Source organism: Lepisosteus platostomus, chromosome 16 (assembly GCF_059453375.1).
Source record: "Lepisosteus platostomus isolate fLepPlt1 chromosome 16, fLepPlt1.hap1, whole genome shotgun sequence".
NCBI classification, from domain to species: Eukaryota; Metazoa; Chordata; class Actinopteri; order Semionotiformes; family Lepisosteidae; genus Lepisosteus; species Lepisosteus platostomus.
The window spans coordinates 16,739,006-16,811,094 of NC_142626.1; the positions used below are offsets into that span (position 1 = coordinate 16,739,006).

Sequence of the window (72,089 nt, forward strand, 5' to 3'; positions counted from 1 at the left end):
TTAACAACAGACTACGTTTCTTCTTAATTCTCTATTCTAGTCTATCTCTATTCATTGTAGGTTTCATTTCACACCTCTCTATACCTATCCTGACTTCACACCTCATCATTGGCCTCTCTTTCTGTCCCCTGCTCCCGCCGCTCGCTCCTCCACTCTCCCAGCTTTTGTTCTCCCGCTATATTACCATTGCTAATTCCCCTTTCTTTCTCAAACCTGAAGAAAGCTCCACGGCCAAAACGTTGTGTTTTCTTTCTTCTTTTTTTCAGCATGGAGTAAACCTATTACTAGTTCTGAATAGGATTCAATTGGTGACTTCTGAACATATGTCGCTCGTTGATCAGGCAGGCGTTCACGGCAGGTTACCGGCAATTCAAGAGGCCGGCTGCGGGAATAACCTTGAGCAGATCCATTTCTTACGCACGGGCGTCCTCCTGGTTTGGCTCTTAGAATGAAAGTTACGTCCTGGCACTCACATGATTGTCCAAGTTGAGCATGAGAACACACAGAGGTGGAGCAAAGTTCTGAGGCCTTGCAGCTGGTTTTATCTAGAGCAACTATGGACATTCATTGGTCGACAGTTTGGCGGGCATTGGAGACCTACAGTATGTGGGAATACCAAGACTTGCAGGTTCCTGATTGATTGATCAAATGTAGAAGTGATTAACTGTTACGATCCCCACTTCCCGGCAACAGAGTTCGGTCAGCAGAAGAAGGCGTAGACCATGTTAAATTAGACAACCTATCAGATCACGTATTCACCACCACACCTCCATCTCATTTTATACTTAAGCACAGTTTTCCCTAACCTCCTCGCTCAGTATTGGTTTTCCGTGTGAGCTACTTTGTTACGTTACACCTCATTCCCGTTTACTACCTTTTCGGTTTGGAACTGCATTTCTCTGTTTAGACTACAGCTTTCAGATTACAGCTTGGCTTTGGAAAATACTCTCCCTGGTTATGGACTCCTGGTTTACACCTTTGAACTACGGCTTTTGGATTACTGCTTGGCTTTGGAAAATACTCTTCCTGGTTACGGACTCCTGGCATTCTTCTTTGAACTACAGCTTTTGGATTTCAGCTTGGCTTTGGAAAACACTCTCCCTGGTTTTGGTTTCCTGGCTTTTTCCCTTCAACTATGGCTATCTGTCATGCGAGGTTAGGTGTATCTACTGGTAGGAGTTGGTGAGGACTTGGTGAAGTACAGAAATGTCTTAATAAGTAAAGCCATAAAATCTTAAGGGGATTTTCACATCACTATAGTTGATCCTTATCTAAATAAAAACAGAAAATAAAGAAAGAGTTTCAGTAAACAAAGAGGTTGAATGCAATACTAATACAAGATGCATAATTGGAAACAATTATGAGTTTGTCTTTGTGGTATTCAGTTTTTCATGATCATTTGCATGTACAGGGTTAGTCAAAATGCTGTAGAGAACTGACAGTTTATTTCAAATTAATTACATGGGTTACTGTGACAAATTCTTGAGACATAGGAGCTCTGTGGAGGCAAGAAAAGAGTTAAGTTCACTTTATTGGCCATATACAATTTTCTTCTATTAGGGCTTTGTCTTTTCACAAACCCCAACTTAGTCTCCATGAGACACACAGACATATAAAGGGAGAGAATCTTGGAGCCTGATTACAGGGTCAGCCATTTATATGGCGCCCCTGGAGCAGTTGGGGTTAAGGGCCTTGCTCAGAGGCCCAATGGAATAGGATTCCTCTGCCAGCCGTGGGATTCAGACCTGCAACCTTCCTGCCACAGGTGCAGATCCTTAGCCCCAGAGCCACGTCACTGCCCCACGTACACGTACATCAATAAAAATAAACACATACATACACACAAGGAGAAAACAAAACTTTAGTAAAATAATTGGCATTTATAGTTTTCTACAACATTTTGACTAACTTTGTATTTCTCATAAATATCTGTTGAACAGTAATTCTCAGATGTCATATGACACTACAGTGCCATTGTGCAGCCCTCTGGGTTTTTGTTGTTTTGTGTAGCTGTAACACAGTTGACTGTTGGTCTTCATAGGACAGCAGTGTCATTCTACTTGGTCTGTTCCACAGACAGTGTACTGCACCCCCTGGAGATCTATGTTGTAATGAAGACTTAGTGTCTGAAGCACATTTATTGTTCTCCTGAAGGAGAGACATTAAATATAGAATTTGATACTCCAAAAGCCAGAAAGCAGCTCAATCAGTTTCATTTTCATCGTTTTCATTACGGCTATTTTGTGGGGACATTCCAAAATGTAAGATTTACAGGAACAAGTCAAGATGAATTCCACACTGGAAATTAGAAATAAGAAACATGACGCTATGTCTGTTGTCTCTTCTTCATGTGACCAGCAGTTTCTTCTTTTTGCTTTACAGTGTGGAATTAACATTGACACAGGTTCCCACTCAAGCACCTTCATAGATATTTTAAGTTTAGCTTTTCCTTGAGCTGTTTGCTTTTGTGAAACTTTAGTGTTACTTGCTAATATTTACTTACTTTATAAAAACACAAACTCTTGGAAATAACCCACATATACAGTGCTTTGCAAAAGTATTCATACCCTTCCTACAGCTTCCAATTCCATGAAATAATAAAATGATGCTTACACATTTTTAAAATGTAATGTTTTATGCAAACCCCGAATACACAAACTGTAGACGATTAAAGGTAAAATTAGTTTTTAATGATACCATAACTTAGATGAATATTGAAATCTGTTGATTATATATGTATTCATACCTGTGGATTCAATATTTGGCAGCAGTAAAATCAAGTCTTTGTGTCTCAGCTAGCTTTGCACTAGGAATTCTTGCTGTTTTTCCCAATTCTTTTAGGCAGATTTGTTGAAAATCTAAAAAGTTGCTTGGGGATCACATTGATACAGTTTTGAAGTCTTTCCAGAGATTTCAACAGAATTCAAGTCAGGACATCGACTGGGTCACTCAAGGATAATCACTCTTTTAAGATGCTCCAGTATAGCTTTTGCCTGGTGGACTGGGTTATTGTCCTGCTGGAAGATGAATTCTTGTCACAGTTTTAGGCCTGAAGCAGGTTTTCCTCAATCAATCAATCAAAGTTTATTTATCAAATGCACAACAATACAGCTTGCAGCAGTAGTTGCTGGCAATGAAATACAGAATCTTTAAGATTTGTCTGTACGTTGTTTTAAAAAATGCTGTTTTTCTGTATTTCTCAGTAATGGCTTTACTCCAATCATAGGTACTGTCTTGCTCTGTGCTATAACATTACTGTACCTTTCTAACCCCCTCTTGTTGGGAGTCACTGATACAGAGCTACAGGGCTGTTCTGTATCTGAGAAACAACTATGTTATGATCAGAATATGTGTCCCTGCCTGTAGAATATTGGTCCCTGCCTGTAGTGAGGTAGCAGTGGAGGCAGAGAACAGAATGTGAAGTGTGAACTTCACACAGTGACAGAAGTTTTAGGGATAGTAGCTGAGTAAGAGAGGATGAGAGGTCACAACAGGAAGTGGTACAGACACCAGTGAAAGCTAAAACAGGTAGATGCCTCTCAGAGTGACAGGATATCAAACAGTTGGAAGACACCTGGGGGACAGAGAGTGCTCTTGTAGAAGGGTGAGAAGGGTGACATTGGAAGACTTGATTGACTTCTTCATGTCCTTCAGGAAAGAGAAGAGTTTTAGTATTGCTGTCAGTCCTGTTAATTACACCGTAAAAGACAAAGGTCTACAATTCTTTCATGTTGAACCTGATAACAGCGATATTTATATCTAAAGGCATAATTCTAATAAAAACAATGATGAGAAGTAATGCAAAATCACATGTATCTGTACTGTATATAAGAGCTGAGAGACCCCAGCAGTGTGTCTGTCCTGCAGGACAGTCCAAGCACTATGTTACTGCATGAATTCTGGCACAGACACCAGTGAGAGCTCAAAGCTGGCACAGGCCTCTCAAAGTGACAGGGTATCAAACACTTGGGGGACACAGAGTGCTCATCTAGATGGGTGAGTGACCTTGAAACACTTGATTGACTTCTTCATGTCCTTCAGTATAGAGCAGAGTTTTAGTATTGCTGTCAATCCTGTTAATTACACCGTAAAAGACAAAGATCCACAATGCTTTCTTGTTGAACCTGATAACAGCAATATTTATATCTAAAGGCATAATTCTAATAAAAACAATGATGAGAAGAAATGCAATCTGTGACCCCAAACCAGCCCTGCTGACAACGAGAACTGGTAGAGACAGGACAGTAAGACTATTACATTTATTACATTTATTATTTATTAAAAATTAACAAGTCGTCGACAGACAGCAAATTAAATGCAAAAAGATTTAGATTAATTCAAAACTGAGAGGGCACCTGGAGGATTACATTTAAAACTAGACAAGTGCAGGGTTTTCAATACAATTGTAAACTTCAAAGTACTAAATGTGAGACAGTAGGCTAGTAACTGTCACACGCCACTCCTGTTTCGCTTTCATTCTCAGAGCAAGGGAAGCACATCGTGCAGCTCTTCTCTCTGTGGTTTCTGTGGAATATTTCTTCTGTACTTTGGCCTGCAGACCTGTGTTCCTGCACGTCTACACACCTCTCACAGTGTGAGGAGTGTTGTCATTTCTCAGAATCATTGGTGTGATTACTCTTCAAAAGAATCTCTGTAGCTGCCATCTTGTCTGGTGATGTCTCACTTCTCCACTAACACTAATGCCTCTTGCCTGCCTCTCTGTGGTTTCTTTGGGCTATTATCTCTGTAGTTAGGGCTGTAGACTGCACACCCTGCATGCACGCACACATGTCAAATGGTGGGAAAGGATTACATTCTCAGAAACATTAGGAAGTTTTAGCTCAGCTGGTAAGAGATTGCAAGATATGACCCAAAGACATGTTCTCAAATCTCATATACTTACATTGAACCTTTCTGGACACTCCACTCAATGCGCTCTACAGTTAATGAGGACTCCCTTCTACCACCAATGTGTAGCCCCACGTGGATCATGAGACAGCATGTTTTTACAGTATTCTGTCCCTGTCACTACACTGGGGCATTAGGACTCACACAAACTAGATGGTAAGCACCCCCGAATGGTCCCACTAACACCCCTTCCAGTCATTCCAGATAATCTGGAGAAGGAGCTCTCACCTTCAGTCTTCTTCTCCTGTCTTGCTCTGTGTCTTTTTTCTCTCTCCCTTTCTCTACACCTGTTTGTTTTATAAGCAGTGTTACTGGATTGTTGGTGACACTATGAGTGATTTACCAAAAACTCAATTCAGGTATCCTACAGTAAACTACACAATTGCTTTGATGACTGAGTCTTGCATTCCCATATCTCTGAAAATATCTCCTTGCTTTGAAGCTCCGAGACCTGGTAATGTTGACACAAGCCAAGCTTTTCCCATTGTATCCAGATTCTTAAAGATACTTCAATAGTCACTTATATTAGCCTTTAAGTACATGCACATATATATATATTAATGTTGCCCCACGTTAGCTTACTAGTACAAGTGATTTAAGCATTCAGAATCTGAGCCCTTTACAGCTTGTGCTTGGCAAAACAATGGCTTAATCCTCAGTACTGTACTAAGAATGCGATCTCATTTATTCCAGGGGTTCTACATCACAACTGAGCAGGCTGCAGGAGATAATCCCGAGACAGTACTGTACTAGCGAGTACTCCACTCATACAGTATGCATCACCATGCTAACTCAGGATGTTCATTGCAATTGACCCAGATCATTCAGTCTCCAAAGCAATAATGGTTACCCAGGTATTCCTCTGTGTGCACATGGTTCAAGTGCTGTCCTGATCTTCACATTAAGCAATACAGAGATATGCTGAGCTATTCAAGTTGATGAGTTGCAGAAATCTTTAAACAATCTTTAGAGAATTCTCTCACAATCAGTTAGAAGGCCTCAGTGTCAGCCAGTGTCTCCCAGGCCTTAGATGTGTCATATCTCAGCACAAGTGAGCCCTGTATTTTTAACTTTTGCAGCACAGCTAACACACCAGAGTGGCCTGTGATTGTCTTCTTTGTTTTATTATTTCCTGTTAGCAGATTTCTAAACTGGCCTTCTCAAGATGGTTACAGAGAGCATCCTTGCCACTGACGAGGACCACTGCGAGATCACCCTTGACCTAACCAGCATATTCAACTACAGTAGCAAGACCTGGAGGGAGCCTGGTGTACTCCCCTGTTACGTCCCAGTTGTGTTCTGTGTGTGTTTTTTCTGTTATGTCCACGCTGCTGACCCTTGATTGTTCTCCCTTCCCCATTGGCCAACCATCACACCACTGTTTCAACATGATGTCATCATCAATCAGCCCTCAACCAATCAGAACTCATTTTATTCACTATATAACATGGAGGTTTTCAGGAAGAAGAGGCCTTTCATTTGACTTCGGTCCTGTTTGGTTTTGGTTATTGCTTTGCTTCTGGTTATTGCTTCGGCTTCATTTGTTGGTTTGTTTTGCTTTGTGTGTGTATTTTCGCATAGCTTCGGCTTTGTTGTTTTGCTGGTTTTACGTTAGTTTCTTTGTACTTTCGTTTGTTTGTGTGTTCATCCTTGTTTTGTCATTACCTTGCCCCAGTGTTACATGTTCAACTTTTGTGTTCTTTTGTACCCTGCTCCTGTTGATTACTCTTGTATTCCTGGTTCATTTGTGTTTTTGTGTGAAGTTTTGTATATAAGGTTAGTTTAGGTTGTTGGGTACACTTTACACACTTAGTTGATTTTGTATGAGTACACTAGTTTAGTACGGGTGAGTGCCATTTGTCTTGTTTGGTTTTGGGTAGTCAGTGCAGGTTATCTAGGGTGTTGAAGACGCCGAAGACCGTGTGTTTCGGGTTTTCTTTTGTAGTCAGATTAGCTTTCCCTCACTGTCCTTGCCAGCTCCATTTTGTTTATTTTCTTTTCTTTGGCACCACTCTAGTTCCTTACCCTTGTTATCACGCTTCCTAGTCCCTCACCAAAACCCACCTGCTTCCAAAAGAATTATCCTAAATGTTACACCCCTTTACCCCTAGACATTTGAGGTCGTAACAAGCTCCACATGATAGAAGTTATATTTAGGCATGATAGTGCTTTGGATTAGGGTAAGTACAAAAAGAAGAGAGTTAAACATTCACTCGATCCACCATGACACCGATGTTTACGTTTCTTACCACCAATGTCAGGAGGCTAGCAGACCGAGTAAAAAGACAGGCAGTCTTTCACCACTTGGCCTCCTTGCCATTCTCGGTATGTTTCTTACAGGAAGCCCACCTGAGGGATGAAAGTTACAAGCTGACGGTGCTTGGCGGAGACTTTAAAGTCAACTGGGAGAAGGGCAGCGAAGCCAGTCTGGCATAGCTGGAGTCTCTACTCAAGCAATTCTCCCTTTGGGATGGCTTCAGATGGTGTTGCCCCAGTGACATGGGAGTGCCTTGGAGAAACTCCTGGTGAGTGTGCAGTTGCCTGGATTACATGTTTGTGCACAAGACCTGCACCCTGGAATCCATGGCGGTGTCCCTGGTGTGGTATTCTGACGACAACTGCGTGATAGTGGTGGCTAAAACCAACCTGCCGGCATTCAGTTGTGAGTACTGGAAGCTGAACTGGAAGATACTTGAGGAAGACTGCTTCAAGGCACTATTCAAGTAACACTATAAGTGCGGCTATAGGTCAGTAGTGGAACGTTGGGAAGCAGTGAAGGAGAGAACCCAAACCCTGGCAAAGACCTACTGCAGACCGAAGGTGACAAGGGAGAGGAAGGAAGCAGCGCAGCTGCTGGAGGAGAAGCACAGCTCAGCAAACAGGGGTGGAGCCTTCAATTCAGACAGAGCTACCTGCAACCTGTACACTGAGAAACCCAAAGCTTTTCTGTTCAAGGCAGAAAAGGAACATCATTCATGACAATCATGAAACCTGTTCCTCTTATTTCTTTAATCAGGACTGGGAAACCCAGAAGAAGAGGGTCATCCACAGCCTGAGACGGGGAAATGGAGAAGAAGTGCTGGATGAGGGCTACAAAGCAGAAGTGGTGACTGCATTCTACAGAGAGCTTTTTCAGAAAAGCAGATAGAGGTGGAAGCAGGTGTTGCTTTTTTGAAGGGGCAGAAGGCAACAGTACTGAGGAGGTGAGGTAGGACGGGAGATGTTCTGTCAGGAGAAACTGGAAGATACCATGAGGGAAGGCGTCAGCTCCCTGCTCTTCAAAGGTGGGGGACGGGGTGCCGCCTCAGGAACTGGAGGACATCAAGATCCTGTCCAAGCTTCTGTCCAGCAGACTGAGGACCACCCTGCCCCACATCATCAACAGTGACCAGATATGTGGGGTGGAGGGACAATCCGTCAGCTACTGTATAACCTCCAGCTCTCCAGAGGCACCATTGCCTGGGCTGTGGACCGGAACATCCCCTTGATGGTGGCGAGCCTGGTCCAGGAAAAAGCCATTGACAGAGTAAACCACAGCTTTCTTTTCAGAGTGCTGGAATGCTTCGGTTTCTGAGTTTCAGGCACTAGGTAAAGATACTGAGCAGCAGAATCAACACAAACGAACAACTGGGGCATTTCATTCCCCAGGTGTCCAGTTCTGACAAGGGTGGCCTCTTTAACCTCTTCTCTACGTTCTTTTCACAGAGCCATTAGCAGACGCAGTGAGACAGGACCCTGTCTTCAGTGACCTGGCAATACCGGGACGTATGGAGGAAACCCTGAAGATATCCTAGTACACAGAAAACACAATGCTGTTCCTGGGCTTAGGGGGTTGAGGAGGGCCCTGCAGGTCATAGAGCAATGCTCCAGAGCCTCAGGGTCGAAGCTCAACCGCCAGAAGAGCAAACAGAAATTCTTCATACCCTGGAAGGACAACGGCATTGGAAGGTCAGAAGCTCTGCACGGAGCCCCTCAAGATATTGGGGGGATTCGTTCAAGAGTCAGGACAACGAGACCATGGACTGGACTAATAGGGGATCGTCAAGGTGAAAGCGTAGCTAGGTCTGTGGAAAATGCGTTTGCTGACCCTTTACAGGGAAAGTGATAGTATTTAAAGCAGACATCCTGCCGGCTTTGGTTTACCTGGCGATGGTGTACCCACTGCCTGTCGGACAAACACTGTAAAGAATGATCTTCAAGTGTGTCTTAGGTGGCAGGTATAAGTACATCACAAGAAACCGGATGTGCCAGCCAGTCAAGGAAGAGGGAAGAGACACTTTACCCTAAAACATGACTGACCCTGGTTCTAAGACTGCAATCTAGATGTTCCCAAGAATCTCACAGACAGATAGGTGCCAGGAATGATCATTGATCATGATAGTTGGGCTGCATCCCCACTCTAGGAGCTGTTCCTTATCAGAAAGCCAAACGTACCTAAATCAGGGCACAAATTAAAGGCTGGCTTCTCTGTGACTGGACCAAACAGATGAGAGAGATGGGGGCCTCATTTCGGACAGCACAGCAACACCTAATTCTGTCTTACTAATAAGCCTTGCCGCTACACCATTAAGGTGTAAGAGGGTCAAGGACAAACAGGAAGTTTCTTTAAAAAAGAACATTCACACTAGGTGACATGGGGCTTGAACCCTGAGATTAAGAGTTTCATGCTCTATTTTGTCTTTATTTACAGGGGCAGTCATTCAAAATGCGCTGTACAAAGCTGTACCGCATGTAATAACCCACAAGTCACTGTTGTAGTGGCAAGGCTTGCTAAAATACAGGAATTAAGTTTGCTGCTCCCTTGCCAGTACCTCTCTCCTTCATTTCAGTGGTGCTTGATACAGAGAGGCCATTCCATTTGGTTCACATTTACGTTTTTCTAGCTGATAGAGTGTCCTGATAAGGAACAACTCCCAAAGCTGAGACACATCAACCACCCTAACAAATGGTCATCTCTGGCGCCTTAAAGTCTGGGAGATTCTGGGAGAGTCTCATCCCAAGTTTGTTTATAACCCTAAGGTCAGAGTGCATTGTTACTCATCATCAGCCAATCAGGAACTGGTAGGGCAGGTTAAACCCACGTGGGTCTCAGATGCCCATGAAACTTTCAACAAATGAACGACCGTAGTTCATCCAGGTAAAACAGGCAGCGAAGAGCCCGTCAGTGCACCTCCTGGACATCCTCAGGACTTTCCTTTGTTCTAAGAGTCGAGAACGGAGGTCGCCAGCACGTAACCAAAGGATCCACCCGAGGTTAGCCCTCGTGAACCCACCGCGAAAGCTCACCTGATCAACATGTGAACTACGGTCCGAACTGTGGACAGCTGAATATCAGTATTCAGAACTAGCGCTTCATCAGGAACGAACCGGTCTTCTTCCTGTCTAAAAGAGTGTGACCTGCTCACTTTTCTCCTGTGCACAAATTTTTCCAGTTTCAGCCAACACTAACTAGCTGGTCTTCAGAGAGCATCAGCAGCACATTGCAGCAGGAATCTCTCCCACCATGTCGCAAGCCACAACAGCACTGCTTGGCACCGGGCCAGAGAATGCCGATTGGACACAGCAACAGCCTGCCACTGCTTCTTTGCGTCCGCGGGATATCTGAATCCCCACAGATTGGATGAGTATTCAACATTCTGCATTTCAGCTCGAGAACTCAATTGTTACCTCAACCCCAGTTGATATCAATTTAATTCCTACGAGTGATGTACTTGCTTTGAGTATCTAGTGTAGAAGTTGTAATCAAAGTTCATTAACGAAACTGTATAAATGAACGGTATACTGAATGTATGTCCCTCTTGGTTTATAACTCTTCGTGATTGAATATATACCTTTTGTATTCTGCTAACCCTTACTCTTAAGATCTGTTATGTTTATATGCACATTTTATGTATTAGTGCATATGCATTAGTGCATATGCATTAGTATCCGTGTGTGTGCATTGCTGAGTTATCCTTCAAGGTCGGTTTTCTAATAGCCATCAAAGAATCATTTTGTGAATTACTGCTACAATAAATAATTGTCCCAGTAAATGCACAAAACCCCTACACGGCCATGACCACTCCAATCTCTCCGTCTGTGTTCTCAAAGACAGTTTTCCAAACTCATACATCAGAAAGACTACAGAAACCAAAATTATCCTGCAGTTAGGATCACATCTTCCCCCTTCTCTTAACAACAGACTACGTTTCTTCTTAATTCTCTATTCTAGTCTATCTCTATTCATTGTAGGTTTCAATTCACACCTCTCTATACCTATCCTGACTTCACACCTCATCATTGGCCTCTCTTTCTGTCCCCTGCTCCCGCCGCTCGCTCCTCCACTCTCCCAGCTTTTGTTCTCCCGCTATATTACCATTGCTAATTCCCCTTTCTTTCTCAAACCTGAAGAAAGCTCCACGGCCAAAACATTGTGTTTTCTTTCTTCTTTTTTTCAGCATGGAGTAAGCCTATTACTAGTTCTGAATAGGATTCAATTGGTGACTTCTGAACATATGTCGCTCGTTGATCAGGCAGGCGTTCACGGCAGGTTACTGGCAATTCAAGAGGCCGGCTGCGGGAATAACCTTGAGCAGATCCATTTCTTACGCACGGGCGTCCTCCTGGTTTGGCTCTTAGAATGAAAGTTACGTCCTGGCACTCACATGATTGTCCAAGTTGAGCATGAGAACACACAGAGGTGGAGCAAAGTTCTGAGGCCTTGCAGCTGGTTTTATCTAGAGCAACTATGGACATTCATTGGTCGACAGTTTGGCGGGCATTGGAGACCTACAGTATGTGGGAATACCAAGACTTGCAGGTTCCTGATTGATTGATCAAATGTAGAAGTGAATAACTGTTACGATCCCCACTTCCCGGCAACAGAGTTCGGTCAGCAGAAGAAGGCGTAGACCATGTTAAATTAGATAACCTATCAGATCACGTATTCACCACCACACCTCCATCTCATTTTATACTTAAGCACAGTTTTCCCTAACCTCCTCGCTCAGTATTGGTTTTCCGTGTGAGCTACTTTGTTACGTTACACCTCATTCCCGTTTACTACCTTTTCGGTTTGGAACTGCATTTCTCTGTTTAGACTACAGCTTTCAGATTACAGCTTGGCTTTGGAAAATACTCTCCCTGGTTATGGACTCCTGGTTTACACCTTTGAACTATGGGTTTTAGATTACTGCTTGGCTTTGGAAAACACTCTCCCTGGTTTTGGATTCCTGGCTTTTTCCCTTCAACTATGGCTATCTGTCATGCGAGGTTAGGTGTATCTACTGGTAGGAGTTGGTGAGGACTTGGTGAAGTACAGATATGTCTTAATAAGTAAAGCCATAAAATCTTAAGGGGATTTTCACATCACTATAGTTGATCCTTATCTAAATAAAAACAGAAAATAAAGAAAGAGTTTCAGTAAACAAAGAGGTTGAATGCAATACTAATACAAGATGCATAATTGGAAACAATTATGAGTTTGTCTTTGTGGTATTCAGTTTTTCATGATCATTTGCATGTACAGGGTTAGTCAAAATGCTGTAGAGAACTGACAGTTTATTTCAAATTAATTACATGGGTTACTGTGACAAATTCTTGAGACATAGGAGCTCTGTGGAGGCAAGAAAAGAGTTAAGTTCACTTGATTGGCCATATACAATTTTCTTCTATTAGGGCTTTGTCTTTTCACAAACCCCAACTTAGTCTCCATGAGACACACAGACACATACAGGGAGAGAATCTTGGAGCCTGATTACAGGGTCAGCCATTTATATGGCGCCCCTGGAGCAGTTGGGGTTAAGGGCCTTGCTCAGAGGCCCAATGGAGTAGGATTCCTCTGCCAGCCGTGGGATTCAGACCTGCAACCTTCCTGCCACAGGTGCAGATCCTTAGCCCCAGAGCCATGTCACTGCCCCACGTACACGTACATCAATAAACATAAACACATACATACACACAAGGAGAAAACAAAACTTTAGTAAAATAATTGGCATTTATAGTTTTCTACAACATTTTGACTAACTTTGTATTTCTCATAAATATCTGTTGAACAGTAATTCTCAGATGTCATATGACACTACAGTGCCATTGTGCAGCCCTCTGGGTTTTTGTTGTTTTGTGTAGCTGTAACACAGTTTGACTGTTGGTCCTCATAGGACAGCGTCATTCTACTTGGTCTGTTCCACAGACAGTGTACTGCACCCCCTGGAGATCTATGTTGTAATGAAGACTTAGTGTCTGAAGCACATTTATTGTTCTCCTGAAGGAGAGACATTAAATATAGAATTTGATACTCCAAAAGCCAGAAAGCAGCTCAATCAGTTTCATTTTCATCATTTTCATTACGGCTATTTTGTGGGGACATTCCAAAATGTAAGATTTACAGGAACAAGTCAAGATGAATTCCACACTGGAAATTAGAAATAAGAAACATAACGATATGTCTGTTGGCTCTTCTTCATGTGACCAGCAGTTTCTTCTTTTTGCTTTACAGTGTGGAATTAACATTGACACAGGTTCCCACTCAAGCACCTTCATAGATATTTTAAGTTTAGCTTTTCCTTGAGCTGTTTGCTTTTGTGAAACTTTAGTGTTACTTGCTAATATTTACTTACTTTATAAAAACACAAACTCTTGGAAATAACCCACATATACAGTGCTTTGCAAAAGTATTCATACCCTTCCTACAGCTTCCAATTCCATGAAATAATAAAATGATGCTTACACATTTTTAAAATGTAATGTTTTATCCAAACCCCGAATACACAAACTGTAGACGATTAAAGGTAAAATTACTTTTTAATGATACCATAACTTAAATGAATATTGAAATCTGTTGATTAAATATGTATTCATACCTGTGGATTCAATATTTGGCAGCAGTAAAATCAAGTCTTTGTGTCTCAGCTAGCTTTGCACTAGGAATTCTTGCTGTTTTTCCCAATTCTTTTAGGCAGATTTGTTGAAAATCTAAAAAGTTGCTTGGGGATCACATTGATATAGTTTTGAAGTCTTTCCAGAGATTTCAACAGAATTCAAGTCAGGACATCGACTGGGTCACTCAAGGATAATCACTCTTTTAAGATGCTCCAGTATAGCTTTTGCCTGATGGACTGGGTCATTGTCCTGCTGGAAGATGAATTCTTGTCACAGTTTTAGGCCTGAAACAGGTTTTCCTCAATCAATCAATCAATCAATCAATCAATCAATCAATCAATCAATCAAAGTTTATTTATCAAATGCACAACAATACAGCTTGCAGCAGTAGTTGCTGGCAATGAAATACAGAATCTTTAAGATTTGTCTGTACGTTGTTTAAAAAAATGCTGTTTTTCTGTATTTCTCAGTAATGGCTTTATTTCAAATCATAGGTACTGTCTTGCTCTGTGCTATAACATTACTGTACCTTTCTAACCCCCTCTTGTTGGGAGGCACTGATACAGACCTACAGGGCTGTTCTCTATCTGAGAAACAACTATGTTATGATCAGAATATGTGTCCCTACCTGTAGAATATTGGTCCCTGCCTGTAGTGAGGTAGCAGTGGAGGCAGAGAACAGAATGTGAAGTGTGAACTTCACACAGTGACAGAAGTTTTAGGGATAGTAGCTGAGTAAGAGAGGATGAGAGGTCACAACAGGAAGTGGTACAGACACCAGTGAAAGCTAAAACAGGTAGATGCCTCTCAGAGTGACAGGATATCAAACAGTTGGAAGACACTTGGGGGACAGAGAGTGCTCATGTAGAAGGGAGAGAAGGGTGACATTGGAAGACTTGATTGACTTCTTCATGTCCTTCAGGAAAGAGAAGAGTTTTAGTATTGCTGTCAGTCCTGTTAATTACACCGTAAACGACAAAGGTCTACAATCCCTTCATGTTGAACCTGATAACAGTGATATTTATGTCTAAAGGCATAATTCTAATAAAAACAATGATGAGAAGTAATGCAAAATCACATGTATCTGTACTGTATATAAGAGCTGAGAGACCCCAGCAGTGTGTCTGTCCTGCAGGACAGTCCAAGCACTATGTTACTGCATGAATTCTGGCACAGACACCAGTGAGAGCTCAAAGCTGGCACAGGCCTCTCAAAGTGACAGGGTATCAAACACTTGGGGGACACAGAGTGCTCATCTAGATGGGTGAGTGACCTTGAAACACTTGATTGACTTCTTCATGTCCTTCAGTATAGAGCAGAGTTTTAGTATTGCTGTCAATCCTGTTAATTACACCGTAAAAGACAAAGATCCACAATGCTTTCTTGTTGAACCTGATAACAGCAATATTTATATCTAAAGGCATAATTCTAATAAAAACAATGATGAGAAGAAATGCAATCTGTGACCCCAAACCAGCCCTGCTGACAACGAGAACTGGTAGAGACAGGACAGTAAGACTATTACATTTATTACATTTATTATTTATTAAAAATTAACAAGTCGTCGACAGACAGCAAATTAAATGCAAAAAGATTTAGATTAATTCAAAACTGAGAGGGCACCTGGAGGATTACATTTAAAACTAGACAAGTGCAGGGTTTTCAATACAATTGTAAACTTCAAAGTACTAAATGTGAGACAGTAGGCTAGTAACTGTCACACGCCACTCCTGTTTCGCTTTCATTCTCAGAGCAAGGGAAGCACATCGTGCAGCTCTTCTCTCTGTGGTTTCTGTGGAATATTTCTTCTGTACTTTGGCCTGCAGACCTGTGTTCCTGCATGTCTACACACCTCTCACAGTGTGAGGAGTGTTGTCATTTCTCAGAATCATTGGTGTGATTACTCTTCAAAAGAATCTCTGTAGCTGCCATCTTGTCTGGTGATGTCCCACTTCTCCACTAACACTAATGCCTCTTGCCTGCCTCTCTGTGGTTTCTTTGGGCTATTATCTCTGTAGTTAGGGCTGTAGACTGCACACCCTGCATGCACGCACACATGTCAAATGGTGGGAAAGGATTACATTCTCAGAAACATTAGGAAGTTTTAGCTCAGCTGGTAAGAGATTGCAAGATATGACCCAAAGACATGTTCTCAAATCTCATATACTTACATTGAACCTTTCTGGACACTCCACTCAATGCGCTCTACAGTTAATGAGGACTCCCTTCTACCACCAATGTGTAGCCCCACGTGGATCATGAGACAGCATGTTTTTACAGTATTCTGTCCCTGTCACTACACTGGGGCATTAGGACTCACACAAACTAGATGGTAAGCACCCCCGAATGGTCCCACTAACACCCCTTCCAGTCATTCCAGATAATCTGGAGAAGGAGCTCTCACCTTCAGTCTTCTTCTCCTGTCTTGCTCTGTGTCTTTTTTCTCTCTCCCTTTCTCTGCACCTGTTTGTTTTATAAGCAGTGTTACTGGATTGTTGGTGACACTATGAGTGATTTACCAAGAACTCAATTCAGGTATCCTACAGTAAACTACACAATTGCTTTGATGACTGAGTCTTGCATTCCCATATCTCTGAAAATATCTCCTTGCTTTGAAGCTCCGAGACCTGGTAATGTTGACACAAGCCAAGCTTTTCCCATTGTATCCAGATTCTTAAAGATACTTCAATAGTCACTTATATTAGCCTTTAAGTACATGCACATATATATATATTAATGTTGCCCCACGTTAGCTTACTAGTACAAGTGATTTAAGCATTCAGAATCTGAGCCCTTTACAGCTTGTGCTTGGCAAAACAATGGCTTAATCCTCAGTACTGTACTAAGAATGCGATCTCATTTATTCCAGGGGTTCTACATCACAACTGAGCAGGCTGCAGGAGATAATCCCGAGACAGTACTGTACTAGCGAGTACTCCACTCATACAGTATGCATCACCATGCTAACTCAGGATGTTCATTGCAATTGACCCAGATCATTCAGTCTCCAAAGCAATAATGGTTACCCAGGTATTCCTCTGTGTGCACATGGTTCAAGTGCTGTCCTGATCTTCACATTAAGCAATACAGAGATATGCTGAGCTATTCAAGTTGATGAGTTGCAGAAATCTTTAAACAATCTTTAGAGAATTCTCTCACAATCAGTTAGAAGGCCTCAGTGTCAGCCAGTGTCTCCCAGGCCTTAGATGTGTCATATCTCAGCACAAGTGAGCCCTGTATTTTTAACTTTTGCAGCACAGCTAACACACCAGAGTGGCCTGTGATTGTCTTCTTTGTTTTATTATTTCCTGTTAGCAGATTTCTAAACTGGCCTTCTCAAGATGGTTACAGAGAGCATCCTTGCCACTGACGAGGACCACTGCGAGATCACCCTTGACCTAACCAGCATATTCAACTACAGTAGCAAGACCTGGAGGGAGCCTGGTGTACTCCCCTGTTACGTCCCAGTTGTGTTCTGTGTGTGTTTTTTCTGTTATGTCCACGCTGCTGACCCTTGATTGTTCTCCCTTCCCCATTGGCCAACCATCACACCACTGTTTCAACATGATGTCATCATCAATCAGCCCTCAACCAATCAGAACTCATTTTATTCACTATATAACATGGAGGTTTTCAGGAAGAAGAGGCCTTTCATTTGACTTCGGTCCTGTTTGGTTTTGGTTATTGCTTTGCTTCTGGTTATTGCTTCGGCTTCATTTGTTGGTTTGTTTTGCTTTGTGTGTGTATTTTCGCATAGCTTCGGCTTTGTTGTTTTGCTGGTTTTACGTTAGTTTCTTTGTACTTTCGTTTGTTTGTGTGTTCATCCTTGTTTTGTCATTACCTTGCCCCAGTGTTACATGTTCAACTTTTGTGTTCTTTTGTACCCTGCTCCTGTTGATTACTCTTGTATTCCTGGTTCATTTGTGTTTTTGTGTGAAGTTTTGTATATAAGGTTAGTTTAGGTTGTTGGGTACACTTTACACACTTAGTTGATTTTGTATGAGTACACTAGTTTAGTACGGGTGAGTGCCATTTGTCTTGTTTGGTTTTGGGTAGTCAGTGCAGGTTATCTAGGGTGTTGAAGACGCCGAAGACCGTGTGTTTCGGGTTTTCTTTTGTAGTCAGATTAGCTTTCCCTCACTGTCCTAGCCAGCTCCATTTTGTTTATTTTCTTTTCTTTGGCACCACTCTAGTTCCTTACCCTTGTTATCACGCTTCCTAGTCCCTCACCAAAACCCACCTGCTTCCAAAAGAATTATCCTAAATGTTACACCCCTTTACCCCTAGACATTTGAGGTCGTAACAGGCTCCACATGATAGAAGTTATATTTAGGCATGATAGTGCTTTGGATTAGGGTAAGTACAAAAAGAAGAGAGTTAAACATTCACTCGATCCACCATGACACCGATGTTTACGTTTCTTACCACCAATGTCAGGAGGCTAGCAGACCGAGTAAAAAGACAGGCAGTCTTTCACCACTTGGCCTCCTTGCCATTCTCGGTATGTTTCTTACAGGAAGCCCACCTGAGGGATGAAAGTTACAAGCTGACGGTGCTTGGCGGAGACTTTAAAGTCAACTGGGAGAAGGGCAGCGAAGCCAGTCTGGCATAGCTGGAGTCTCTACTCAAGCAATTCTCCCTTTGGGATGGCTTCAGATGGTGTTGCCCCAGTGACATGGGAGTGCCTTGGAGAAACTCCTGGTGAGTGTGCAGTTGCCTGGATTACATGTTTGTGCACAAGACCTGCACCCTGGAATCCATGGCGGTGTCCCTGGTGTGGTATTCTGACGACAACTGCGTGATAGTGGTGGCTAAAACCAACCTGCCGGCATTCAGTTGTGAGTACTGGAAGCTGAACTGGAAGATACTTGAGGAAGACTGCTTCAAGGCACTATTCAAGTAACACTATAAGTGCGGCTATAGGTCAGTAGTGGAACGTTGGGAAGCAGTGAAGGAGAGAACCCAAACCCTGGCAAAGACCTACTGCAGACCGAAGGTGACAAGGGAGAGGAAGGAAGCAGCGCAGCTGCTGGAGGAGAAGCACAGCTCAGCAAACAGGGGTGGAGCCTTCAATTCAGACAGAGCTACCTGCAACCTGTACACTGAGAAACCCAAAGCTTTTCTGTTCAAGGCAGAAAAGGAACATCATTCATGACAATCATGAAACCTGTTCCTCTTATTTCTTTAATCAGGACTGGGAAACCCAGAAGAAGAGGGTCATCCACAGCCTGAGACGGGGAAATGGAGAAGAAGTGCTGGATGAGGGCTACAAAGCAGAAGTGGTGACTGCATTCTACAGAGAGCTTTTTCAGAAAAGCAGATAGAGGTGGAAGCAGGTGTTGCTTTTTTGAAGGGGCAGAAGGCAACAGTACTGAGGAGGTGAGGTAGGACGGGAGATGTTCTGTCAGGAGAAACTGGAAGATACCATGAGGGAAGGCGTCAGCTCCCTGCTCTTCAAAGGTGGGGGACGGGGTGCCGCCTCAGGAACTGGAGGACATCAAGATCCTGTCCAAGCTTCTGTCCAGCAGACTGAGGACCACCCTGCCCCACATCATCAACAGTGACCAGATATGTGGGGTGGAGGGACAATCCGTCAGCTACTGTATAACCTCCAGCTCTCCAGAGGCACCATTGCCTGGGCTGTGGACCGGAACATCCCCTTGATGGTGGCGAGCCTGGTCCAGGAAAAAGCCATTGACAGAGTAAACCACAGCTTTCTTTTCAGAGTGCTGGAATGCTTCGGTTTCTGAGTTTCAGGCACTAGGTAAAGATACTGAGCAGCAGAATCAACACAAACGAACAACTGGGGCATTTCATTCCCCAGGTGTCCAGTTCTGACAAGGGTGGCCTCTTTAACCTCTTCTCTACGTTCTTTTCACAGAGCCATTAGCAGACGCAGTGAGACAGGACCCTGTCTTCAGTGACCTGGCAATACCGGGACGTATGGAGGAAACCCTGAAGATATCCTAGTACACAGAAAACACAATGCTGTTCCTGGGCTTAGGGGGTTGAGGAGGGCCCTGCAGGTCATAGAGCAATGCTCCAGAGCCTCAGGGTCGAAGCTCAACCGCCAGAAGAGCAAACAGAAATTCTTCATACCCTGGAAGGACAACGGCATTGGAAGGTCAGAAGCTCTGCACGGAGCCCCTCAAGATATTGGGGGGATTCGTTCAAGAGTCAGGACAACGAGACCATGGACTGGACTAATAGGGGATCGTCAAGGTGAAAGCGTAGCTAGGTCTGTGGAAAATGCGTTTGCTGACCCTTTACAGGGAAAGTGATAGTATTTAAAGCAGACATCCTGCCGGCTTTGGTTTACCTGGCGATGGTGTACCCACTGCCTGTCGGACAAACACTGTAAAGAATGATCTTCAAGTGTGTCTTAGGTGGCAGGTATAAGTACATCACAAGAAACCGGATGTGCCAGCCAGTCAAGGAAGAGGGAAGAGACACTTTACCCTAAAACATGACTGACCCTGGTTCTAAGACTGCAATCTAGATGTTCCCAAGAATCTCACAGACAGATAGGTGCCAGGAATGATCATTGATCATGATAGTTGGGCTGCATCCCCACTCTAGGAGCTGTTCCTTATCAGAAAGCCAAACGTACCTAAATCAGGGCACAAATTAAAGGCTGGCTTCTCTGTGACTGGACCAAACAGATGAGAGAGATGGGGGCCTCATTTCGGACAGCACAGCAACACCTAATTCTGTCTTACTAATAAGCCTTGCCGCTACACCATTAAGGTGTAAGAGGGTCAAGGACAAACAGGAAGTTTCTTTAAAAAAGAACATTCACACTAGGTGACATGGGGCTTGAACCCTGAGATTAAGAGTTTCATGCTCTATTTTGTCTTTATTTACAGGGGCAGTCATTCAAAATGCGCTGTACAAAGCTGTACCGCATGTAATAACCCACAAGTCACTGTTGTAGTGGCAAGGCTTGCTTAAATACAGGAATTAAGTTTGCTGCTCCCTTGCCAGTACCTCTCTCCTTCATTTCAGTGGTGCTTGATACAGAGAGGCCATTCCATTTGGTTCACATTTACGTTTTTCTAGCTGATAGAGTGTCCTGATAAGGAACAACTCCCAAAGCTGAGACACATCAACCACCCTAACAAATGGTCATCTCTGGCGCCTTAAAGTCTGGGAGATTCTGGGAGAGTCTCATCCCAAGTTTGTTTATAACCCTAAGGTCAGAGTGCATTGTTACTCATCATCAGCCAATCAGGAACTGGTAGGGCAGGTTAAACCCACGTGGGTCTCAGATGCCCATGAAACTTTCAACAAATGAACGACCGTAGTTCATCCAGGTAAAACAGGCAGCGAAGAGCCCGTCAGTGCACCTCCTGGACATCCTCAGGACTTTCCTTTGTTCTAAGAGTCGAGAACGGAGGTCGCCAGCACGTAACCAAAGGATCCACCCGAGGTTAGCCCTCGTGAACCCACCGCGAAAGCTCACCTGATCAACAAGTGAACTACGGTCCGAACTGTGGACAGCTGAATATCAGTATTCAGAACTAGCGCTTCATCAGGAACGAACCGGTCTTCTTCCTATCTAAAAGAGTGTGACCTGCTCACTTTTCTCCTGTGCACAAATTTTTCCAGTTTCAGCCAACACTAACTAGCTGGTCTTCAGAGAGCATCAGCAGCACATTGCTGCAGGAATCTCTCCCACCATGTCGCAAGCCACAACAGCACTGCTTGGCACCGGGCCAGAGAACGCTGATTGGACACAGCAACAGCCTGCCACTGCTTCTTTGCGTCCGCGGGATATCTGAATCCCCACAGATTGGATGAGTATTCAACATTCTGCATTTCAGCTCGAGAACTCAATTGTTACCTCAACCCCAGTTGATATCAATTTAATTCCTATGAGTGATGTACTTGATTTTGAGTATCTAGTATAGAAGTTGTAATCCAATTTAATTTATGAAACGGTCTAAATGAATGATATACTGAATGTATGTCCCTCTTGATATTTGTAACTTCGTGATTGAATATATACATTTTGTATTCTGCTAACCCTCACAATAAGATCTGTTATGTTTTTATGCACATTTTATGTATTAATAAATTTATTCTCGTGTATTAGTATCCATGTGTGTGCGTTGTTTGAGTTATCCCGCAAGGTTGATTCTAATAGCCATCAAAGAATCATTTTGTGACTTAATGCTACAATTAATAATTGTCCCAGTTAAGCACAAGACCCCTACATTTACTGGTGTCTCGTGAGAGTATGCCTACGCTGCATTGTACCATGGTACGTGATTGGCTGGCCAAAATGATCAACTGGGGCACTCGTGGTGCACTGGTCGTTAGTGAAAAGATTTAATCATTTAATCTCTTTACTGTGGAATTTTACCACTAAAGGGAAATTTTAGTAGCTGAGCATAAAAAGCAGAGGAGCATAATGCATCTGGAGGTAATAAACGATATTAATTTAGGAACATAAACATATTATGTAAACTGTATATGGCTGGTATTGGTAGTTTAAAGAAAAAATACACATGAGTATTTCACTTTCTTCCTAAACAAGCATCAAAGTCTTCCATGTGGTTATTTTGGATACGTTTTTATGTGCTCCTTCTGACTATATTAAGTTTATATACTTTGTGAAAAGTTATAATGTTTTAACCTTTTCTGCAAATACACTCATTATTGGAGTAAACAAAAGCATACTTTTAGAATTTGATTAATAGGGAATATAATATGGAATCGCGTATCTAAAGAAATTAATAATTATTCATTCTTATTAATAATATCTTCCATGTCTCATTAACATTGGAATGTTCTTTTTAAAAGAAGAATCGCCTGGTTAAAAAGAGGCGATACACAACGTGTCTCCTCTATAACTGTTCAGTTTACAGAGAAATTCCGCCAGACCTCACAACATTGTCCAATAATATTCTTCTTCTGTCTAATTTTTAGTTTAGCAGAATTTGAGCTACAGTATATGAATGTAATTATATCGGTATTGATTTCTTTAAGTATGGGATTCTTTAAACTACCAATACCAGCCAAATACAGTTTACGTGATATGTTTGTTCCTAAATTAATATCATTAATGAGCAATCTCTGGGAAACCAAAGCGGATCCCAGGTGCAAGTGACTTCATAACGCGAGAACGCATTTTTCTATATTTTTTATGCATCAGTTGAAGCCTTGTGACTAAAAACAAAACAGGATTCACTTTTTTCTGTCTCTTCCTACTCTTTCACACCCACTGCGATTTGGGTACAGAATGGTTAAAAAGTGAGAAGAGGTCAGACAGGCAGAGGGAAGGGGGAGGGGTGAAACTGTTACCTGTCCTGGATAAAGCATTTAGAAAATAGGTGGATTTACACCTGTAAAAAGTGTTCCAATTTTAATGCAATATGGAACATATTATTCATAATAAATTACCCTGGACGGTCTGTAAACTGACACATTGTGTATCGCCTCTTTTTGCACTTGGAAGAATATTCCAATGTTAATGCAACACTGAAGATATTATCAATAACCTTTTAAATCTGGAGCTGTTAACTCTACTTCACACCTGCATGTTCATGGTTTCAAAATAAAAAAAAAACATCAAACCTTAGATTGGATGAGAACGTTATGATTGTGTCACAAGGATGTGAGATGTGACAATCTGTTACAGTTACCTTCAGCAGTAAAACACGAATGTAAATGTCATATTTACAATTTGTTGAAAATAAAAATGTAAAGTTCTTTAAAGCTTTCTCAGTCAAGAGGTGACTGAGTTTCAGGTGTGAAGAATACAGGATCAGGTGTTTCACAGACGTAGGGATAGTACGAAATTCTGGCTTCATGATCTCACTCTTAATGGGGTAATCCATCTGTCATTCTCTCTGATACAGTTAGCATCAGCTGGTCAGGTGACTGTGGGTGGTACATTATTTCCCACTGCATTCTGGGGTATGTTGTTTTGACAAGAAACCTGCATCTTGTCTCCATCTATCACTGTCTCACAATTCATCATGCATGAATGAGTCAAATTAAAATAAAACGTGTTTACAAAGAAAGTGGATTACAGTAATACTACCAGCTATATAAATACATATATTTAGATCCTTAAATTAATATTATTAATTTCTTTAGATACGCGATTCCATATTATTTTCCCAAATAAATTCTAAAAAGTATGTGTTTCTTTTACTGAGATAACAAGCGCAAGTATTCATGGAAAATGGTAATCACTTAACTCACTTAACTTTGAACGTTTTGTGATATTTAGAAATACCAACAAATTCAAGTGTTGATAATATTTATTATCAGTAATAATAGTAGTAGCAGCTTAAAATTATTCTTCGTTATTAATAAATCAATTAGCTTAGAACATGTTGTGATATTTAGAAATATAAAAAATGTCAATATAGTGTCCATAACATTTGCTATTTTCATTTTTCAAAGAAATTTTAGTTTGTTAAAAGAAAACTCATGGTGACAGCTGGGTTTAAACCCCTGACTTAGACACGCCTAACCCATTAGACCACAGACATAATCACATGGAAAGGAATGAAACTGAAGCTGACATTTCTAAAGAAAGTGTACTACTGGGATAATTTGAGCTACAGTATCTGAATATAATTATATCGTTATTAATTTATTTAAATTCGCGATTCCATATTATATTCCCTATTAATCAAATTCTAAAAAGTATGCGTTATGTTTTTTTACTACGATAATGAGCGTAAGTTATCGCAGAAAAGGTTAAAACATTTAACTTTTTATGACGTATATAAACTTAATATACTCAGAAGGAGCACGTTAAAACTTTTCCAAAATAACCACAGTATGTAACCAAATGAAAGAATTTGATGCTTAAAATGTTAAGGAAGAAAGTGGAATACTGGTGTGTATTTTTTTACCAATACCAACCATATGCAGTTTACATGATATATTTATGTTCCTAAATTAATATTGTTTATGAGCATGTGAAAGATATGGTGAATCTGAGATTCTCAAAACTTACTTTGTACTGATGCAGCCCTTCAAAGTGCGCGGTACAAACCCGTACTGCATGCAACTACCTTCGTCAAACCTACGTCCTACCTACGTCAACTACCTACGTACGTGATTGGCTGGCCAAAATGACTGACAGGGGAACTCGTGGTGCATTGGTCGGTAGTGGAAAGATTTAATCATTTCATCTCTTTACTGTGCACGTTTTAATCCATTTAGTATTGAATATTTATATGGGATTTTACAACTAAAGGGAAATTTTAGTAGTTGAGCATAAAAAGAAGAGGAGCATAACAAATCTAAGGGTCATAAACGATATTAATTTAGGAACATAAACATTATGTAAACTGTATATTGCTGGTATTAGTAGTTTAAAGAAACAATACACACCAGTATTCCATTTCTGCCAAAACATTTTAAGCATCAAAGTCTTAAATGTGGTTATTTCGGAAAAATGTTTTTTTCGTGCTCCTTCTGACCATATTACTGTACGTTTATATACTTTGTGAAAAGTGATCGTTTTAACCTTTTCTGCGAATATAGTCGTTATCGGAGTAAACAAAAGCATACTTTTAGAATTTGATTAATTGGGAATATAATATGGAATCGAGTATCTAAAGAAATTAATAACGATATAATTATATTCAGGTACTGTAGCACAAACAGTAGGACTTTCTATTGATATGTGTACAGCTTTTTCAGTGCTTGCTCTGGCATTGGGTCTGTGGTATGAGGGTTTAAGTGACTGACCTATAAGGCTGAGGGTGGGTGTTCAAATCCAGCTATCGCCATGAGATTTCTTTTAACAAATTGTAGCAGCAAGGCTTATTAAAGTACAGGAATTAAGTTTGCTCCTCCCTTGCCAGTCCCTCTCTCCTTCATCTCAGTGGTGCTTGATACAGAGAGGTCATTGCATATGGTTCACAATTAAGGTGTTTTTCTAGCTGATAGATTGTCCTTATAACTCCCAAAGCTGAGACACATCAACCATACTAACTAATGGTTATCTCTGGAGCCTTACTGTCTGAGATTCCAAGGGAAAGTCTCATCCCAAGTTGTTTACAACCCTAAGGTCAGAGCGCATTGTTACTCATCATCAGCCAATGAGGAACTGGTAGGGCAGGTTAAACCCACGTGGGTCTCAGATGCCCATGAAACTTTCAACCAATGAATGACCGTAGTTCATCCAGGTAAAACAGGCAGTGAAGAGCCCCTCAGTGCGCCTCCTGGATATTTCTCAGACTCAGAGCTCCTCCTGAACATCCTCAGACTCAGCCCGGACAAACACATAGCGGCCAGTGTGTCTGAGTGCCAGGACTTTCCTTTGTTCTAAGAGCCGAGAACGGAGGTCGCCAGCACGTAACCAAAGGAACCACCCGAGGTTAGCCCTCGTGAACCCACCGCGAAAGCTCACCTGATCAACAAGTGAACTATGGTCCGAACTGTGGACAGCTGAATACCAGTATTCAGAACTAGCGCTTCATCAGGAACGAACCGGTCTTCTTCCTGTCTAAAGAGTGTGACCTGCTTGGACCTGCAGTCACTTTTCTCCTATGCACAAATTTTTCCAGTTTCACCCAACACTAACTAGCCGGTCTTCAGAGAGCATCAGCAGCAGGAATCTCTCCCACCACGTCACACGCCGCAACAGCACTGCTTGGCACCAAGCCAGAGAGCGCTGATTGGATGCAGCAACAAGCCTGCCACTGCTTCTTTGTGTTCGCCGGAGAGCTTAATCCACAGAGATTGGATGAGTATTCAACATTCTGCATTAAAGCTCAAGAATTAAATTGTTACCTCAACCTGACTTGATATTAATTTAATTCCTCAGAGTGATGTACTTGCTTTTGAGTATCTAGTGTAGAAGCTGTAATCTAAGTTAATTTACGAAACGGTCTAAATGAATGGTATACTGAATGTACTGTATGTACTCTTGGTTTGTAACTCTTGATGATTGAATATATATCTTTTTAATTCTGTGAACCCTCACGCTAAGATCTGTGATGTTAATATGCACATTTTATGTATTAATAAATGTATTCTCGTGTATTAGTATCCGTGTGTGTGCGTTGTTTGAGTTATCCCGCAAGGTTGATTCTAATAGCTATCAAAAGAATAATTTTGTGACTTACTGCTACAATTAATAATTGTCCCAGTAAATGCACAAACCCCTACATTTACTGGTGCCTTGTGAGAGGATGCCTACAAAATAAACATTTCTTTGAAAAATAAAAATATCAAAATATTTTGGACACTATATTGACATTTTTTATATTTCTAAATACCACAACGTGTTCGTACTGTATGTACACAGTGGTACCACAGGGTATAGGGCGCAAACCCACGTGAGCCTGAAAGTGCTACATCATTACTTATATCTTCTGTGTCACATTAACAAGTTTAAAAGGAGGCGATACACAAGTGCCTCCTCTTTAACTCTTCAGTTTACAGAGAAATTTCACCAGAGTCTCACGACATTGTCCAATAATACTCTTCTTGTGTCTAATTTTTAGTTTAGCAGGATTTCATATGAAAGGCAGTGACGTCACTGCACTGGCAAGCCCTAATAAAAGTTTAACACGTTCAGAGTGCCCTACATTTCATTTTAGCGTTTCATTTTGAGCTGAAGGTCCTCATACCCGAAGAAGGCTTCACGGCTGAAACGTTGCATTTTCTCTCTTCTCTTTTCAGCATGGAATAAACCTATTAGTTGTTCTTTTGCAGACTACACAGGCTGATGCGGCTATGCCACATGAAGTAGTATTGTACAGTGGTAATAGACGTGGGTGATGTCATCCCCATTAAACACGCAAATCACGCAAATCCTGCTAAACTAAAAGTGTGTATTGTCTGCTTAGGGTTCTGAAGCATTCCAGTCTATGTTGTGTTTGTACTTGCAAGATTAGCAATTACAAACATTAAAATCATACTTGCATTATACTGTCCAACTGAGCAATCTTGCTTTTATAAAATATACTGACTTTTTCATGTTTAATGTGTAAAATGCTGTAATACAGTTTAAAATGATTAAAAGTCTAAACAGTATCAACTTGAATTCTTATTTCTATTAATATAACTATCAAGTGGTATTAAATAAAAACAGCTTTTTAGTATAGATTACACTTTTCTAAAATGTATTTAAAAAATAAAAATGACTACAATCTAATCTTTCCACGTTTGATCCCAAGAGGAAGTACAATATGCTCCTGCTTTGTTTAGCGATGGTATGAAAAATAAATCTTAATGGTGAGAAAGCTATACTGAAAGTTTCTTAAGATACTTCAAAGACAAAGATAATGATTTACATTGCATTGTCAGATTGTGAATCAATAAAGGCATTTAATTAAACACGTGTTTGCGATTTAAATCAAAATGGGGGTAATGGGGACTCTAATTATTTCTCTCTTCTCTCTCTTATTATCAAAACTCGTTCAATTGTGCTTCTTTTGGTTTCACGGAAGGCTTCTCAGATAGTTGGGCTTTCAGGTAGATTGCCAGGCGAAAGGATTAGTAAATATATTTTGTTAAAGCAAGTCAGTTTTTTGCGACACATAAAAGTATCGCAAACCTTACAGCATACACAGAGATTCTAAGCTGATCATGAAGAAGAAATATCACCTGTTTTTCACACATAAAAAGTGGTTATTAACTATTGAAACCTGTTTTTATAGCTTTTAAAGTCATGCAATGTCTAACTTAAGCAGGAACACATCATTATATTTCATTTTTTATTTCTTTTTTTTAAATTAAAAAAATTGTTTGCCCAGCCTAAGGGCGTTTATAATATTGTGGCATTATTATATAGGACGGACACAGTGACTCAGACACTCGTTGAATGAAACATGGCGCTTTATATTTCAGTACAGCTATCACAGCACCTCCCCGCTCCCGTGCGACAGCAGAGAGAGACACGCACTTTTTCATTGACAAAAAGTAACACCACACTCACACAGGATTGTTTTGTTTCTGGACAGACTTTTAACTAGTGGAAATGAGCGCCTCTTTCTTCGAAGCATTTTGATGATCAGATCACGTATTCTTTTCCAATCGCACACAGTAAGTGTTGAGAATCTCTGATTCACCATGCTACTAATGGTTTCCCGGAGATTGCAAGGCAAGACCCTTTTGCCTCTGGACCCATCAAAATTTACTGATGTGGTCCATCCCCAGTAAATTTCAAAAGTGACAAGATTTCGAAACACAAGAGCAGTGTAGCGGTCGGTTCTGGCTTTCCCATCTATGCCGATGCACTACACGTACAATCCCCCCTCCTTCTCTTGACTGATGGGCAACAGTTGGATATCTGAGAGATCTGTATTTTGCACTGGCATCTGTGAATTCCACTGTGTACATGGTGCTTCCTGAGGGGAGATAGACAGTGAGCATAGAGGTTGGGATGGAGTGTCCTGAGGCGGTGTGTTCTCTGGGGGGGCAGAGGGCTGTGTGGAGATATGCCTTCTGCCTGGCACAGCAACATGCAAGGCAGGGAGAGGCACTTATCAGGAGATGAAGGTCTGTTTGGAGACAGCTGACCTAGCGTTTGACTGTCGGAACATACTGTCTCCTGCTTATGCATCTTCAGGAGTGTCTCCAACCTCCCAATCCTCCCCAGTAATGAGTCGCCCTGCTCCTGCTGTTCCAAAAAGTCTTCACACAGGTGCTGCTTCTACAGGTTGGCACCCTGGCCAGTAGCCGAGAGCAGAGACTCACAGCCTGTGGCAAAATAACAGAATCCATGTAAGAAATAAAGTCACACAGTAGTATTCATCATTTGCGGAACAGACATCAAAATAAACTTTTCTTTTCATCCATCTTACCGCTTTCTTTTTTACTGTCCTGGTAGTCTTCGAAGATCTTTTTGCATGTGTGGCGTTTTCTTGAAGAACAGGCTGCGAAGAAATATTTATTATAGAATGTATAATTCAATACAGCAATAATAACTTTATTATTAGTTAGTAATATGCACTATAATCACGTATTTCAGATGAAGCCTGCTGTATTTGCTTACCCTTCGTACTTTGAAGCCGAGGCAGCTGAAGCACCACATCTTTTTCTCTTTGTCTCCATACTATGGCCGCTGTAGTGCAGGCTCGCAGATTATTTTGTAATGTCAACTCAACCCAATCCCTTGGTGTATTTATACTATATTCTCATGTATGAGTACAATAGGTTCATTGTCTTCCAATGAAAGACAGGTTCCTTTTGTCCAAGACAGTCAGAAGACAGTAGAAACTCGCCACACCCGGACTGTTACAGTAACTCAATCAACCTTTTTTAATAGCCTTGCAAATGAGCTTACACTGTTGGATATATACTCGACACTCAAGAGATGTCACATTTTACTGTACATGTCAAACTGGTTGCTTTCTATTGCAGATGTGCTCCCGCTGAGACTTTTTTTCTCCATAGCCTTTTATCATTTATACAGTATGCCTATACCAGAGACATTTTCATTGTCGATAACGATGTGGGCATCGTTAAAAGCATTGTGAAAGTACTACAAAATGTGTTTCAGTTGCACAGACACAACATAATTTATTGCTGTAAAAAAACATCCCTAGGCATAATTTGTTTGCTAATTTGTTTGCCCTTGAGCTGTGAAACTTTTAGATTCTTTGGGTCCTTTTTGCAGACCTCTCAACTGTAGGAGCACCCATGATTTAAAAGATTTAAAAAACTATGACTTTCATAAAAATGTGAGAGTAGCTACATGCATTCCTCCTCATAGCACTTTACACTTAATTTAAACTTCTGAGTGAACTAGGTTTAATACAGGTGGGTAGCCGTGTACAGCCAAATGCTGTTCAATGTTTCATGTTGGCTTCCCATTTCTTTTCATCTTCATTATTTGGTGTGAGAGAGTCTTCGTGATTTTGGCCATAGTCTGTCTCCTTACCAAAGCTATAGCGCAGTAAGTTGTCTAAATGTGTACTATACTGATGAGCTAATACCTGGGAAATAAATCTTCTTTAAATCACTGACAACACAATATGCCAGGAAATGTGTTAGACACATTAGCAAGTTAAAGCAATTCCATTGAAAAGACGGGAGTGATAATTGTTTTCTTCCTTGATTTGCTGATCTGTAAGGCTGTTGGGCGCAGTGAATGTGAATTATCTCCTGCATTGTCAGATTGTGAAAAATAAAAGTATTTTATGAAACACACGTTTGAGATTTTAATCAAGATGGGGGTAATGGGGACTCTCTATTATATTCTCCTTTATAAAATTAACATGAAACAAAACAAAAAAGAAAAATAAGATACAATCTACAGACATATTACAGACATTTACAACAAAGACATATCATAAAACATTTACATATATTGTTCAATTATTACTTTAAATATACAGATGCAGCCATTCGAAATGCACGGTACAAACCCAAACGTTATACCGTTATTAATTTCTTTAGATACGCTTTATGAACTCACACCTGGGATTCGATTAATTTAAAAAAAACGTGTTTTTGTAAAAACTGCACCAGGTATTAGATCTTGTTTATATTAGTTAAATCACTGGGCAGTGGTGGATGGTGCGCTATTTTGTCAGTAACCTGGTAATCTGCTTAACAACTGTGGAAAACATTATTTTATTTCTGTATGGAATGCATGTTAAATTAAAAAAATTAAAGTGTTTCAAATGTTTGACTAAGAATTAGTGTAGTCTGTAAAGGAAAAAGCAATAGGTTTATTCCATGCTGAAAAGAGAAGAGAGAAAACGCAACATTTCGGCTGTGAAGACCGACACAGCTTTGCTTTGTGAATCTCTTTTTCTAAGAAAGTATTTGTCAGTCTGTCCATGGGGGGAAGGGGGACTGTCTTTCACTGAATGGCTCGCGTATTATTCTTTGAAAATGAAAGGGGGAGGAACAATTGTAAAACAGGTTTTCTTTACAAACAATTTATCCAGTGGGGCAATTTAACAGATGCCTCAAGCCTTTGAAAGGCTTCTTTGAAAAACTAAAATAGCAAATATTATGGACTCTTTTTTGAGATTTTTAGAATTTGATTAATAGGGAATATAATATGGAATCACGTATCTAAAGAAATTAATAACAGTATATTCATATACTGTAGCTTAAATCCCACTAAACTAAAAATGAGACACAAGAAGAGTATTATTGGACAATTTTGTAAGGCTATGGTGAAATTTCTCTATAAACTAAACAGTTAAAGAGGGGACACTTGTGTATCGCCTCCTTTTAAACTTGCAAAAAAGGAACATTCCAATGTAAATGCGACACAGAAGATATTATTAATAATGTATCAAATTTGGCAACGATGGCCACAGAGACTCAGACTTTGTGGAGTAAAAAACGACGCTGTTATTTCTTTTTGGCACAACCAGCCAGCCAGCACTCCCACGCGCCAGCCGAGAGAGAGAGGGAGGGAGAGGGAGAACTCTCCCAGGGAACTATTTACATGAAAACGGACGATCTCTCCAGACTGTATGCCCGTTTCACAGTGCACAGACCAGCTGCACTGGTCAGCAGCTTTCCTAATCCTCGCCATACTTTTGTCCAACTGAGCAATCTTGCTTTCATAAAATATACCAACTTTTTAATGCTTAATGATTAACATGCTGTAATAATAATAATAATAGCTTACACTTATATAGCTCTTTTCTGGACACTCCACTCAAAGCACTTTATAGGTAATGGGGTCTCCCCTCCACCACCACCGATGTGCAGCTCCACCTGGATGATGCAACGGCAGCCATAGCACGCCAGAACACTCACCACGCATCAGCTATTAGTGGGGAGGAGAGCAGAGAGTAATAAAGCCAATTCACAGAATTCAGGATTAGAGGCCATGTTTGGTAAAGGCCAATGGGGAAATTTGGACAGGACACCAGGGTTACACCCCTACTCTTTTCAAGAAACACCCTGGGATTTTTAATGACCACAGAGAGTCAGGACCTCAGTTTTACATCTCATCTGAAGGGCGGCGCCTGTTTACAGTATAGTGTCCCCATCACTATACTGGGGCATTAGGACCCACATGGACCACAGGGTGAGCACCCCCTGCTGGCCCCACTAACACCTCTTCCAGCAGCAACCTAGTTTTTCCCAGGAGGTCTCCCATCCAGGTACTGACCAGGCTCACACCTGCTTAGCTTCAGTGGGTTGCCAGTTGTGAGTTGCAGGGTGATATGGCTGCTGGCTAATACACAGATTAAATTTAAAAGTCTAAAGAATATATAACTTAAGCTTGATTAGCTCCACCTGGCAGCAAGGTGATTCTGATACTATTAACATCATCTAATTTGTAAGCGGTAAAATGTGGTAAGACGCGAAATGTCTCATTATGATGCGACACGTCACCGCATTGTACCACAGCGTACCCTGCTCATTTTGAATGGCTGCATTTGTAATAGTATCTGGAATCACCTTGTAAAACCAAAGTAAGTTTTGAGAATCTCTGATTCACCATGCCTTTCACATGCTCATAAATGATATTAATTTAGGAACATAAACATATTATGATGACGAGTGATTTTTCTTCCTTGTCATCAGATCTTTCTTAGAAAAATATCTTACCTGCTGCAATCCAGGCACAGAATGGTTAAAAAGGTAAGACGGGCAGAAGGAAGGGAGAGGGGTAAACTGTTACCTTTCCTGGATAAAGCAGTTAGAAAATATGTGGATTTACACCTGTGAAAAGCGATACGGAAGACATTATTCATAATAAATGATCTTGTACGGTCTGTAAGCTGAAACTTTATAACGGAGACATGTTGAGTATCACCTCTTTTTACACTTGGAAGAACATTCCAATGTTAATACGACACTGAAGATATTATTAATTACCTAAAAAAGGGAGATCTAAAGGGAGATTTCTCCTCTGCCCAACGGCTGAGGTCCCTGCTATCTATTCAGAAGGAAAGGTGGTGACGTCATCGCTCTGGCGAGCAGGCACAGCCTGTAATGTTGGGCGTATGCGTTAAATATATTTAGGTTTTAAGTTAATATCATTATTGATTTCTATAGCATCACAACATTGTCCAATAGTACTCTTCTTTTGTCTGATTTTCAGTTAAGCAGGATTTGAGCTACAGACCATAAAAAAACAGGATTCACATTTTTCACATATTAAATATTCACATATTAAACTTAATATCGTCAGAAGGAGCACTTAAAAACATTTCCGAAATAACCACATGTAAGACTTTGATGCTTAAAATGTTTAGGGTGAAAGTGGAATACTAGTGTGTATTTTTTCTTTAAAATACCAATACCAGCCATATACAGTTTGTAACGTAGGGTTTTCTATATTTGTCTTTATTTAGTGGTTACATTAGTGTAACCACTAGGCTAAACTTTTAGCTTCAGTAACATCTACGCCATATGGTGTACATGTTTGTAATGACAATATTGTGTCGATAATATTTATTGTCAGTAATAATATCAGTAGCAGTTTGAAATTATTTGTTGTTATTAATAAATGACTTAGCTTCGAACATGTTGTGATATTTAGAAATATAAAAAATGTGAATATAGTATCCATAATATTTGCTATTTTAGTTTTTCAAAGAAATGTTTATTTGTTAAGAGAAAACTCATAACAACAGCAGGGCTTGAACTGCAGACCTCAGACATATAAGGCACAAGCTTAAGCCATCATATCACAGATGCAGTCACCTGAATAGCAATGAAACAGCCGTACACATATCAATAGCAAGTCTCATTACTGTTTGTGCTACACTATATGAATATAATTATATCATTAATAATTTCTTTAGATACACATCATATGTTTCTAAATTAATATAGTTTATGACCTTCAGATGCGTTATGCTCCTCTTCTTTTTATGCTCAGCTACTAAAATCTCCCTTTAGTTGTAAAATTCCATATAAATATTCAATTCTGAGCACAGTAAAGAGATTAAATGATTAAATCTTTTCACTACCAACCAATGCACCAAGAGTGTCCCTGTCGGTCATTTTGGCCAGCAAATCACGTACAGATGCAGCCATTCAAAGTGCGCGGTACAGACACGTACCGGAGGTAATTGGCTACGGCGTCATGCTTCGTGACGCGCGATGACGCAAAATACCGCGGTGCGTGATTGGTTGACCGACAGGGGCACTCGTGGTCTGTTGGTCTGTCGTAGAAAGACTTACTGTAAACGTCTTTACTGTGCCCGTTGTAGATATTGAATTTTACCACTGAAGGGAAATCTTAGTCTTAAAAGAATAGGAGCATACTGTAACGCGTGTGAAGGCCATAAACGATATTAATTTTGGAACATAAACATACAGTATATAGCTGGTCTTGGTACTTTAAAGAAAAAAAAACACACCAGTATTCCATTTCTCCCTAAACATTGTAAGCTTCGAAGTCTTTAACTAACGTGATACCGGAGTCAACAAGCATACTTTTAGAATTTGAGAATGTAATAACGGTATGATTATATCCGTGTACTGCGACAGGACTGTGTAGGGCTGTTTCGCCTGCCTGTTCATGTGAGCTGTCTTGTAGCCTACTGGTCTAAGTGCGTGACTACCAACTGGCAGGTTGTGTGTTTGCATCCAGCTAGTGCTGGACTTTTCATTTTTATTTATTTATTTTTTAATCGCGTAACATAGACATATTACCGTATGCAAACTGTACTGTATACAGTATGTATATGTATATTTAATGTCTTAGCTGTGCCCGTTTAAGTATTGAATATTCATATTCTCCCTAAACATTTTAAGCATCGAAGTCTTTAACTAACGCGATACCGGAGTCAACAAGCATACTTTTAGAATTTGATTAAAAGGGAATATAATATGGAATCGCGTATCTCAAGAAATTAATAACGATATAATTATATTCATGTTGCAAAAGAACTGCAACGGACATAAAAACTCCCTTGCTTTTAACAGAGCGTTCCATAATTTCTAACTACGAAAATGCCAAGTGAAAGGATTTGTAAACATATTTTGTTAAAGCAAGTCAGTTTTTTCCGCAACATATAAAATACATTTTTCCAAGAAAGTTTAGCCTTTGTCACTAATGAAACCACTAAATAAAGACATAAATATAGAAATCTTAAGATTTGTTTTATTTAATGTTGGTAGCAGGATGAACTGTCAGAGTGTATATTTTGTTGCAGAGTTGCTGCAAGATGTTAACAGTGAAAAAGGTATTTAGAAATGAGTTATTTCAAGATGAAAAAGAAAACATACACGAAACATGGTTTCATTATGACCAGAATCGGTCTTGAGATATTTTTAACTTGATTTACAGTATTTGAGAGGTATGTCTTAACACCGATACTACAGTGCTTAAGTACTGCTCACGTATATGTTTCTAGGTTTATATTATGCATTTCCTACGGTCAAATTACTTTTGAGCAACTAATAAGAAGCGCGAAATGGTATGCGTTTTAGTTTTGTTTGTGCTGGGACCCGTGGATTGATTAGAGATATCAAGTACATACAAGTCATTTTTTAAATGTTGTAGTTCGTCTTGAAAAAATGTTACGAGTACATCATCTATCAACAATTACACAGGTTCTGTTTCCATATTGCGGATTTTGGTTACGCAATATTATTTTCTAGATTTCACGTTGTGAATATATGATTTGGGCAAACAGAGCCGCAAAGAAGTACATTATTGGTTGTTGTTCTCTGAAAGCATTTTCTTCGCAGTTTAACCGATCTTGTTACAGCATGTTACAGGCTTAAGTTACTGGCTTAAGGAAACAGCCTTTCCACCTGTCTTGCACATCAGTATCCATACCTAGTTATTTAAACAAATTGCCTCTAATTATAAACATCTTAATATGCTGGCTCTGTGGATCCGCATCAGCTATGTTTGCCCATTCCTTCAATTCATGTGCATCCAACACACAGTTCAACGCTAGCAACTACAAAAAATCTAAAATATGAGCTCTACTTGCCACTTACAATACCAACAGTACCAGCTAACTTTAGTAGTGACATTTTCATGGATCTTTTTAACAATAAAATTTACAACATCAGACTTCAGACACAATTAAACAGGCCTCAAAAAAGTCTGGTACAAACATTTTCAGCATGGAATAAACCGTTACTTTAATGGTATAAACCTTAAATGGATTCATATTCTCAATAAGATTTGGTGCTCAGTAACATGACTTAGAAAATGACAGAAGACATACGTATCATGCTTATCCTTCTATTTTTCATAATCGTAAACTCCTTAAGGCAGTTACATTTTCTCTGTTCTGACCTGGAGTTCCAGAGAAATTTAAATTCAAATAAGAGATTTGTAATGAGGAAAGTCATACCAATCACTCATACAGTACCAGGATTTGCAATACAATACAAATACTTTCTTTCTGTATGTGTTTATTTTGCAGTTTGAGTCTATGGCATTTTTTTGGGGGTCTATACTCCAAGGCATGAAATTTTTATGGGAACATGACATTTTTTTAAACATATATTTTTGTGGTAGGAGGGCGCAAAACATCAGTATTTACTGCTATTAATCACTGTACGATTTATAGTTGAAATCTGAGCCTAGATATAAAGTTAGATATAAAGTTAAAATCTCGACAAAGCAATGTAGGAAATACAGAGAAAATAAATCCTTTCTGACATCTAAAATCAGTTTCGATCAAGGTCTCTAAAACGAACAAGAAAAGAGGATTTTCGGAGGGCAATTACGCTGTGTTTATATAGAATAAGTGATTTATGAGCAATCTAATTTCTTGTTCATTTAAAACAGTGAAATGTCAGCTGCAAAAGATCGCACCAGAAACAGCACTCTCTCTGCCTGTCATAGACGTTCAGGAAAGGCTGAATGAAGTCATGTCAAGTACAATAATTCGGTGATCAATAATAACAGTTGTATTATATCCATGGAAATATATTAATTATATGCCAGAGAACCTCACCGTGCCAGGCCACCACTGCGTCACAACACACAGCTGCCAGTGCACCTCTACATACCCGACCACCACTGCATCACACAGCTGCCAGCGCACCTCACCGTGCCAGGCCACCACTGCGTCACATAGCTGCCAGGGCACCTCACCGTGTCAGGCCACCACTGCGTCACACCACACAGCTGCCAGTGCACCTCACGGTGCCAGGCCACCACTGCATCACCCACCTGCCAACACACCTCACCGAGCCTGGCCACCACTGCATCACACAGCTGCCAGCGCACTTCACCGTGCCAGGCCACAACTGCGCCACACCACACAGCTGTCAGCGCACCTCACCGTGCCAGGCCACCACTGCGTCACATAGCTGCAAGCGCACCTCACCGTGCCAGGCCACCACTGCATCATACAGCTGCCAGGGCACCTCACCGTGTCAGGCCACCGCTGCGTCACACATATTTCAGCGCCATATATTTCATGGATATTATGGAATATAATGGATGGATATCTTAGTTATCTTTCTAGTTCACAGGTTTGCATGCATAATTTAATTTTGAAAGCCACTGAGACATCAGGTACTACTGTTGTATTTATGAAAAAGAAACAAAACAAAAAACATACTAACAACTGTGCCATCCTACTCCTTAGTTAATACATTTTATTATTCATAAACAGTTAACATTGTTAGCAAAATATTTTGAATTATATTTAACCTTATTTTTTCTTTAGTTTTGTATTTAACTTATTATATGATAGTCAGACTTAATGTATATTTGAACAATGAAAATATATTTTTACAAGATTTTACATTAAGCACTTAAAATTAATATGGTTAATAATAGTAAACTGTAACATGCTGTAACAAGATCGGTTAAACTGCGAAGAAAATGCTTTCAGAGAAAATGTTTCAGGTGTGAAGAACATAGATCTCCAATGCAATTTCAACCAAACCTGTTCCCACACAACCTGCCCCCAGTACCATTAGAATATACACAAACATTTTAGCGTTTCATTCTGAGCAGAAGACCCTCACACCTGAAGAGTGCTGGCTGTGACGAATTAAACCGGTTTTACAGGTTTCAATCACAGACCATGTGACATGGGAGTCAGGAAACTAACACACAGCGCCACCGGATTTGATAACGCTATAAAAACGCTATAAAATAATGTGACTTGGCACAGAACAAGTTTACAGCACAGTACAAAAATAAATGCTGACCATGACTTTAGAAGCATAAATTGCCTTACACTCAATTTAAACACAACCTGTCTTTAGCCCTCTAAGCTGGTTCATACAGAAATGTAGAGATCCAGGCTCAGAACACACAGCTTCATTAGCGAATACATATGCAGGACAACTAGAGAAGACGTTTTACAGAGGATGGATTTTTAGAAACATCCTATCAGTGACATCACTGAAGTCAACTCCTAGGTACTGTAACTGTCGTGTGGATAGTTTCACAATAATCAGACAAAGGTTTAAGCATCGCTTGTTCTAGATAAAACTGCAAAAAAAACCAACAACCAATAATGTACTTCTTTGCGGCTCTGTTTGCCCAAATCATATATTCACAACGTGAAATCTAGAAAATTATATTGCGTAACCAAAATCCGCAATATGGAAACAGAACCTGTGTAATTGTTGATAGATGATGTACTTGTAACATTTTTTCAAGACGAACTACAACATTTAAAAAATGACTTGTATGTACTTGATATCTCTAATCAATCCACGGGTCCCAGCACAAAACGAAACTAAAACGCATACCGTTTCGCGCTTCTTATTAGTTGCTCAAAAGTAATTTGACCGTATGAAATGCATAATATAAACCTAGAAACATATACGTGAGCAGTACTTAAGCACTGTAGTATCGGTGTTAAGACATACCTCTCAAATACTGTAAATCAAGTTAAAAATATCTCAAGACCGATTCTGGTCATAATGAAACCATGTTTCGTGTATGTTTTCTTTTTCATCTTGAAATAACTCATTTCTAAATACCTTTTTCACTGTTAACATCTTGCAGCAACTCTGCAACAAAATATACACCTTGACAGTTCATCCTGCTACCAACATTAAATAAAACAAATCTTAAGATTTCTATATTTATGTTTTTATTTAGTGGTTTCATTAGTGACAAAGGCTAAACTTTCTTGGAAAAATGTATTTTATGTGTTGCGGAAAAAACTGACTTGCTTTAACAAAATATGTTTCAAATCCTTTCACCTGGCATTTTCATAGTTAGAAATTATGGAACGCTCTGTTAAAAGCAAGGGAGTTTTTATGTCCGTTGCAGTTCTTTTGCAACATGAATATAATTATATCGTTATTAATTTCTTGAGATACGCGATTCCATATTATATTCCCTTTTAATCAAATTCTAAAAGTATGCTTGTTGACTCCGGTATCGCGTTAGTTAAAGACTTCAATGCTTAAAATGTTTAGGGAGAATATGAATATTCAATACTTAAACGGGCACAGTTAAGACATTAAATATACATATACATACTGTATACAATACAGTTTGCATACGGTAATATGTTTATGTTACGCGATTAAAAAATAAATAAATAAAAATGAAAAGTCCAGCACTAGCTGGATTTGAACACACAACCTGCCAGTTGGTAGTCACACACTTAGACCAGTAGGCTACAAGACAGCTCGCATGAACAGGCAGGCGAAACAGCCCTACACAGCCCTGTCGCAGCACACGAATTCTTTAGATATGCGATTCCATATTATATTAGCAGAAAAGCTTAAAACTACCACTTTTTCACACGCCATTTCACATGCTAGTTAAATACTTCGATGCTTAAAATCGTTAGGGAGAAATGGAATACCGGTGTGTATTTTTTCTTTAAAGTGCCGATTCCTGGAATCTGACTGGCTGACACCCCTCTGAAGTGGTTCCATAAAATCTGGTATACGGAAAAGAAAGCGTTGATAAATGCAAGTGTCTTTTAATACACTCTTTGCTGTGCTCTTGAGGATCCTTGTGATATTTTGAGCTGTAGTTGAATGATAGGTGTCGCATTTTAAATCATTTTCGTAGTTAGAAATTATGAAACACCCTGTTAAAAGCAAGGAAGTTTTTATGCCCGTTGAAGTAAAACAAAATGCCTGACAAAGTATGGCTTGGACAGATTCCAAGTGCTTGTACAAATGTGCTAAAGAAATTATACTTTGAGTATACAGCTTGTCCAAAGTCATCCATTATTAATACTATTAGTAATATCTTCAGTAAAGACTTTGATGCATAAATATTTCTGATAAAGGTAGATTATATACTTTTGTCCAACTGAGCAATCTTGCTTTCATAAAATATACCAACATTTAAATGACTGATGATTAACATGCTGTTATACACAGTTCAAAATTAAAGGCTCAAATGCTGTACATGAGAGGTTAAGCTCCCCCTGCCGGTTTTACAAGGCGACGCCGGATAGTTAGTCACGTGACACACGTGAACTGCGTGACACACCCACCGGGGTATGCCGCGAAATACCTCACCCATTTTGAATGGCTGCATCTGTACCATGGTACTGTAGAGAAAACTGGTTCAGGGACGCCAAATATGTAATCATAGTGGCTCTCTGAAGGCACCAGTTCTGTAGGGTTTGGGCATTTACTGAGACAATTATTAATTGTAGCAGTAAATCACAAAGTTGATTCTTTTGATGGCTTTAGAATCCAACCATGCGACATAACTCAAACAACGCGCACACACAGGTACTAATACACGAGGATACATTTATTAATACATAGAATATGCATATAAACCTAACAGATCTTATCGAGAGGGTTATCAGAATACAAAAGGTATATTCGGTCAGTTACAAAGTGTTACACATATCAAGAGGACATACGTTCAGTATATCATTCATTAAGACCGTTTCGTAAAGTGAACTTGGCTACAACTTCTACATTAGATACTCAAACAAGTACATAACTCTTAGGAATTAAATTGATATCAACTGGTTGGGATAACAATTGAATTCTCGAGCTGTAATGCATTGAAGTTGAATACTCATCCAATTTTTGGGGATTCAGATCTCCTGCGGGCAGAAAGAAACAGTTGCAGGCTGTTGCTGTCCAATCCGCGCTCTCTGGCTCCGTGCCAGGCTGTGCTGTGCGGCTTGCGACGGTGCGCTGCTGATGCTCACTGTTGGCTTTAACTAGCAAAGTTTGTGCACAGGAGAAAAGATGACTGTGGGTCCCAGTAAGTCAGGAAGAGATTGTTCTGAATAGTGATTCAGCTGTCCACAGTTCTGACCTGTTCACGAGGCCTGCTGCTGGTTACTCTCTGGCAACCTCCACTCTAGACTCTTAGAACAAAGGAAAGTTCTGGGACTCGGACACACTGGCCGTTCCGTGGTTGTCCGGGCTGAGTCTCAGGATGGTCAGGAGGCGCGCTGCGAGAATGTCCTGCCCTTGGGAGCCTTCTGCTCCTGGGCCGTCCTGCCCTGGAATTCTCCTGAATCTTGTCTGAATCTCAATCTGAATCTCTCAGGCTCTCTGTGTTGCCTGTTTTTACCTGGAGGAACTTCAGCTCATTGATTGGCTGAAAGTTCCATGGGCATCAGAGTCCCACGTGGGTTACTCGGCCCTACCAGTCCCTGATTGGTTGATCAAGGTGAGATATGAGTCACTTAGTCCTGACACTTAGTAATGCAGTCCAGATGTCCAACTCGCACTCCCTAGACAGATAGGCGCCAATGGGTGACCATTGATCATGATAGCCAGGCTTAGCTAAGTGCATCCCCCTTTGGGAGCTGTCCTTGGACCTTAAATCACCTTGCATGAATGGTTTCTCTGTGGCTGCACCACAGAGATGAACAGAGAAATGAGGCCTAATTTGGGAAAGCTCAGAAACACTTAATTCTGCCTTATTATTAAGCCTCGCCGCTACATATCCCCCCTTTTTGAAGGCCACGAGGTCCCGAGGCATTGTTGCCTTCAAAACAAAACAGAGTTAAGTGATGTCCCTTGCCATTAGAACATTAACCTTAAATGTCCACATTACTCCTCGAGAATTCATACTGGAACCAGCATTGGATACAAACAGGATGAATAACATCTGGAGTATGTATAAACACGGTAGGAGACATTATCTAAGTCTAGGAATTACACATCAGGAAGTTCACTGTCAATATCTGATACCTCTGTAGTAGATATTTGGGAAGAAGTAACTTCCTTTCTTTTGGCATGCTACCTTTGACTCATTCATGCTACCCAGAGTACATCTTGATGTGAGAGTACATCATTCAGAGTACACTGTCAGTCATGATCCAGCTACCTGGCAGTAGTGTTACAATAACAACAGTTCCTGTTCCCAGCCCCCGATAAACCACAACACCTGTGTTGGGTATCTGCTAGGGTGGTTTGGAGGTTTGTTCCATTAAAGCAAACTAACTACCTGTACCTCTTCAGGGCTTACTGTTTCTTGGATTTCTATCCAATTGAATAGTGTGGCACCTGAAGGCATCTTAGACCTCAAGTTTGGTCTTATATTGTCTGGTTCCAGACCGTACAGTGTTAAGTTACCATGCTGTACTATGGCCTCCTCGGGAACTTACAGGAAAACTATTGGTTAGGTAGCTGCATTGTGGTAGCTATATCATGCCCGTCACAAGTCATAGTGTCAGTTAAATGTGGTGTGCTGACCAGCCATTTACTTCCCACCTGCTCTTCATGGGGTTCATTAACCTCCCTCTGCTCGTTAGTAGCTTTACACCCTTCATTGGTGAATCGTTTAGACACAGCCCATGGATAGCTTTGGTAGCCATACCCATCTCAAGATTTGGAACCAAATTCAATCTTGGATTGCCTTCTGGGTGAGCTATGAACGATGAGGTTAAAGTCACATGCTCCTCTACTGAGAAGAGTGGAATCAAGTGGGTTGGGATTTGTGCCGTGGTTAGACTGGCTACAGTGGCACTAAACTCCCTTAACAGGTCTTGTGTCAACATTCTGGCCTGTTGCACACAAGCATAAACCCACTGTATAACACCAACAATCATGTCCACTGGTTGGGGAATAAGATTTAACCCTGTTGCATAGGAAATTGCCTGTAGGGTTTTCCCTAAGCTTTCCAACTTTTGCTGCTGTTGATACAGTCTGTCACTACCCTCTGGCATTTCTGACACCTGCCTTCTTGGGGCAGTCAGGGTGGTAGTGCCAGTAGCACACAAACCTACCAGAAATAGCAAATGCACAACAGTGGTGGCAGCAATCAGTCCTCCCAAAAGTCTTTTCGGGGGGCTGATCCCAGTCATCTCCTTCTGAGTGACTGTTGCCTTTCTAAGCTGGCGCAGCGTGTACATGGTGTCTTTCTCAGTATGCCATGTGGCATCTTGGGCACCAACATCCTGGAAATCTGGGGAGATCTGACGCAGCTGCTGATGCTGTTCCTCCTTTTCCAGGGCATCTGCTCTTTCGATTTGTTCATGCCTGTGCTCTAGGAACCCTGCAGGGGGCGGTGCAGCGGTGGAGCATGCCTGACCCTCGGCTGAGTGGTCATCTGGAGCACCTGAGTGATCTGGGATTGTTATCCCATTCTCACTGTTCAGGTCCACCCTGCACACTTCCTGATTGAGGAATCCCTCTATCGGCATGTTTACAATCGTTCGCTGGGGGTAGGTGTAGGACACCTGCTCGCTCCCCCCTTCCCTCGCTAGGGGTTCAGGGAGCTGCCTCAGCACTGGGATAGCTAGTTCACTGTCTTTGAACTCACTATCACTCACCAGGCCCATGTCAGTGCATACGGGGATTCTGACACCTCTCTTTGCGATGTCCTGCACTGGCAGGCGGGTGACTTTACCATCCAGCTCCAGTCTGGCTGAACCACTGTTGGTCAGACTCAGACTGACAGACTGAGCTGGTGGCTGTAAGAAAACCGGCTCGGCTTTCATTCCCTGTCCCTTCTGGGGGACTGGGTGTGTTGGCAACCCTGCCGTTGAGGAAGGAACAATCAGGTCAGTCTCACTCACTACCTGGTAGTTGTGAGAAATAATGTTACCTGACTGCAGGTTCCCTGGGTCAAAGCAGAGGGAATCGGCATCTGGGATCAGGTGTGTCCACAGCACAGTAGTCTCAGCGTCCAGCTGGACCTCCTGTCTAACCTGTGAATGTTGCACCAGGGGCACCTGGCGGTGGCCCTGTGACAGCTGCTCAAGCAGATCCTCACTAATAGAGGACCTCTCAGGGCTAAGGGTGAGGGCTTCATCACCAACCTGCTCTCCTGCCATCTGGATCCCTTCCACCACTGCAGGGTGGTGGTCCTGACCCCTCTTGGGTGCCAGGGTGCACAGGGAAAGCTCCTTTTCATCGCCAGGTGGGGAGATCTGCTCCTCTTTAGGGACGTAAAAGGTGTGTGCTTTACCTGGTGGATCAGGTGGCTGCTTGGAGCACCGCTCCTGTGGCATGGAGGCTGTTGAGACCTCGGCCGGGACATGACTTCCCTGTATATCTGGGGAACAAGGAAATATTTTTATTTCTTGTCCAGAGGGAACAGAAGGAATCTCCGCATAGGCTTCTGTGTTCGGTGGGCACTGTGTGAGCACAGTCTGCCTCTTGGCCCCCCTTTCCTTCTGTACAGAAGGCTTAGGAGCCTTGACCTGTTTCCACACCTTGCCTTTCTGGTGATTCACCAAAGGTTCCTCTCTGAGTCGCATGCCCTTTTCTTTTTCTACCCGTTTGAGCTTGCCGTGTGACATCAAACACCTTTCAACCTCAGTGTCAATCAGTGTCTCACTGGGTAAGACATCTCCCATGGCAGCCTTGAGGTAAAAGCTTCTTGCTTTTCCTCTGCGTTTTACTGCCTGCTCTGTGACTTCAGGGGTGGAGTCAGCACTCGCTTGGGAGTGGCTGAATTCATCCAGGCAGGAACCATTCCGCTCAATCAGATAGACTGAGGGAGGGAGAGGGGGCGGGTCTCCGCCTCCTCCAGTGGAGAGTATCAGCTCATTCACGCTTCCGGCAGCCTTGGGGAACGGTTGTCCCTGTCCTAATAAAGCTTGTTCAAGCCTGGCCAGGCGGGCGGCTACTGAATCCTTTTGTTCAGTTTTTTCTAGCCCTTTCCCTCCCCCGGTGTTCTCATGGCACTTAGGACGCTGGGTGCGGTCCTGTGTGAGTGCTTTGGAACGGGGCTTAGCCAGCTCAGGAGCCTGTGCTCCTTCGAGCAGGGGGGAATTAACCCTGCTGGCTCTGACGGCGAACGCAGTCGCTTTAACAGCTTTTTGCTCAGAGCGACTTTGGACATCATACTCCCAGGCTTTCTGCACGAATCTCTTAATATCAGTCATTTTCATGGTCTGTGCATCTATATGCATTAAGATCATCTTTCTGACTGACGGGTGGAGATTCGCAATGAATAAACCCTTGAAATGTGTGTTCTCTTCGCAACCCTCATCATTTCGCCCTGCAAAATAAGTTAGTCTAAGTCTCTCGTAATATTCGCGAGGGGACTCTGCTCTCTCGTGCTTAATGTTAAGAGCGGCGGCTATCGCGACAATCGGGTCAATAAACGCACTGTATTCTTCGATAAGTGATTGACATAGCTGCTCAAAGTCATTACAGACTTCTTTCATCTGCCTAGCCATCCACTCATGTACAGCTCTGCTGGTAGTTTTTCTAACCAGAAACACTTTCTCCTGTTCTGTGGCGTTTGGCAGGTACTGCAGGGTATACCTGAGGTCCTGAATATAACTCTCGATATTATTCTCTGACACTGCGGGGTCAAATCTCTCTATGTCCTTCGCTAGCTCTCTCAGAGAATGGAGGTTTATTCTCCTAGCTTCTCCGCTGACGGAGATATGGAAGAGATCGTGGTCAGACCTGTCGCTGCTAGAGAGAGTGCTTAATAGCGACTCGAATTCAGACCTTTTAGCAACCATCGTTAAACTTAAAGAGTATTACTTTTAAGTACGAAATCACAGTTTTACCACAGAAAACCACAAGATCAAGTATGCAATCAACCCGGTAGATCGCAAAAGATCACAAAACAATCAAGCACTGCTTAAAGAGCAAGGGTAACTTTTTTCCTTTCGGCTTTCAGCACACTGTATTGTCGTGTATGAAACCCGCGGCGTTTTATATTGAATTATTCCGCTTGGTTGACTAATTTCAGTCTTGCCACGCCCACCCAGGGACGCCAAAATAATGTAGAGAAAACCGGTTCAGGGACGCCAAATATGTAATCATAGTGGCTCTCTGAAGGCACCAGTTCTGTAGGGTTTGGGCATTTACTGAGACAATTATTAATTGTAGCAGTAAATCACAAAGTTGATTCTTTTGATGGCTTTAGAATCCAACCATGCGACATAACTCAAACAACGCGCACACACAGGTACTAATACACGAGGATACATTTATTAATACATAGAATATGCATATAAACCTAACAGATCTTATCGAGAGGGTTATCAGAATACAAAAGGTATATTCGGTCAGTTACAAAGTGTTACACATATCAAGAGGACATACGTTCAGTATATCATTCATTAAGACCGTTTCGTAAAGTGAACTTGGCTACAACTTCTACATTAGATACTCAAACAAGTACATAACTCTTAGGAATTAAATTGATATCAACTGGTTGGGATAACAATTGAATTCTCGAGCTGTAATGCATTGAAGTTGAATACTCATCCAATTTTTGGGGATTCAGATCTCCTGCGGGCAGAAAGAAACAGTTGCAGGCTGTTGCTGTCCAATCCGCGCTCTCTGGCTCCGTGCCAGGCTGTGCTGTGCGGCTTGCGACGGTGCGCTGCTGATGCTCACTGTTGGCTTTAACTAGCAAAGTTTGTGCACAGGAGAAAAGATGACTGTGGGTCCCAGTAAGTCAGGAAGAGATTGTTCTGAATAGTGATTCAGCTGTCCACAGTTCTGACCTGTTCACGAGGCCTGCTGCTGGTTACTCTCTGGCAACCTCCACTCTAGACTCTTAGAACAAAGGAAAGTTCTGGCACTCGGACACACTGGCCGTTCCGTGGTTGTCCGGGCTGAGTCTCAGGATGGTCAGGAGGCGCGCTGCGAGAATGTCCTGCCCTTGGGAGCCTTCTGCTCCTGGGCCGTCCTGCCCTGGAATTCTCCTGAATCTTGTCTGAATCTCAATCTGAATCTCTCAGGCTCTCTGTGTTGCCTGTTTTTACCTGGAGGAACTTCAGCTCATTGATTGGCTGAAAGTTCCATGGGCATCAGAGTCCCACGTGGGTTACTCGGCCCTACCAGTCCCTGATTGGTTGATCAAGGTGAGATATGAGTCACTTAGTCCTGACACTTAGTAATGCAGTCCAGATGTCCAACTCGCACTCCCTAGACAGATAGGCGCCAATGGGTGACCATTGATCATGATAGCCAGGCTTAGCTAAGTGCATCCCCCTTTGGGAGCTGTCCTTGGACCTTAAATCACCTTGCATGAATGGTTTCTCTGTGGCTGCACCACAGATATGAACAGAGAAATGAGGCCTAATTTGGGAAAGCTCCAAAACACTTAATTCTGCCTTATTATTAAGCCTCGCCGCTACAGTACGCTGCAGTGGCTTGTGGGTATTTGTATGCGGTACAGGTTTGTACTGTGCATTTTGAATGGCTGCATCTGTAGCACTAGTAACTTTTTTGTTAATAAACATAAGTTTGAAAACAAGCACTTTTGTCAACATTGCAGTAAAAGTACAGGACGGAGAATATGATGGCCTGTGTATGGGAGCCTCCTGGACACTGGGGGGCTGTGAAGGAGTAAAGGTTAAGAACCGCTGATATACAGTAATGTGGTCATTTTATAAGCTTATTTGAAATTATATTAAAAATATTTTGTATTTATATTAATCATACAATGCAATGAAATAGACAATAGCCTTTTTTATTTCAAGAAATAGTTTATTTAAACAATACAATTACAATAAGTATCATCGCTAATGCAACATTAATAATGGAATTAATAAAAAGACAGCTGAGCCTTCATCAATTATAAACATAGGACCAGATCTGTCAGTCTGTCAGACAGTGTCATTCAAATGGTTCCTGTAAGTTAATATTCCGAGTCCAAAAAATCACGTATCAAGCAGTAATAGGAGACAAGTATCAGTATTTTGCTGCAATCCTGAGGTTAATGAACAGAGTACGATTTATTCTGTTTTTAAGTAGTAGGCTTGAATTTTGTGGTTATCACAAGCATCTGGCACCTGTTAAATAAATGGAAGGTAATAATAATAATAATAATAATAATAATAATAATAATAATAATAATAATAATATAATTATTATTATACATACTGACATAATTTGTTATTAATATGTTTCTTTTTATGGTATATTGTAATTTTGTTAACTTATGAAGTTAAGCAAGAGATTTTTTGGCATATGGCTCTTAGTCACTGGTCTTTCTCTTGGGCTGTAGTCCAGGTCCTCAATGAGTCCCCCTGTTGCAATTTGGGGGGGAGTTTTACTGATGAGTTTTCTTAACACCAGACCGTCGGCCAGACCGTTGTTTCAGTGCATCACAGTGGGTCAGGTGGGCTTCTGCTCTCTGCTGTTTAATGCCTTGACGAGTCATGGCTTCACCTGTCTGGTTCTGGATGTATTGAGCTCCACTGTTTCCCCCTTGCACACCTACAAATGCTGCACTAGATCTCCTGTCAGCTGGTCTGGCTGTCCATGGTCCGCGGTCACTCCCTGACTGCCTGTGTGCTGTTTCCCTGTCTGTGTAGGTGGAAGGGAGAGCCTGGAAGCAAGGTGTGACCTGGACAGGGCAGGAGGACCATCTCTGCCCTCTGCCCTCTGCCCTTCATCTAACTGTTCTAGGAAACTATGTCGGAATGAACCCTGTTGTGTTAATAAGACAAGTGTTGCGTTGCTTTCCCAAATGAGGCCCCATCTCTCTCTTCATCTCTGTGGTGCAGCCACAGAGAAGCTATTCATGCAGGCTGATTTAAAGATGTTTTCTTTTGATAAGGGACAGCTCCCAAAAGGGGATGCACTTAGCTAAGCCTGGCTATCATGATCAATGGTCATCCATTGGCGCCTATCTGTCTAGGGAGTGCCAGTTGGACATCAGGACTGCATTCCTAAGTGTCAGGAGTAAGTGACTCATATCTCACCTTGATCAACCAAGCAGGGACTGGTAGGGCCGAGTAACCCACGTGGGACTCTGATGCCCATGGAACTTTCAGCCAATGAATGAGCTGAGTTCCTCCAGGTAAAAACAGGCAACACAGAGCTCCAGTAGACTTCTGAGACTTTTCTAAAGGGAATTCAAAGGAGAATTCCAGGGCAGGACGGCCCAGGAGCAGAAGGCTCCCAAGGGCAGGACATTCTCGCAGCGCGCCTCCTGACCATCCTGAGACTCAGCCCGGACAACCACGGAACGGCCAGTGTGTCCGAGTGCCAGAACTTTCCTTTGTTCTAAGAGTCTAGAGCGGGGGTTGCCAGAGAGTAACCAGAGGATCCACCCAAGGTTAGCACCAGCAGCAGGCCTCGTGAACAGGTCAGAACTGTGGACAGCTGAATCACTATTCAGAACTAGCTCTTCATCAGGAACGAACCGGTCCTCTTCCTGACTTGCTGGGACCCACAGTCATCTTTTCTCCTGTGCACAAACTGTGCTAGTTAAAACCAACACTAACTAGCCGGTCAGTGAGCATCAGCAGCACACCGTCGCAAGCCGCACAGCACAGCCTGGCACGGAGCCAGAGAGCCAGCAGGAGATCTGAATCCCCAATTTAATTCCTAAGAGTTATGTACTTGTTTTGAGTATCTAATGTAGAAGTTGTAACCAAGTTCAATTACGAAACGGTCTAAATGAATGATATACTGAACGTATGTCCTCTTGATATATGTAACTCTTTGTAACTGACTGAATATATATACCTTTTGGATTCTGATAACCCTCTCGATAAGATCTGTTAGGTTTATATGCATATTCTATGTATTTATAAATGTATCCTCGTGTATTAGTACCTGTGTGTGCGTTGTTTGACTTATATCGTATGGTTGGATTCTAAGGCCATCAAAAGAATCATTTTGTGATTTACTGCTACAATTAATAATTGTCCCAGTAAATGCCCAAACCCTACAGAACTGGTGCCTTCAGAGAGCACACTACACGGTGGAGCCCCACTCTGCGTCTGAACTTTGCTGCTGCCCCCGAGCTGAAGACTGTTGCCTCGCAAAAGACGTGACCTCTTGCTTCCTGAAAGTCATTGCACTCCTGTTTGTTGATATCCCCCTGTGAGCTGCATCGTTGTGGCTTTCTGAGGACGAAGACACGTACTCCCCAGTTCCCCTGCTCCATAGCCAAGGCTGTGAAGTCAGAGGCCGGACCTGTCTGGCTCCAGTGTGGAGGACTGTGGTCACTTTGAGGAACTGTAGCTGCTTTGCTCATTTGTTCCTACAGCACTTTCTCCTCCTTGTCAGTTTTGTTTGTCCCTCTTTTCCTGTCTCCCTCTGTCTCCATGGTGCAGGAATTATTTGGTGTTCTCTGTGATGGGGGAGCTGCAGCCCCTACTTCCACCCAGTTTGACTTTTTCTTTCTGCCCCTGATCCTCCTCCTGCGGCGCTGTCTGGGCTCTGGGAAAGCAGGGTGGCTCATCTTGAGTATGTTTGACCCGCCATCTTTGTTCCACACTGTCAGGCGTTTTGTCGAGTGGGAGAGCTGATGGCATTTCTACCACTAAATCTCTCTTGTCCTTTGTGCTTTGAGTCCTCTGTTGTGTCAGGGGCTCAGAGGAAAGTGAAGGAGTCTCTCTGCCTTTGTCTGGGGTACTTGACCTCACCTTGGCTGTCTGTGGTGATATTAAGTCGTCAATGACATTTCTCCCTCCTGCCTTTGCTGCCATCTCTTTCTTTTTCCCTTTGTCCTGCAGTGGAACAGCAGTGGCTTCACAGGAACTTGGTGTCCTTCTTCCTGAGTCTTTTCTGCACGCTGCTGAATTTGTAACCACTACACATTTGTCTTTATCAATCCGAGCTTTACCCATATCTTCTTCTCTGAATGTGTTTGCTGTAGCACATATTTGTCCTGCATCTCTTGACATTAGGTTCATACTCATTTGTCACCTTCTGCTTTTGTCACCTTCTGCCTTTCCAAATCATTCTCCTGTGGGTGAAGGGGCAGTGTGGCAGGAACAGGGCTCTGTGAAGCTCCTGTAGAGCAGAGTGTTCTCTGTGTCTGTGATTCGTGCAACAGCAGGGGTTCAGTGCTGTGTGGTGTCACTTCCTCACCATCTTCTGACACTCTGCTCTTCTTACCTTTGTTATCATTTAAACAGCCATCAGCATTTTTTTCTGTTGCCTTATTCTTTATTTTTTCTCTCTCATCCTCTCCACTGGTACCATTTATTCCATATTGCTTATTTTCTGCCTCTTGTGTCTCAGTGTTAAATATGGCACCCATCTCTTTTTCCTCTGTCTTCAGTACATCTTTCCTGTTATAATTGTAAATAATGTTGGACAAACAGAGGGCATGGTGTACGTAATGAACTAAAATACGAAAGGGTCGTAGTGTCCTTAAGAGGACTGATGAGGATTGTGACACCATCAGTGTGGCCCTCCTGTCCTCTCAGTTCAGGTGGGGCCTCTGTGTCGGCTGCAGAGCTGTGTGGGACTACAGGGTTCTGGAACTGCATCTGCACAGCAGGGGCTTCAGAGTAGCTTCAGTGTGTGCTTCTCTCTGTGTCTGCACCACAGGAAACTTCTTCTCCCGGGAAAATGGCACCCATGTCTTTTTCCTCTGTTTGCACCCTGCTCTGCATCTCATGTATCTCTTCACCTTTGTTAATTTTGTCACAAATATCATATTTTCCTACTGGCTCATTCTTTGTGTTTTCAATCTCATACTCACCCCTGGCACCATTTTCACTATGTTGCTTATTTTCATCCTTTGGTGTTTTATTGTCATCTGTAGGTTCTCCCTCTTTCTCCTAATTTCCCATGTCCTCATTTTCTTCAGGAGTCCTTTCCTCATCCCTGTCCTCTGACTGGGAAAAAAAGACCTGCTGATCTGTTCTACATACCAGAAAGACAACACCATACAGTATGTTGTTTCTATTCGAAACGTGTATTTTAAAAGTTTAATTAAGAAGTAAAAACCTTACAGCGTACACAGGTTTCTAAGATGAATAGGAGAAAGAAAAATCACCCATATTTCGCGCATAAAAAGTGGTTATTAACTATCGAAACCTGTTTTAGTCTTTTGTTTTTATTTAGATTAAGAGTTCCCGTCACCCCCATTTCCATTTAAATCGCAAACCCATGTTTAATTAAATATTTTTATTGATTCACAATCTGGCAATGCAAAGTAAATCGTTATCTTTGTCTTCTGCATAATAATGTTCACCTCTCTGTCCAGCAAATTAATGATACACTTTTATTTTCGTCGTCTCCGCTTTAAAGGTACCCCCGTCGCGGAAGAATTTGAGGTCGGAACGTTTACCCAGCGTAATATTGTATTTCATTGCACTTTGACAGATTGTCTTTAAATTAATTGTTGTCACAATATCCCCACCTCCAAACAAGAACAAAATTGCAACGATTTTATTAACTTGCTGTTTCAGTAACTTAAAGTATATATTTAAAGTAATAATTTAACAATTTAAGATATGTTTACGTTGTGAATGTCTGTAGATTGAATCTTATTTTTAGTTTTTGTTTTGTTTCATGTTAATTTTATAAGGGAGAGTGTCATAGACATGACTCCCTTACACCCCATCTTGAGTAAAATACTTTTAATTTTTCACAATCTGGCAATGCCGGACAGAATTCACATTCACTGCAGCCAAATCGCCTTGCAGATCAGAAAATCAAGGAACACAAAATTTATTGCGCCTGGCTCCTCAATGGAATCGCTTTAACATGCTAATGCATTGGTGTAACACTCCGGGTGTGGAAAGCGTCTAATGTCTCCCGACTTCGGCGAAAGGAACCCGTCTTTCATTGGAAGACAATGAACATATTCTAACCGTACATGAGAATATAATGCTGGAGCGCGGGCGCGGTGGGGTGCTGTACCAGCTGTCTATTATTATTATTATTGATCATTTTTTTCTCCCAGAATTTGTAAATTGTTGTTGTTATTGTTGTTGTTATCCTGTAAAGCACTTTGAGAAGCATACTGTCCAGCTTGTCAGGTGCATTCTCTTGTAAAATAATAAGTAGAGCTCCAGAAAGCCAGAAGGAGCGCTTCACCCCGCCTGCTGTGGGAAGAGTTGGCCACAGCCGGGGCTTATTCCATCCCTGCCTCACCGAGGGCGTACCCTGCCAGGCTCCTCAAGAGCCTAACAATTGTGTTAAAAAAGTATTTTTAATTCAACAATGCATTTACGTTATGGTTTTTACAAATTCAAGACTGATGTGAATTTATCCAATTAAACAGGCCCTCTTTCTGAAGCATCCATTCGGCGCCATGGCGACCCCAGCTGAAATGCCTCTTTAGCAGCTTTCACAGCCCTGTCAATGTCTTCCTGAGAACAAAGCAGGATCCACCAGTTTAAACGAGCCAGTGGGACATACAGCAAATGAAATAAGCTGCACCAATCCATCATTCAAGTATACCCAAATTATTAGTAACTGCACTCAAATGAAGACATTAATATTATGCTTTATTAGGTGACATTTTTCCATGTTAATGCGCTAAAGAGAATATCCCATTTGAATTAGTTTTAAGTGAAAAGGCAGTTTTTAAAACAGATTTGTTTAACAGTTTTATCCTTTCCATGTTGTTTTTAGAAACAGCCACACATATTTCCTTGAGTATGTATAGTTACGTACACAAATATACATACAGTACATACAATTAGCCCTCCTGTTTTACAAACTTTGCTTTAATTGATTTTGGATTTAACAGACTTTGTATTTAACAGACATAATCTGCTACAGGGGAATGTGCAAAATCAGAAATACCGGACTTTCACCATGTCAATGGACACAGTAAAGTGCAAAAATAATAAAACAATAAAAAATTCAACATTGTTAAACATTATTTTTTTGTAGAAAATACCTTTAAATAAGTCTAAAAAGCGTGAATAACAAATATGCTCTGTAGTGAAGACCAATAGGTAAAGGGTTATGATGGGTGTTGTTTGTGTTTTGTATGCTTTAGAGCTCTTTAAGAACAATCATTATAAAAAATACACTAAAATGCTAACAATATGTAAAAACATAACTCTGTAAAATGCATAAAAAATAAAACAGGGTAAAAATAAATATTACATAGGATTAAAATTCAACAATATCAATAATGTCAAATAGGGGTAGGTTAACCAGCGGTACAACTACGCGGCGTTGGCGTCAGCCCTCCGGAGGCGTTTTGGCAGGAGAGGGGAGGCGCCGGGACTGCTTTGGGCAAGGTTGGCCCAACGCTGCTGCCTAGCGGGAGAGCCACTGGGTCTGGTCCCTGCAGACGTTGCCTACTTAGCCCGCAAGGGTTACCCTACTCTCCCGGAGGAGGCCCACCTGGAGATATCGGTCCAGGCGTTCCTCTGGGCCCTGGCGCCGATTGAGGTGCAGCGCCACGTGATGCTGGCCGCGCCAGACCTCTTGGAGCAGGCCCTGGCTCTGGCTGAGCAGGCTGATGCCATATTCAAGGAGACCGGTGGGCACCAACAGAGGGGCGCACGGGGAATCAGATGAGGAGGAGGAGACGGCCAGCGCAGCGATGCTGGGGGAGCGACGATGGCTGGTCATCTGCCACCGCTGTGGGGAGAGGGGGCACATCGCATGGGAGTGCCCTGGGGACTCCAGAGGCCTTTGGGAAACGGGAGCGGGGTGGCCTAAGGAGGGAAGGCCGCCCTTGAGCGATGCTGCCCCCATTCCGGAAAGCCAGAAGGAGTGCTTCACCCTGCCTGCTGCCGTGGGAAGGGTTGGCCACAGCCGGGGCTTATTTCTTCCCTGCCTCATCGAGGGCAGACCCTGCCAAGCCCTCGTCGACACTGGTTCGACCATCACCCTGCCAGGCCTGGTGTCCTGCCGGGCACCAAGGCAGCCGGACCCCCAGGGTGCTCACCGTGCACTTTGGGGCTGTGAGGGTGAAACACCCCTTCTACAGTACCTTGCCCCAGTCCGTGAGGACTGTATCCTGGGGTTGGACTGGTTGCAGCAGGTGGGTGGTTGCCTTGACTTGGGCCGGCGAGAGTTGTTGGGGCAGGGGGAACGAATCAGTCTCGCGGTGGGCGGGGCGGGAGGTGTCCGGGGTGTGTGGGTTGACCGGAGCGGGAAGCGGAGGTGGCAGCGGCGGGCGTTGCTTTGGCTTGTCGGAGCCGCAGGTGTCGGGGCGAGCGTGCCAGAGCTGACTCCCAGTATGGTGAGATAAGCTTGCCCCTACCCGAAGTCTGTAAGGCACTCTGTGCACTGTGAGAGGCCTTGGAGGTGAGGGACGGGGTGCTGTGCCGGGGGTGGCAGGTGCCCTTTAGCGGCAAGGTCACTGCTTGGCGGCCTCCGGCTGGCCGTGCCCTGCTTGGAGAACTGCCCCATGGAGCGACCGCAACACCACAAACTGCCACCTGACTGCCGCTGGAGGGTACCCGCCAACCCCGCGCAGCACCCCGTCCCACCCGCCCAAGTCAAGGCAACCACCCACCTGCTGCAACCAGTTCAATCCCAGGATACAGTTCACATGGACTGGGGCAAGGTAGAAGGGGTGTTTCACCCTCACAGCCCCAAAATGCACGGTGAGCGCCCTGGGGGTCCGGCTGCCTTGGTGCCCGGCAGGACACCAGGCCTGGCAGGGTGATGGTCGAACCAGTGTCGACGAGGGCTTGGCAGGGTGAAGCGCTCCTTGCTTAGAATAGCAATATTATAGACAATCAATTTACAATAAATATAGAAAAGCACATATTAAATTTGGGAAATTTGATTTCAAAAGTCCTCATATCAACGATGCCTATACTGTTTTCCTCTACAGTATGCTAATCCATTGTAGTGCATTCACTTCCCTCTTAGGCTGCGCAAATGATCTTTTAGATTTTTATAGAGAAATAGAGGCTGTACAGTATGTGTTACAATATAAACATTAAATGTCAAACTTTAAATCAACAATTGATTTAAAGACGATCTGTCAAAGCGCAATGAAACCTATTACTCGATTCTTATGGACAATATGCTTTTTCATGCAGATGGCTGGTGGCATGTTCCATAAGAGTACGGTAATTAAAACCATTAATACTTTCGTTGGAGTTTAAAATAAAGTTGATGTTTTATCTAGGGGACTTCTAAACTGTGAAAACATGTGTCTGTCTTTCCGTGGGGGGAAGGGAATCTTTTTCCTCACCTTCAACCTTATCGCTCCCCCTTTACTCTCACCATCTGATTAAGAATGAATAAAAGCATTGTATTTTTGTCTGGGTGCTGACAAAGTAAGCACTCTCTCTCTCTGCTGCCGTTTGTAATCGTTTTTATTTTTAAATACATTTTAGTAAAGTCATGTATTTTAAAAATCTTAAGATTTCTATATTTATATCTTTATTTAGTGGTTTCATTAGTGACAAAGGCTAAACTTTCTTGGAAAAATGTATTTTATGTAAACCAATTTTCGATGCCGTCATCTCCGCTTTAAAGGTACCCCCGTGCTGGAAGAATTTGACCTCGGAACGTTTGCCCAGTGTACTAATATAGGCACATCCTGGAATTTTGACTTCACTGTGTAATGAAGAAATATTAAAGACTACTTAGCACAGATAAAAAAGCTTGGACTCCCTTGGACAGTATCTTATACACATATCTTTTTCTGTTGTCTTTGTTGATCTCTTGAGAATCCTTGTGTTATTTTGAGCTCTCGTTGAATTATAAAAGTGTCGCAGTTTAAATAATTTTAATTGTTAGAAATTATGAAACGCTCTGTTAAAAGCAAGGGAATTTTTCTATCTGTTATAGTAAAAGAAAATGCCCGACGAACTAGGGATTGAACAGTTTTTCAGTGCTTGTACAATCGATGGAAATGTTCAAATAAATGTGCTAAAGAAATAAAAAAGTTATTCCTTTATCATATTGGCTAGCTAATGTCCCATCCTTGTTAGTGTAGCGGCGAGGCTTAATAATAAGGCAGAATTAAGTGTTTCTGAGCTTCCCAAATGAGGCCCCATTTCTCTGTTCATCTCTGTGGTGCAGCCACAGAGAAACTATTCATGCAAGATGTTTTCTTTTGATAAGGACAGCTCCCAAAGGGGGATGCACTTAGCTAAGCCTGGCTATCATGATCAATGGTTATCCATTGGCGCCTATCTGTCTAGGGAGTGCGAGTTGGACATCTGGACTGCATTACTAAGTGTCAGGACTAAGTGACTCATATCTCACCTTGATCAACCAATCAGGGACTGGTAGGGCTGAGTAACCCACGTGGGACTCTGATGCACATGGAACTTTCAGCCAATCAATGAGCTGAAGTTCCTCCAGGTAAAAACAGGCAACACAGAGATTCAACAAGATTCAGATTCAGTTTGAGATTCAGATTCAGATTCAACAATTCTAAAGGGAATTCAAAGGAGAATTCCAGGGCAGGATGGCCCAGGAGCAGAAGGCTCCCAAGGGCAGGACATTCTCGCAGCGCGCCTCCTGACCATCCTGAGACTCAGCCCGGACAACCACGGAACGGCCAGTGTGTCCGAGTGCCAGAACTTTCCTTTGTTCTAAGAGTCTAGAGTGGAGGTTGCCAGAGAGTAACCAGCAGCAGGCCTCGTGAACAGGTCGGAACTGTGGACAGCTGAATTACTATTCAGAACTAGCTCTTCATCATAAACGAACTGGTCCTCTTCCTGACTTGCTGGGACCCACAGTCATCTTTTCTCCTGTGCACAAACTTTGCTAGTTAAAGCCAACAGTGAGCATCAGCAGCGCACCGTCGCAAGCCGCACATCACAGCCTGGCACGGAGCCAGAGAGCGCGGATTGGACAGCAACAAGCCTGCAACTGTTTCTTTGTGCCCGCAGGAGATCTGAATCCCCAAAGATTGGATGAGTATTCAACTTCAATGCATTACAGCTCGAGAAATCAATTGTTATCCCAACCAGTTGATATCAATTTAATTCCTAAGAGTTATGTACTTGTTTGAGTATCTAATGTAGAAGTTGTAACCAAGTTCACTTTACGAAACGGTCTTAATGAATGATATACTGAACGTATGTCCTCTTGATATGTGTAACTCTTTGTAACTGATTGAATATATATCTTTTGTATTCTGATAACCCTCTCGCTAAGATCTGTTAGGTTTATATGCATATTCTATGTATTAATAAATGTATCCTCGTGTATTAGTACCTGTGTGTGTGCGTTGTTTGAGTTATATCGCATGGTTGGATTCTAAAGCCACCAAAAGAATCAACTTTGTGATTTACTGCTACAATTAATAATTGTCTCAGTAAATGCCCAAACCCTACAGAACTGGTGCCTTCAGAGAGCCGGCTTAATCTACATATTTGGCGTCCCTGAACCGGTTTTCCCTACATTAGTTAGATTAACGAAATGCTGTGGTGGGTGTTACTTTTTGTCGATGAAAAAATAAAGTATTTTCATTTAAAATGGGTTGCAAATAGTGTGGACCAGCGTAATACTTTGAGTTTTACTGGTGGAGCTCATACAGCTGTGTCTGGATATCTTGGTCAAATATTCGGCTAGTGTGTATTGTCTGTTTAGGGTTCTGTAGCATTCCACACGGCTGGGCAGCTTGTTCCCCCCTCCCGCTGAAGACTCGACCACTTGAAAATACCTGTGAAACCGGTTTAATTCGTCACAGCCAGAACTCCTGCAGAGAGTGATGAAAAACGCATGAAAGACTTTGGTGCTTAAAATGTTTAGGGAGAAATGGAGTATTGGTGTGTGACTTGCGGAGTTAAAAGCTGCCTTTATTTTATTTCTTTCCGTCACCACCTGCCAGCGAGCTCTCTCGCGCCCCGACCAGAGAGAGACACACGATGAAAAAGCACATTGTGCTGCTGTAATACAGTTTAAACTGTATTTCATTGCACTTTGACAGATCGTCTTTAAATCAACTGTTGATTTAAAGTTTGACAGTAAATTTATATTGACAGTTTATATTGTAACGCACACAGCCTCCATTTCTTAATAAAAATGTAAACAATAATTTGTGCAGACTAAGAGGGGGGGTCTGCTCTCACAATCCTCCACACACTCAAGTGAAAAATTAATAACGCCAATGTAAACGTCGTATTTACAATTTGTTGATAATAAAAATGTTAAGTTCTCTAAAGCTTTGTGATAGTTTACCCAGTTTACCTATTGTTATTAAAAATGACTTGGATTCGAACATGTTGTGATATTTAGAAATATAAAAGTCAATTAATTGTCCATTTCTATATGTATGTCTTTATTTAGTGGTTTCATTAGTGACAAAGGCTAAACTTTCTTGGAAAAATGTCTTTGCTGTCTTGCTGATAGGTTAAGCTGTCGAAACCCCAAAGTCATGTGACTGATTTTTCACCCTGTTTCGTTGGTTAAACGCAATGCTCACAAGCACCACCATGGTAACTGGGATGTGTAGTTTTTAATTCAGTTTGAATTATAACTGTATGTACTGTCTTCGTGTTTGGCCAGGGCTTTAAAGAGAGGGCGCACCAAAAATTTTCGGTGCCGTCATCTCCGCTTTAAAGGTACCCCCATGCTGGAAGAATTTTACCTCGGAATGTTTGCCCAATGTACATATAGGCACATCCCGGAATTTTGACTTCACTGTGTAATGAAGAAATATTAATGACTACTTAGCATAGATAAAAAAGCTTGGATTCCCATAGCAGTATCTTATACAGTACACATATCTTTTTCTGTTGTCTTTGTTGATCTCTTGAGGATCCTGCTACTGCACCCCTGGGTGTTTCTCTCTCTCTCTCTCGCACTGTTGGCGGGTGGGAGCTGTGTGTCTCTGGTCGGGGGTGCGGGAGAGCCGGGCTGGAAGGTGGTGACGGAGAAGAAAAATAAAGGCTTTAACGTGCTTTAACTCCGCAAGTCTGAGTTCTTGTGTCCGTCCTATACAAACCCGAAAGTATTACAATATGTATCTATATAGCAGGTGGTGTACAGCTTTTTAGTATAGATTACACTGTTCTAAAATGTGTTTAAAAAAACACACACACACGATAGAAGCAGGAAGCAGAAGCAGGGACAGTTGTCAGAAGGAAAGAAGGTGACTATTCGTTGTTATTAAAAATGACTTTAATTCGATCATGTTGTGATATTTAGAAATATAAAAAGTCAATTAATTGTCCATAATATTGCTAATCTATTTTTTCAAAGAAATGTTTGTTAAAAGAAAAGTCACACCTCAGCTGGATTTGAACACACAACCTGTGGGTTACAAATCAGGCACATAAACCAGCAGGCTACTGGGGAAGTCGCATGAAGAAAGGAGAAATAGCCCTACACAGCTCTGTCACAGTACACGAATACAATTATATAGTTATTAATTTATTTAGATACGTGATTCCATATTATATTAGCAGAAAAGCTTAAACCAAACTACCACTTTTTTACACGTTATTTCACATGTTAAAGACTTCGATGCTTAAAATATTTAGGGAGAAATGGAGTACTGGTGTGTATTTTTTCTTTAAAGTACAGAGACCAGCCATATACTGTAATACTGTATGTTTATGTTCCAAAATTAATATAATTTATGGCCTTCACATGCGTTATGCTCCTATTCTTTTTATGCTCAGCTACTAAGACTTTCCTTCAGTGGTAAAATTCCATATAAATATTCAATACTAAAACGGGCACAGTAAAGACATTAAAATCTTTCTATGACCGACCAACGCACCACGAGTGCCCCCGTCAGTCAACCAATCATGTACCGTGGTATTTTGCGTCATTGCACGTGACGATACGCGAGGCCGTAGCCCATTACCCCCGGTACGTGTCTGTGCCGCACACTTTGAATGGCTGCATCTGTACATGCCATAAGGAAACAAAACATGCAAAAAAGGTTTCACATAGTATATTGCTCCACATAGTGGAATATTCAGATTTCATGTATAAGACTGTAAATTGTTGTGTTTGATTGATAACTAACAGTTCCTAAAGCACTCCATAAATTTACTGTTTCAATTTCAGATTGTTTCAGTAAATTAATGTTCTGTCCTCACGTCACCATACTAAAATGTTTCTTCTGGTTTCAGTGATATATTTTTCCTGACCTGCAAATAAATATCAATGTCTATCAACACATAATTTAAACATAACATATAAACATAAATTGTTTGGAGGTCTAATTATAATGAATAATTATTTAATTAGGAAATGCATAGGTTAATGAGGAGAAAAATAAATGTTTTTGTCCTGAGATTGGCTGTAAAAATCTTCCTCTTCTCATACAAGGTGTGCTATAAGGATCTCTGCCAAGATATAATTCACAAAAAAAAAAATCTTATCTCTCACACCTAGCTGAAAACAAAATGCCATTAACAAGTTTATGATCTTATTAGCAAGATTTATGATTCCAACTTAGAAAGCTATATAATCAAATTACATTTGCTAAAAATACTGATAAGATTGTGTAAGCTCAAGTTCCAAGGGTTATATTCTGAATCACTTTAAATTTTACTTAGTGAATAGTCTAAATGCACTGCACATACACTAACATGGAGGAATGATGATTAAACAAAATTATTTTTTAGGGACAATTTTAAAGCTTCTTCAATGTTTATAATTGATCCTTTTTGGATTATTCAGGTTTTTTTCTCAAAAGATGAATAAATAAGCATTGCTTTGAAGTTCCTTTCTATCTCTCAGATCCTGGGCTATTGACAGAAATACTTAAAGATACTAGACTAGGTTTTCTAAATAAAGTTCACAACAGGCTAAGAAAATGTCATTGGCACACAATTTACATCAGCTTTCCTATGAGGAATGGCTTTTCTTGGTTAAACACAATCAAAAGGCCTACTTGAAATAGACACATTCACCAAATCAGAATTGATGTTTCTGTTTAAAAGCATGGGCATTTCATACTTTAGGTGTTTATAATTAGATACATTATAATGAAATATAAAAATGATGAATGACTACATTTCTGAAGTTGGTAATTGGAATTTCAGTATTTATAGTGTGAGTTGTTGTTTATACATCAAGAACAACTGAATAGTTGTGTCATGTTAAGAAATCCTGTATTCTATGTTTTAAGAAGTAGACAGGATAGGAGCTGTGAAAGTCTGGCTTGCAGATATACAATAGTTTAGGCTACAAACGGATATTGCTGAGCATGTTAATCTCACTGCCGAGGCTAAAAGGAAGCACATTGCAACCAGCCTTCATTCCAATATTACTGCAGCCTGTCAGAGACATAGTCATTTTACAGTACAACAAAGCTACACAGCACCACATAGCTAGAGGTACATAGACTGGACTTTATGGCCCCTGTTATGGCTAAATAGTTGTGGGACATGGTGGGTTATCATGTTCAGCATAAACATATTGAATCACAGAGAATTAAACCATTGGAAGTTCTTCCATAAAGAACTTGTAAAATGTAAAGTGTCAGTTTCAGACAGTGCCTTGTAGACTAGAGGGTACAAGCTGATCACACCAGTTACTCATCATCAGTGAACACAGTGTGTTTTTATTATATCTATTCTGCCTCTTGAAGGGATGCTGCTGTTCCAGGGTCAATTGGAGGAATGTCACCTTGCAATCACACAACCTCCTTTTCCTGGGCTGTGTGTCCCCCCTGCACTCAGTCCCAGGCCCATGGGATCTCTCCTCGAGCCTCTTGCTTCAAAAGAGAGGTCTCTAGTTGGTGTTGGGGGGGAATGTCTGTATAGACTACAGTACTTGTAATGTCTAGACACCAGGCCCAGCTGTCTGCGCTCCTTGACACTCCCTGGTCCCTGGTCTTGGATGTTCCTCTGGGGTGCAGGATGATGTCCAACCTGCCTGTGGTAGCCTGTACAGATTTCCCCTCAGTGGTGATCTGCAGCGGGGGGTCCTGCACACCATCCTGGGGGTCAACTCATTTGTGTCAGTTCTGGATCCGGCGGTGTCTGACACCTGTCCCTTCTGCGCCCAGAGGGAGATGCTGTTCCACTGATACAGCGCCTGCCGCCGCCTGTTGCCCATGTTTGCTGCGCTGGTCTGGCTCTTCATCGACTTTAGCCTGGCCTTCAGTGACGTTAACTTTGTGTTTTGGGTGGGTTACACAGAAAAACCAAAGATTCAGACCGTCCTCACTAACTTTCTGCTGGGCCAGGCTAAACTTACAATCTACAAGACTCAGAACAATACAATCTCTGGTCCCAGGGCTGTAGACTTGTTGACTTGTTGAGGATGTTTGAGGGGTTGGTGAAGACAAGGTTATATTAGAATTGACATTCTGTAAATTGCAAAATTTGATTTTGAAAACTTTTCGTGCTTCAAGAACATATTGTGTAAAATTACGAATAATTTAAGTTTGGTGTTTCACCTATGAATACTTTTTCTGGGGGGGGATGTAAATATGAGTTATTTTTTTCTTGTTTTTGTTTTTCTGTCAATAAAGTCTAATTGAACTCTTATCTGAGCTGAGATCAGTATCACCTTTGATAATCTTCTGAAATCTGACAAAATTTAAAAAAAATTGGTAATACTAATAAGCAACTCAGTTAAGCACACTGATTACTCCAATTTGTGTAAAAAAAATTAAAATAAGCTATATTTTATTTCGTGTATTTTCTTCTGCTCTAGCGATGTCACCAGTCACTGCTGTATTCAACGTAAACTGTATTGGATTAAACAGAGCACATTACCGGTCCACTATACAGTAGGTATGTTAATGCAATAGAAAAGTTAATTGGCATTGCCAGTAATACATATAAAACAGTAATTACTTTTTTCGGTGATAAAATTATATTTTAATATGACTCAAAATCATAGTTCTTACTTCAGAGTAGCCAATGACCTCACAGTTACATCCCTATCCAGAATTGCCCTTGCCCAGCAGCTCAATTTGGAGGTACACCTCCTAACAGACACCTCCTAGATGACAGCATCTAGATATAACTGAAGTATTGTTTTAATATCTTTGGAATCAAATGGTTACTGTGTTTAATTTGCAACAACTGACTATTTCCATGTCCATGTTCTCAAGATCTTCTGTAAATTGTCATCTGTGAAATATCAAGTGGGGAGCTGTGTCAGCATGATAAGGCTGCAAAGGAACAAGTAAAGGGTTATTCCACACTGAAAGGAGAAGAAAAGAAACACAACATACCTCAATAATGTTGAGTCAAATGTTGAAAATCAAGATACCCATGGGCGTCAGGCGGGGGAAGGCGCTTTATCAGTGGAACAGCATCTCCCTCTGAGCACACAAGGGACAGGTGTCACAAGCTCATTTATTGAGGAGAAATCTGTACAGGCTACCCCAGGCAGGTACGACAGCGTCCTGCACCCCAGAGGAGCTTCCAAGACCAGGGACCAGGGAGTGTCAGGGAGCGCAGACAGCTGGGCCTGGTGTCTAGACATTACAACTAGTCTATACAGACATTCCCCCACAACACCAGCTAGAGACCTTTCCTCTGAAGCAAGAGGCTCAAGAAGAGATCCCATCGGCCCAGGACTGAATGCAGGGGACACTAGCAGCTCAGGAAAAGGAGGTTGTGTGCTTGCAAGGTGACATTCCTCCAATAGACCCTGGAACAGTAGCATCCCTTCAAGAGACAAAACAGATATCATAAAAACACACTGTGTTCACTGATGATGAGTAACTGGTGTGATCAGCTTGTACCATCTAGTCTACAAGGCACTGTCTGAAACTGACACTTTACATTTTACAAGTTCTTTATGGAAGAACTTCCAATGGTGTAATTCTCTGTAATTCTCTCTGACCCTTGGAACTTGAGCTTAGGTGTGAAATATACAGTAAGAGAGATTGTTTTTGTGAATTATATCCTGGCAGAGATCTCTATAGCACACCTTGTATGATAAGAGGAAGATTTTCAGAGCCAATCTCAGGACAGAAATATTTTTTTTCTCCTCATTAACCTATGCATTTCTAATTAAATTATTATTCATTATTGTTTAGATCTCCAAACAATTTGTGTTTATATGCTATGTTTAAATTATGTGTTGATAGACATGGATATTTATTAGCAGGTCAGGAAAAATATATCACCGAAACCAGAAGAAACATTTTAGTATGGTGACGTGAGGGCTGGTCATTCATTTACTGAAATGATCTGAAATTGAAACTGTTAGTGATCAATCAAACACAACAATTTACAGTTTTATACAGTACAGTACAATTTGAATACTATGTGGAGCAATATACTACAGTATGTGGAACCTTTTTTGCATGTTTTGTTTCCTTAGCGTGGAGAAGGAATATCATTGTACAGTATAAGAGTGTTTTTTGGAGGTCTACCTGTTGTCCTCTATTTTTATTGAAGATTCAGCTTTAGTGAAGAAAAGTTAACTCCAATGTGAGCTATTCATGTTTACGGGAGAACCATTCTTGAAAGATAGTGTATGTAATGGCCATAATACCTATGACATACCTAAGCAGATACAACATGATTTCATGTGTTCATATGGAAAATTTGAGAAAAGTGCCATCTATAAAAATACCACAAAACTTGTATTTCTCAATGTTATGTCACACTTATTTTAATGTTTTATATACAGTACATGTCAAGTGTTTGCATATACTATTAGAAATCAATAATTAAGATTAAAATTGGCAATGAAATAAAGTGTTGAACCTTTTTCACATTTTGTAAAAATATTAATTGACGATACATTTTCAAATATATGATTAGTCTGACTATCATAAAATAAGTAAAAGACAAAGTTATAAAATATCAAAAAGGGTAAAATATAATTTAAAATATTTTACTAACTAAACCATCAACAATTAATAACAATGTAACTGTTCATAAAAATTAAATGGTTTACCGGAAGAATAGGGTGGCACACTGGTTAGCATGCTTTTTGTATCTTTGTCATAAATTCAACAGTAGCACTAGATGGCTCAGTGGCTTTCAAAATTAAATAATGCATGCAAATATTTGAACAAGAAAGATGACTATCTATCCATCCATTTCTAATGGTGGCACAGAGGTTAGCATTGCTATCTTCCAGTGCTGTGGTTCTAAGTTCACTACCTGGATTACTGTATGTGTGGAGTTCATAAAACTGCACGTTCATAAAAATTGCACTTCTCTCTGGGATCACATGGGTATTCTCCAGGTGATCTGATTTCCTCAAGTTTATTCAGAGCGAGCAGCACCCCTGATATACATGACTAGGCAGTCCACCCTGAAGGTGGTCGCATTGTAGCAGTGTGGATTTTCTGGCTGCCTTTTCACCGGCGGAGGTTCGATACCTCAGGTTGAGGTAAAGAACCAATGTGCAGTCACTTTGAGTTGCGTTCTTTCAGCCCACAGGAAATACTGAATAGCGAGAAGCGAGAAGGAAAAAGGGCTTCTGCAGCCTTTCAGCTGGTGCCGTAGATCACCTGAGAATGTAATATAGGGTTTCTAATGATAACACCACGTGGTGGGGATATACATTCTCATGTGGAATTAGAGAGGGAGCAGTTAGAGGGCCCTCTAGTGGTGCACCACACATCCTTCCCCCCAGCTTAGAGTGGTCCACCCTAAGCGGTCAGGTTGTGCCTCCTGGACAGGACATCGGCATTCCCATGTGCTGTCTCTGCTCAATGTTTCACCTCAAATCAGTACGGCTGAAGGGCAAGGAACCACCAAGTCACCCTGGTATATTTCTCCTTACTAGCCTTCTTCCAGGTGAGTGGGTGGTCAGATACTAGAGTGCATTCCCTGCCAAGCAGATAAAACCGTGGCGATTCTATAGCCCACTTTACGACCAGACATTCCTATTTGACCACGGTTTATTTTTGTTCTCTCGGGAGTAGTTTCCTGCTCAGGAACAAAAGAGGATGCTCCACTACGTCAAATTCCTGAGACAGAACGCTGTCCAATTCCCTTCTCTGAGGTGTGGGTCTGTAGGAGGAACAGCTTCCCGAAATCTGGCATCATAAAAACGGGCTCCTGACAGCGGGCATCTTTCAGGTCAATGAAGACTTTGGCTGATTCCGGGGTCCAGTGTACAATCTTTGGAGCAGAGGTAAATGTCAGCCCATTCAGCAAGCTGGGGAATAGAATGCTGATAATAATAAAGTAAGCCCAGGAATGATTTTACTTGTGTCTTTGTTGTGGGGACCGGCCAGTCTTGGATATCCTGGACTTTATCTAGTTGAGGCCGTATTTGTCCTTCACCCACCATGTAACCTAGGTACCTTTTTCTTTATTTTTCATCTCTGGTATTTGTAATATATACACAGACCTACACTGCTAATTTATGTAAAATGTACATTTTTTTAAAGAGCTCATTTCTAAAACAATGTAGATTAAGCCTTATTGGTTTTGAACTAATCGAGTTGTGGCTGTCGCCAAGCTTTTTACTCGAGGCTCCTCCATTTCCTGCAGCGGGTCATCCCCATCTTCCTCTCAAGACCCCAAGACATGAGAGGGCTGGGGGTGTTTTTTCATAACAGTCTGTAATTCTGTTGACCAGTAAGATACAAACCTTAACGAAGAGTCAGATAAAGTTTAAGCGAGGTGTTGAAAACCCCCCTTTTCAGACAGTAAATGGGTTGATACGATCAACAAATTAAGTTGCATTTATTTTCTGTTACTCATTGTAAACTTAACAAAGTCATGTCTGTAATCCGTCATCCACCAATATAAGGACAATGATTTTACCTGCTAACAGACAAACCTCCCTATCCAGAGAAGTGGTGCTTTATGTAGCAGCGGAGGTGTCGTCCTTGCGCTCGCAGGATTTGGATTATTCCACAAGTGTGACTCCTCCACAGAAGACAAGCAGTGTCGCCAGGTCCACAGAGAAAACTGCATGTTTTTCTTAGTCTTTCTTTTGGAGTGTATATTCTTTTTCTTTATACAGTCTACTCACAACATATGCAGGGGTTAGAATTTAAGTAGCAATCAAAACCAAATTTGCACATAGTTAAATTTTACTCTATAACCCTTTTACCCTTTTACTCTATAACTCTATAAGATCACAGTGCTGATGCTGGGATATTGGGTCACTGAGTCAGTGAGTGGGAGGGATGGGGGTAGGCTTCATGGGAGATGACTATATACTGTAGGCTCAATAAATAGCTCTCATAGGTTTGTTTGTCAATTTTTTTAATAAAGTATTTTAACTTATAATAATTTGAACGACACAGTAAAATATTTTTTTTTCGATATACTGTACACACAATAAATGCAGGATATCGAGATCAGACAGCCATGATCTCAGCTCTGTTTTACATTTACAGTTAGGGTTTTATTCTTTTCACAAGGTTTTTCAATTAACATCATAAACAATTTTTGTTTTGTCAGAAATGTTGACTAGTTTCTGTTGTATTTGTTGTATATGTGTGTTATAGAACTCACGCTCATTTTATTTTATTTTAGATGAGGCCATTCAGAATGTGGGGCAGAAATCTTTCCTGTGACAAACTCACTGCAGCAGACTACAATATTATTCAGGACACCAAACTTAACTTTTCACTGGCTGAAGATGATTAATAGGTGGCACTTGTAGTGTCTTAGATGTTAGTGAAACAATTGCTTCATTTACAGTAAGTTTCCCTATTGTACTTCTTTAAATTTACTTAATATGGAATATTAATATGGAATCGTGTAACTAAAGGATAGTTTTGATCACTAAAAATAAAACTAACCAAAGTTAACATCTCTGAATGTCATTAACAATATTAATTAATGAATGATAAATGAAAAATAATATACACATATAGCTGTAAACAGTAGCTAAACATTAAAAAACAAGTTAGACGACAGTATTCCAACTTCTACATATACCTGTACATTTTCTACAGCAATGTCTTTAACTCAGTCACTTGTTGTGATTGTTTTGGAAATATTTAATGTGCTTGTTTTAACTGCTCTTTAACTACATTTGTTGTAAATAAAAATCAAAAGCTAATGAGAATGATGTGTTGGTGACTCAGTGGTGGAATTCTCGCCTTTCACGTGAAAGGGTCATGGGTTAAGCCCAGCCAAAATGCTAGTTTTACTTTCAACAAAGTATCCCTTGAGCATAATAAAGACTTCCTCTAATAATAAAATAATATGTAAACTTTATTCACATTTATTTTATTTTTATATATCACAGTATGTTAAATATTCAAATAATATTAAGAGTTTGAAAAATTCACCCTATGATGCACCTGGACATCAGTGAAGTTATCTAGGGTCACAGGGTTTTCAAGGTCTCTCAACATCAGAAATTCTCGCCCAGGTGACCCAGCCAAGGTCGATCAAGCCCTGGCTTGACGGTGGCTTTGATACCCACGGATCACTACTCTTGATCCATAGCCATCCTGAGGTTCTTTTTGCAACCACTTAATTAGTTTGTTTTGGCTTTCCTCTTGCTCATCACTGTTTTGCCAAAGGACTGTAGGCTCTACAGAGTGATTGGCCACCAAATCCTCTGCAGCCCACCTCAATGGGCTCACACTGTGCTCCTCCACACATTCAAATGGGACTGGTTAACCAATTCTTCATACTTGGCTCTCTTCCTTTCATTGGCCTCCTCCATCCAGTCTTCCCAGGGAACTGTTAGCTCAAGCATGACCAACTGCAATCATAAGCTTAAAGTAATGACAAAAATTAACATCCAGACCAACAGTTTCCAGGATGCTGAGAAAGAGCAAGGGAATTTAACAACACCTTTTCATCACTTCTCAAAATATTACAAAATTGCAAGCGATGACCAATATCCTCTAAACATGACCATTAAGTTGGTTTCCAATGCAGTGAAACTATTTAGTGACACCAGCACTTGAGTGACATCTGCACATGGATTAATATTTGTAACGAACAGTTCTTTTCGGACGACACAATCCGACGAAGTGGGGGGAACACTGGGGAAATGTCATGCAGGAATACGGGGCTGAAGACAGGGGGGCGTGTCCAAGGTGCGCTGGTGCACGGGGGGAGATGTGGCCGAGGCGAACAATCCAAAAGAGTAGTCTTTAGGGAATATCCAAAACACAAGGGTAAGTCCAAAACCAGGAGATCCATCAGAACAAAGAATTAAAATTAAAATTAAGGAGGGGGAACTAATATCGTGACAATATTAATGTACACATTTATTCCAGTGGAATCAAAACAAAATACTATGGACTATATGTCACAAAACACAAGGTCATCACAAGATAAATCACAAATCTGAGCTTTTCAGACCTGCATTTTGTAACTAGATACATCAGTATAAAGCAAATGACCTTTTAATAGGAATATTCATCTTGCTTTATAGTTTTGTTAAGCACCAAAGTACAGTATATCAATAATTAATCAGTTCTCCAGCAAAATGCAAGCGCAAAAGAAAAAAATCACTAAAATATATTAAGATAATTTTCTCTTACCTTGAAAAAGGTGTTTTCAATGTACTCTTTACAATTTTAATAAGATAAGATTTTATTGTCCCCTGAGGGATTTTTTTTATGGACGCACAGCACTCTTGTACATTTAAATAGAATGCAAACAAAAAAAAGAAGAAAAAAACATTACACGTTATTCTATTACAAAAGATAAAAGAAACATTGCACATCACTCTATTGCACATGTACAGTATAACACATAACAACATGTAACATTTATAACACATCACAAAAACATATTGCAATCAAGTGGGTTGTAAGAGTCAAAATTGTGGTTATCCTTGACATTTACGTTGACAGCTTTAATGGATAGCGGAACAAAGGAAATTTAGTAAATAGAACGCAATCATACATTTATTATTTTCATTATTTTTACTTTATTATTTATTTTACATTTTGTGAAAGGCTTAGAAATCCAACCAGATTCCCTGTCTTCATAAAAAACATGCAGACTTTTTCAAACCACCTTCAAATTTTTATCTAAGGTAGTAGACATTTTAGAAAAGACTTAGATTTCCAAATCTAACAATTTTAAATCCTGGTTGTTCCTGTTGTTATTCTGGAAATGTCTTTCTATTGTGTTTACTAATATATATAAAAATGTGAAGGTTCAAACTGGATGTCCAACGGGTTCTCTTGCATTCAAGACCCTAACCAGGCCTGTACTTTCCAAAATCATTCCAAATATTAAAGGGTATCTCCATTCCAGGACATTGATTTTGACTTTCATTTGAGGGAGGTATGGATGAGGTTTAATATGTATGCTATATTGTCATTTTTATTTAATGTACATATCACTGTATGTTAAATATTCACTTTACTTTCACAATCTCTTAAGCCCATAGCAACTACTACTGTATGTATTGGGGACATATCAAGTATTAAACTTAGGAGACATTTACTTCAGCCCCACCTCCAACCCCTGGACAGACAAAGAAAGCAATTTGGAGACATTAAATATCCAGTCATTGCAAAGGAATCAATGTGACAGAGATTAATGCATTTACAAGATAATCCAAGGGTATGAACTGCAGCAGCCATGAGTCCTGGTGCCACAAGGAATAAAATAAAGCTTTGTTCCCTCCTATTGGTC

The 72,089-nt window shown here is 41.2% G+C and overlaps 1 pseudogene; it reads right to left on the minus strand.

Annotated features, from left to right (window-relative positions):
• Positions 1-19,817: 19,817 nt before the first annotated feature.
• LOC148646979 (uncharacterized) lies at positions 19,818-29,782 on the minus strand (annotated as a pseudogene).
• Between the last annotated feature and the right edge of the window lie 42,307 nt (positions 29,783-72,089).